This window comes from Zingiber officinale, chromosome 8A, assembly GCF_018446385.1.
Source record: "Zingiber officinale cultivar Zhangliang chromosome 8A, Zo_v1.1, whole genome shotgun sequence".
Classification (NCBI taxonomy): domain Eukaryota; kingdom Viridiplantae; phylum Streptophyta; class Magnoliopsida; order Zingiberales; family Zingiberaceae; genus Zingiber; species Zingiber officinale.
In genome coordinates this window covers 71903669-71975757 of record NC_056000.1, presented here as the reverse complement: position 1 = coordinate 71975757, position 72089 = coordinate 71903669, and positions in this window count along the sequence as shown.

The window sequence follows — 72089 nt, the reverse complement described above, 5'->3', positions numbered from 1 at the left end:
AAAGTCACCTCAGACATGACAGCTCGAGTGAACGCTGACGGATGCGCAACTACGTGGCGCTCGCCCACAGGTCGCATTCAATGAGCACCATCATGCGAGCATGGCCGCGTGCTTAGCCTTAATGGCGGTAATTTACACAGATGCCGAGGAATTTTCTAGGGATAATCAACGCGACCGCTGTCGGAGCGACGGAACAACGGCTGGCAAAGAAAACTTTCCTAATACCAACCGGTGATGTGCCGATCGGCATCACCCACGTGCGTAGCCCCCGATCGGAGAAACACTGACATCAACGGCCGAGTGGCAGACACGCCACCAAGCCAACAGTCCAGTCAGTCGGACTCGCACCTCCTTCGACTAGACTTAAAGGGAAGGCGTGTGATCCGGTGGCAAGGAGCGGGGGCCATAGAGGAAGGGGTCAATGGTACGAAAGAGTCAAAGGTTCGGCCGAGCAGGGAGGAATCCCTCGGCCGACCGGCCTGGGTAGATCCCGGACCGGCACGAAGACAGCTCGACCTCGGGTCGAGCTTCCGACGCTCACCAGCTCTTTTATAGAGGATTCCCTATGCCGAGTAGTTGGGTTGTTAGGTCGAACGACAGAACAACTAGCTGGTGCCCCCATCAGATTATATGATCGATTGGTTGGCTCACCTGGTCCGAGGCACGTGTATACCCAGGTGTCCGGGAGGCCGAGCGATCAGCCCGACCGGCTCGGTTAGAGACAAAGGGTTTAGAAGAGGACAAAAGTGGCAGCTAGTGATATCATTCTCGAGACGTCTGCCGCCGACAAGCAGCATGGTCGGCGGCCAGGCCGTATCAAGGATCGTACGGAGGAAGTTTCCGCTGCCATGACAGAGATATGTTCGGACACTTGAGGTATGGTGTCAGACATGCTTTTTTGACACAGCCATTCCAAGGTATGCTTTGAGGAGTGTGCATGCCATGGGAAGCGTGCACGCGCCTCTCCGGGGTCTTATATAAAGACCCCGGACTTCGACGGAAGTATGATTTTCTCTCCTATTCTACTATAGCCACGGTCTCTGTTCTGCTTGCGATTCTTCTCGCCGTCGTCTGACTTGAGCGTCGGAGGGTCGTCGCCGGGAACCCCTACCCGACCCGACTTGGTTGCAGGTTCATCGGAGGCTACGCCGTTGTGAAGATCACCGGGGAGCAGCAGAGAGCGCCACGTCCCCAGTCTCTATCGACTCAGTGCACGGACAGGATCAGGTATGTTGCTTGAATTAATTTATCTCAAAATATATATTTAATTGTACCAATATTCAAATTTAAAATTATATACCGAATTAATATTAGTTGACTTAACCTAAAATTTTCATATATGTAAACAATTTCATATATGCTAAAATTTTAGATATGTAAAAAATTCGATATGTACTAAAATTTTAATATATACCATAAATCCATGTGTGATAAAATTGTAATATGATCTAAAATTTTCATATAAATCAAAAATACAAATGCGCTGAAATTTTCATATATGCTAAAAATTCTATATTTGCTAAAATTTTCATATATTAGGAATTTTTGTTAAAATTTCATTTATGTAAAAAATTCCATATATGTTGAAAATTCCAAATATACTAAAAGTTCAAAATTTTCATCAAAAATTTTATATATGCTAACATTTTTATATATACAAAAAATTAATACATGTTAAAATTTTCATATAAAAAATTCATATACTAAAATTTTCACTAAAATTTTCATATATACCAAATTATCCCAAACTTAATCACATTTTTTTGCAATGTAAATTTCATATATATTAATATTTAATTTATTTTTTTTGGAAGGTAATATATATAAAGAGATGTGAAGGATTACAAAATCACCACAGCAAACTACACTAAAGAAATCTACGAGACTGGCATGCAATATCAAGTAACATTTTGAGATATTTTTTATTATTATAGAGCAATTATTTTATTTAGGATACTTATTAATTATTACAACGTTGCTATTTTATTTATTGTGACAAAAGACGAATATGCTCGTCACGTTACTATTTTATTTATGGTTGATAACGAGAAATGATTCTTCAATCAAATCTTACTAACCACCGAATGGCATAAAGCCTAATGTCTCAATAGGGATTCTCTAATCCGTAAATTACGGATCAAAGATGATCGATTGCATAAGGATCCTTGATTTAGATTGATCCGGTGATAAGGACGGGGGGGCCCTCATTGGCGGAAAGTCAATGGCACGTGGAGGTCAAAGGTCAAGAGATTCAAGCCTGAGACCGGCCGATCGGACTAAGCGGGCTGACCGATCGGGCGATGCAGGTAGGCCGGCCGTGAATCCCTGAACCAAATGAAGACAACCCGATTGGAGATCGGATTTCCGATGCTCATAGGTAAAAAGGGTTTCAAAGCCGAACGGGAGGTCCGTTCGACCGGTGCACAAGGCAACACAGGCAGGATCAGTCTCGTCTGAGCATATGACTGATGCAGAAGTGATGCTTGCCGAGCGACCGATCCGCTCGGCCCGGGAACAGACAAGGAGCGCAAGAGGACAAAGGAGACAGGGGATAACATCATCCTCGAGACGTCTGCCGCCGACGTGCAGCAGAGTTGGCGGCCAAGCCGTACACAAGATCATACGGTGGAAGCTTCCACCGTCACATCCGGGATATGCTCGGACGATTGCGGAATGGCGCCAGAGGTACTTTTCTGACACATGCTTATTAAGGTATGTTTGGGGAAGCATGTACACGTCGGGAAGCGTGCCCGTGCTTCCCCGGGTCCTATATAAGGACCCCCAGACGTCGACGAAGGTATGCGAAAAATCTCTATAGCATATCAGAAAATGAGGACCATCAGGTATTCACAAATCTTACTGAATCTTTATTTGTCTTCATAGAAGAACGAAACTGCTATATGATAGGAAAGAACAGTGGGTGGCAACCTATGGTAAGGGTCACAAGAACACAACATGATTGCAACCATGTCTGGATCATCAATGATGAAATTCCTTATCCATATGAGAGATGCTACTGTTGCAAAAGGATGACCATGCAGAAACACCGAATGCATTGTGGAACGTGTAAAATAACTTCATGCGGTATGTGTTCCAAACATTATTTTGATTTATCAATTCCTATTCAGCAAAAGGCCCCAGTTCCTTACAATCCAAGCAGCCTTGTACAAGAACAACAGATTTACATCAATTGGGCTGAAGCCGAAATGGCAAGGCTTAAGCAAGAAATTAAGGCTACTAAAGCTCTCTCAGTACTCCAAATGGAGCAACTAAGGAAAGAATTTCAAGCTGAAAAAGAGGCGCTAATAAGAGAAGCTTCTGCAGATAAACTTGAGGTAGATACAGAAAATGAAGAGCTACGCTTAAAGGTGGATCTTTTGGAGTTGGAAAACTCAGACCTCAAGAAGCAAATCCAAAAGGTACAAGAAGAGGAAGGCCAAGATATAGAAGAAGAAGCCTATATGTTCATCACAGAAGGACGGGAGAAAGAACTCACAGTTCCTGAGGTAATCTCATCTATCAGAAAAACAAATGACCTTTTTAATCTAACAGTGGAGTTAAGTATTCCAGGAGTGGAAAATTTTAAGGTTAATGCAATACTAGATACTGGAGCCACAACTTGCTGTATAGACCAAGCAGCCATACCACCAGAGGCTATAGAAGACAATACATTTGTAGTCAATTTCAGTGGCATAAATTCAAAGACCACTGCCAACAAGAAACTCAAATATGGCAATATGAAGATAGGAGAGCATACATTCAGGATACCCTATACATACGCCTTTCCTCTGACTATTGGTGGCAACATTGTGATGATAATCGGTTGCAACTTCATCAGATCTTTATACGGAGGATTTCGAATTGAAGGTGATGAGGTAACATTCTATAAAAACATCACTACAATAAAAACTCAGCAGGCAGTTGTTGCAGCATTTCCTTTGGAAGAGTTAGAGCTTGAGGAAGAAGAATATTATCAACTACAAGAACAGATTTGCACCTGGCAATCAGGTACCCACTTACAAGATTTGATTAAAGAATTAACTGACACTGGTTATATTGGTGATAACCCTACAAAGCATTGGGCGAAAAATAAGATTACTTGTAAGCTGGAAATTAAAAATCCTGATTTGATTATTGAAGATAGGCCACTAAAACATGTGACACCACAGATGCAGCAATCTTTCAGGTCTCATATTCAGGCCCTTCTGAAGTTAAAGGTAATCCAGCCCAGTACAAGCAGACACCGTACTACTGCGATCATCGTTCATTCAGGAACAACGGTCGACCCAGTATATGGACGGGAAGTAAAAGGAAAAGAAAGAATGGTCTTTAACTACAAACGACTGAATGACAACACCCATAAAGACCAGTACAGCTTGCCTGGGATCAACACCATCATCCACAAAGTAGGAAGAAGTAAAATTTACTCAAAATTTGACCTCAAGAGTGGATTCCATCAGGTATCAATGGACCCTGAATCAGTTCCATGGACTGCATTTTAGGTACCCGATGGGCTTTATGAATGGCTTGTAATGCCATTCGGATTGAAGAATGCTCCAGCAATTTTTCAACGAAAAATGGACAATTGCTTCAAAGGTACGGAAGACTTTATTGCCGTATATATTGATGATATTCTGGTATTCTCTGAAACTGAGTAGGAGCACAGAGGTCATCTAAAGGTTTTATTAGATATTTGCAAGAAAAATGGGTTGATACTAAGCCCTACAAAGATGAAGCTTGGAACCCCCACAATAGAGTTTCTTGGTGCGACTATTGGGGAATCAAAAATTAAATTGCAAACTCATATTATCACCAAGATAGCAGATTTCAAAGATCAAGACCTTCAAACAACCAAAGGACTCAGATCCTGGTTAGGACTTCTTAACTATGCAAGATCATATATACCGAATCTGGGGAAAATACTAGGACCCCTGTATTCCAAGACAAGTCCCAACGGAGAAAAGAGGATGAATACCCAAGATTGGGCCCTAATTAAGAAGGTGAAAGGTATGATCAAGAAGTTGCCTGACCTATCTATACCACCAGTCAAATGTTATGTACTGATAGAAACAGATGGTTGTATGGAAGGATGGGGAGGTGTGTGCAAATGGAAATTACAGAAACATGATTCAAAGGCAGAAGAAAGAATATGTGCATATGCTAGTGGCAAATTCTCTCCGCCCAAGGCTACAATTGACGCCGAAATTTATGCTGTGATGAATAGCTTGAATAGCTTCAAGATCTATTACTTAGATAAAGAAAAGCTATTAATCAGAACAGATTGCCAAGCCATAATCAGCTTTTTCAATAAATCAGCTCAAAATAATCCTTCGCGTGTTAGATGGATAGCCTTTACGGATTTCATAACCGGTCTTAGCATTCCAGTACAATTCCAGCACATTGAAGGTAAAGATAACATATTAGCTGATGCCTTGTCTCGATTACTCTGTGTTATCATAGGACCATGGAACCTGTCGGAGAAGGATCTTCTCATATTGGGCCAGACAGAAGAGACTTTGAAGCAACTCAGTTGCAAGCCAAGTATAGCAGCATCCCGGCACCTAGCGGGCCTTATTACCTCCTGGAGCAATACGAAGAGTTGGCCCAGTCTAGCAAAAGCAGAATCATCCACCCAGAAGAACATCAGAAGAGAGCCCATATGGAGGACATCGAATGGACAGCAGCAAGGAACGTCATCAACAGCATCCGAGAGCTTGAGCTTATCTGCCGAGTTAAAGAAAACGACTTTAAACTCAGGAGTGCACAAAAGTAGGGACTTTACTTCAAGGATGCCCTCCCAGCTGTCACCAATTCAAGAATCGAATTATTGGAGGCCTTTCTGAGGATGCAAAGCACCCTTCAACGCATTAAAGACACACCACCGTAAAAGGAAGTGAGTGGTGAGCCCCAAAATCCAAACTTACTTTATTCGCCAATGGATTGAGCCTCGGGGAGCCGTCCATTTGTCTATAAAGATAAGCATGTCTAGTAGATGCTGAGTAGATATGTCCTTTAAAGTGTGAAGCCTTTAGTAGGCTTTAGTTAAAGTGTGAAGCCTTTAGCAGGCTTTAGTTAAAGGGGATATAAAGGAGCAATCGGCTGAATGTTGATGGGGCCCAATGAGCACCCAGTTTTCCGATTAGCTCTCTATATAAACCCAGGTCATCTCAGTTGCAAGACATAAGCACATCTTGCTAGAAGTCTTACTCTGAGGCTGTTTTAATCATTTGTAAGTCTTAAATTCCTAGTCTTGTATTATGTTCTCTAGTTCTCAATACATTATCTTCGAGTTTTTGACTTATTTCTCTTCTTGAGTTTCCGCTGTTTTGGTATCAGAGCTAGTTAATGGCTAACTAAATATTGTCAAGGTATTTTAAGGGAGGGCCCCTGAGATATACGATTTCCTGAAAATTTGAGAACATTAATGGATGTCTTTCTTTAAAATTCAGGCTTAACGAATTGCAACTGTTGATCAGTTATAGTTATGTCTGAAGGCATGTCTAGCAAATTACAACTGTTGATCAGTTATAGTGAAAACATGAACTGATATGTATCCTAGTAACTAATCTTTCCTTAAAACTATTATTGTAATTTTGTTATGATAAGGCGACAAGGGAACGATGGGTGGAATGCAAAAGAATAGGTCCTAACTTGGAAAACAAAGGCTTGGGAAGCCGCTTTCATCCAAGGGCACACCTATGTGAGCATGAAAACTCCTAGAACCCCCTAAGCCGTAAGTAACAAGGTTACAAAAATTAGAAAAGATAAGAGAAGTTACAAATGTCCAGACAATGGGAAGAACAAATTCAGGAATGGTATGCAAAATCTCACACCTCTAACTTAGAATACCTTGATCTCGCAAAAACAAACAAAAAGCCAACTCAGGAAGAACTAGCTCATAACCTTTCAGTAATATACGACAGGGTCTGTTTATCCTGTAGAGTTCACTTAAGAAATTTCAAACAAATTCAGGAGGAAATAGAAGTTCTTAAGGAAGAAAATCACAGGATTATTAAAGAACTAGCGACCTTAACAACACTAGTAGTAGAGCAAAAACAACTTAAAGAGGCAGTCGTTGGTTCAATAGAACAAAATCACACTGATAAGTTAGCAGGAGAACTGACAAAGAAACTTAACAGGGTTGAAATCCTGTTAAAACGAATAGAGGCGTGGACATCTTCATGAGCTATATTAACACACAGGCTACAAACTCATACAGAGAAGCTCTCCAAGCCACTGAAAGTCTTGAAGCACCATCTTTGGGTTTTTGTAGACCATCATAACACAAAGGTGAAAATAGTAGTTCAGTTGCTACTACTAAGCAAGCAAATACCCAGATCCAACTACTGGTAACAATTCTTGAGAAAGTAGAAGCCCTAGAAGAAAGACTAAAGAAAGTTAAAAATACTCATTCAGAAGACAGGTAAAGCGCCGCCTTTACCAGATACAATTATTAACGATCTTACTGAAAAGATCAGGGCTCTCAAAATACAAGAAAAGCCGAAGGAGCAAGCAGGAAAGCTCAGGGTCTTCGCAGATCCATTTACATTGTTCAAAGAGGCAAAGGACAAAAGATAAGATGAGGTCTCAGGAACCTCCTGTCACAAGTCTTACCCAAACAACAACCGAAGGGCAAGCTCCTTTATTTGAGGATCAAATCAAAGAGTATAGCCAAGGGCAAAGGCGCAGATACAATGCTCATAGACAAATCCAGAGATTCACAAGAAATATTATTGGCCAAGGACCCTTTCATAGGTCCCTTGAGCAGCAACTTGACCCTCAGGTACAACTAAGATTGTCTATGCAGGAAAGAGCATCCATAGTACCAGCTGAGGTGCTATACCATTCAAGAAGAGATGATATTCATCATCGGGTGTACGTGCATAGATCGGAAGAAGCAATCCTAGTGACTACAAATCAGGTGGATAGATCACTACTACAGCAAGAAAGCTTTTTACAACTTCAGAGAAGTGGGATGAGATTCATCCACATGGGAGTTATCCAAGTAAGAATACAGATACTCCACAGACAAGAAGGAACACTCCTTTTAGTTATCTTCAGAGATAATAGATGGCAAGGAGATCGGGCCATCTTTGCTACTATGGAAATAGACCTCACTCAGGGAAGTCAATTAGTTTATGTAATTCCTGATACAATGCTTACTATTTCAGACTTCTATAAAAATATATAGATTTCTATTTTGGCCAGAGGCTATGAAGGTTGGCAAAATGGAGAGGCTAATATTCTAATCACCAGAGGAATGGTGGGAAGATTATCCAACACTCCCAATGTTGGATTCGCCTACGAAGTCCAAAATGTAGTAGATTATCTCACTACCCATGGAGTTAGGGCACTGCCTGGAAGGCGATATAGCACTCATGAATTACAAGGACGCAATTGGGTCATTAATCAATCAAGCATCAATATTCCCAGATTACCAACGGAGGTAAATACCCGTAATATGATAGATGGGAGGATTTCTGTACAATTTGAAAATTATCAGGCGGCGTCTACAACAAATCTACCTCATTATAATCAAAAGGATGAAGAAATCCCATCAGATGAGGACGAGATCCAGCTTCAAATCATTGCTGTGATAATAGAAGAACCTGAAGTATTGCACGTCAAAAGAATCAGAAGCACAGCTAGGCTCCCTGAAAGAAAAACGATTGGATCAACAGGCTATGACTTGGCAATTGATAGAGAACAATTTGTTCCTAAAAGGGACAGAAGCCTTCTGACAACAGGAATATGTGTTTAGATTCCTAAAGGAACATATGCTCGAATTGCTCCTCGATCAAATGCAGCGCTACGAGGACTTATAATCATGGGAGGAGTAGTGGATGCAGACTATAGAGGCGAGGTAAAAATTATTGCTTATAATATCACTAATAAGCATATTTACCTGCAGCAGCATGAATGCATAGCCCAATTGATTCTCGAAAGAATATCAAAACCTGAAGTATTGGAGGTATATTGTCTCGAACCCACCTCCAGAGGTGAGAAAGGCTTTGGGTCTACTTCACAACCAGATTACCCCTCTGAAGCCCCATTACCAAAGATATGCACACAGGAGCAAGCTCATCCCGAATGCCCAGGGTGTGAATATTGTTGTGATAGTGAAGGCTGTGCAGCACCATATGAATCCTATGTAGCACCAGCACCAGGGTATATTGATGATAGAGAATATATTGAATATACGCCTGTACAACCACCACGAAAACCAACGATTGATGAAGTTATTGAAGAATATCATCAATTTCAGCGGGAAAGCAATTGGTTATATAGGCGCACCTTGGTTCCAGAAGATGATCCCATGGAAGTAGCTATCACAGAGACACGACGAATTCTCAGAAGATCTAGGGATTACCGGCAGGAGCTACAACAACAACTGGATAATATACCCTCATCATCAACATCATCTAACCATTTTTGCATGGTAATTACTGATGAAACTGATGATGATTATATTGAATATTTGCAGTACTTAGCGTTGCAGGAAGAGCCTCGTAATAATGAAGAATTTACCAATCCTTTCGCGAAAGCGGGTGGGGAATACCCCTCATCATCAAATCAAGATCAAGATTGGGTGACAGACTACCCAATGCATATTATTGCTGCCGGAGGAGAAGAAGAAGAATGGGTCACGGAAGAGGGACAGACTACCCAATGCATGAACTTCACGGAAGATTGGGTGACAGACTACCCAATGCATGAACTTCACGTCCGGCCGGACGCTCGGCCGGTGAAGCAAAGGAAGAGGGATTTCAGCGCGGAGCAAAATGTAATAATCCGAGCGGAGGTAGAAAAGCTTCTGGAGGCCGGCCACATAAGGGAAGTACAATTCCCGAGTTGGCTTGCAAATGTGGTCCTGATTTCCAAGCCGGGCAATAAGTGGAGAGTCTGCATCGACTTCCGGGACTTGAACAAGGCATGCCCGAAGGACTTCTACCCCCTTCCCTGAATTGATCAGCTAGTGGACTCCACGGTCGGGTGCAAGCTGATATGCATGCTGGATGCATACCAAGGCTACCATCAAGTGCCGCTCGCCCGAGAGAACCAGGAGAAGGTCAGCTTCGTCACGGCGGACGACACCTACTGCTACAATGTAATGCCATTCGGATTGAAGAACGCAGGAGCCACCTACCAGCGTCTGATGAACAATGTCTTCAGGGAGCAGATCAGACGCAACTTGGAAGTGTACGTGGACAACATACTTGTCAAGTCCTTCAGGGCGGTCGATCTCTACGCGGACATGGAGGAGACCTTCCAAACATTGAGAAGATATGACGTCAAACTTAACCCTCAGAAGTGCCTATTCGGAGCAAAAGGCGGGCGCTTCTTGGGTTACATTGTAACCGAGCGGGATATAGAGGCAAACCCCAGCAAGATAAAGGCATTACAGGACATGCCGCCTCCCAGAAATCTCCGAGAGGTACAGCGTCTCACAAGTCGGATAACGGCGCTGTCAAGATTCATCTCTAAGATCGCCGACCGGAGCTTGCCCTTTTTCAAGATTCTCCGTAAAGCCACCAAGTTCCAATGGGACGAAGAATGCGATCGGGCATTCGAGGAATTGAAGACTTATCTGAATTCCCTACCCGTATTGGCAAAACCAGCCGTAGGTGAGCCGCTCCGCATTTATTTATCTTCAACTGAGCATGCTATGGGCTCAACATTAGTAAGGCTGAGCGGTGAAGAGCAGCCGGTGTACTTTTTAAGTCATATCTTAAAAGATGCTGAGTCTCGCTACACCGGTCTCGAGAAGTTGGCTTTCGCCTTGCTACTTGTCGCTCGGAGGCTGCGCCCTTACTTTTTGGCGCACACCATTATTGTGATGACGAATAGCCCGCTCCCAAGGGTACTCCTGAACCCTGAAGCATCCGGACGGCTGATCAAGTGGACAACGGAACTTAGCGAATTCGACATCCAATACCAACCCCGCTCGGCGATTAAAACACAATCCTTGGCAGATTTCATGACCGAGGTACAAAAGCCCGAGCCTGAAGCTACATGGAAAATATATGTGGACGGATCGTCCACTCGGCTCAGAAGCGGGATTGAGATCATGCTACTTTCGCCTCAGGGAGAACGGATGCATTTATCCGTCCGGCTGGACTATCGAGCAACAAATAATGAGGGAGAGTACGAAGCCCTCATAGCCAGATTGCAGGTAGTACGGTATATCGGAGCCAGTCGGGTGATGATCCACTCAAATTCCCAGCTGGTAGCTCAGCAGCTCATGAGTGCTTTTGAGATAAACAATGCAAGATTCAGATTGTACGCAGAGGCCTTCGAAAAACTCAAGACCGACTTCACCGAGGTGGTGGTCTTAAAGATACCTCGAGCGGAGAACCAGGCGGCAGATGAGTTAGCCAAACTCGCAAGCTCAATATCGTCGGTCGTCATCCAGCAACCAATTGAGCAGGTATGTTTGGCAGCGCACGTGGACTGGATGGATGGTCTCACATTCCCGAGCGATTGGAGAACAACCATCACGGAGTTTCTGCATTCGGGTGCCACGCCGTCCGATCGGGAGGAAGCCCAACTACTAAGGAGGAGAGTTGGCTGGTTCACGCTTATCGGAGATCAACTTTACAAAAAGACGTTCTCCCGACCTTTGCTGAAGTGTGTCAGTTCAGAAGATGCCGAGTACATTCTCCAGGAGGTACACCAAGGATCTTACGGAGGTCATCCGGGCGGCCGGTCTCTGGCTAGGAAGATCCTGCTGGCCGGATACTTCTGGCCAACGCTACACGAGGACGCTGCTCGAACCGTCGCGACGTGTCTTTCCTGTCAGAAGTCCCACAGTTGTTCTCATAGGCCGACGGAAGAAATGAAAGCGTCCACAGTGTCCTGCCCGTTCGACCAGTGGGGCATGGACATCGTAGGACCCTTTCCTATGGCGATCGGACAACGGAAGTTTCTACTGGTGGTCGTAGATTACTTCTCCAAGTGGGTGGAGGCTGAGCCATTGGCCAAGATAACTGTGCACATGGTCAAGAAATTCATCTGGCAAAACATCATCTGTCGGTTCGGCATTCCGCGTCGGCTCGTGTCGGACAATGGATGACAGTTCATCGGGAATCAGCTCGAGAAATGGTGCAAAGGATATGACATTGAGCAGCACTTCACGTCTGTGGAGTATCCCTAAAGCAATGGTCAAGCCGAAGTAGCCAACCGGGAGATCCTCCGAATTCTTCGGGCTCGACTCGATCACATGGGGGGAAGCTGGGTGGACGAGTTGCCAGGAGTCTTATGGGCCATCCGCATGACTCCTAAAGAGGGAACGGGAGTAACACCTTTCCACCTGGTGTATGGAGGCGAGGCGGTCGTCCCAGTCGAAGTCGCCATAGAGTCCATCCGGATCTAGAACTATGATGAGGCAAATGCCGAGCGGAGGCAGCTAGAATTGGACTTGATCGACGAGGAGCGAGCCAAAGCGTCCGTCCGGCTGATAGCCTATAGGCAGAGGATGAAGCGGAACTACAACCGCCGCGTGATTCCCCGAGCATTCCAGGTGGGCGACTTGGTCTGGAAGAAAGTGAAGCCGGTCGGGGACGTAGGCAAGATGGAGGCTCCCTGGGCGGGACCCTTCAAGGTCATCGAGAAGCTCCGATCTGGAGCCTACTACTTGGAGGATGGGGACGGACGGTGGCTAGAAAGATCATGGAACGCAAACCACCTCCAGCCCTATCGGGCCGGATGAAAGGTGCGCCAATGTAATACATTTCATGAATATTCCATTCGGATGTATCTTTTGGCTGCAGGAATGAAAGTTATAAGAACAAAACAAAGGAAGGAGCATTGTGCGTCCATCGGATAGTTGTATAAAGGCAAGGTGAAGACCCCATGCCGTTCGACCGGGCATACATTATCCGAGCCCACTGCTCGAGGGTGAAGACCCCGTGCCGTTCGGCCGGGCGTATATTATCCGAGGTATAAGATCATTATGAAGACCGTCGAGCGGCAACGTTAAACTCTAGAGTCAGACCGGCGACTATAAATCCCCCGGCTTGAAGACCGTCGAGCGGCGACGTTAAACTCTAGAGTCAGACCGGCGACTATAAACCCCCCGGCTTGAAGTCCGTCGAGCGGCGACGTTAAACTCTAGAGTCGGACCGGCGACTATAAACCCCCCGGCTTGAAGACCGTCGAGCGACGATGTTAAACTCTAGAGTCTGACCGGCGACTATAAATCCCCCGGCTTGAAGACCGTCGAGCGACGATGTTAAACTCTAGAGTCGGACCGGTGACTATAAACCCCCCGGCTTGAAGACCGTCGAGCGACGACGTTAAAATCTAGAGTCGGACCGACGACTATAAACCCCCCAGCTTGAAGACCGTCGAGCGGCGACGTTAAACTCTAGAGTCGAACCGGCGACTATAAACCCCCCGGCTTGAAGACCATCGAGCGACAACGTTAAACTCTAGAGTCGAACCGGTGACTATAAACCCCCCAGCTTGAAGACCGTCGAGCTCCGACGTTAAACCCTAGAGTCGAACCGGCGACTATAAACCCCCCGGCCGGAAGACTGTCTTGCGTAAATGCGACAAGTCATGCGGGCTTCGGCTCAGTGATAAACACTAGCAATCGACAAGCCTTGTCCATAGGGACAAGAAAATAATAACGTACTTCCGTCCGAATACATCGGTGAGAAGATACTAAAGAGGTCGGCCTGTGAGTCGAGCGGCCGAGCGGCCGAGTTACCAAAGGTACTTCGCGACCATCTAAAGAGAATTCCATTAAAAGAAGTAGGGGTGTTCAGCCGAGCAGCCTTGTTATAGAGAATACTTCGTTAAAAATTCCTTGGGGAGGTAGGACAAGACGAGAAACGGTTAACGAAAAGAAAAAGGGAGGAGACGTAGACGATAGTAGTTCGCGGTCTGATCGGAGGACACAAGTATTGACAAAGTAGGCTAATAACAAGACGAGATATCTCCATTAAAAGTCAGGACCTTAGAGCCGATCGGAAGAGTTACAACAAACACTACAAGAAAATCATAAACGCTCCTCACTCCAGGGGCTCAAAGATGGGCTCTGGAACAGCTTCCAGCAGGCCGGCCATGTCTCGAGGGGGAATAGAGGTATCCTCCGGGAGATGACCCTTGGTCTTCAGGTAAACAGTTGTCGCCCGAATGACCTCTTCGAAGGACAGAACTAACCGATCGCTGAACTTTTCACCAAATGCATCCGATCGAAGGTAGTTCTGTTTCATCACCTTGAAGCGGTCAGCCTCTCCGTCCTGGTATTCCTTTAGCGCCGCTTGGGAGGCATCAAGAGCTCCTTGTAGGTCTTTCTGATCTGCCTGTAGTTTAGCTTCAGTGGCAGAGCGGCTCTCTTTCTCAGCAGATAGCAGGTCGGTCAATTCTGTGACGCGCTGCTCCAGCGCTTGGACCTGCACCTTCATCGTGTCTAGATCAGCAATGGCCCTATTTTTTCTGTTGGTGGCCACAGTGATCTGGTGGTCATGGGACTTGACTTGGACTTCGAGTCCGGCCACCCTAGATTCCAGGCCGGAAGACTTGTGCCGCTCGGCCGCTAACAGTTTTTCTGTCTTGGCCAGCTCGGACCTAAGCGTGGCATACGAGGGTCCCTCAGCCGACGCCCCTCCAGAAATTTGGAGTTTCTTTAACTCCTCCTCCAGTGCGGCCAGACGATTGCTGATCGCAATGTTCTACACCCATTGCTGCGTTCGGAAGCGATAATATCAGGAACCTGGTGAAGTCGTCATAATAGCGTATTAAGAAACATACCCCGGTGACTTGCTGCATATAGTTGTCCGCTAACTGACCAGGAGTCATCAGGGCGACTCTAGCCCTTGCATCCTCCCACGTCTGGGCGAGCGGCCCTCGGATGGTAACTTGATGCTCGGGAACAGTGGGCTGATCCGCCGCCAAAAGGAACTCCTCGGTAGGAAGACGGAGGACGGACTTGATCACCCGACGACCGCTTGGATCGGATTGGGAAGAGACTGCTCAGCTGGACGACCCGCCGAGCGGTGCAGAAATAATGTCCGAGCGCCTAAGCCGAAGGTGAACTCGGGGCAGAGAACTAACGGGTTGCGCCCTAGTTGAAGCTGTTGGCTGGTCGAGCTGGGAGGGAGTCCGACCAGACGAGAGGGCCTCATGTGTGGCAGACGGTGGGTTGATTACCTCTAAGGGGGCGTCGACTGGCTCAACCACTGGCTCCGCAGGCGTAATGGCCGTCCGACGGCGCTTGCGTATTATCAATGGGGAATCGCCAGCCGACCGCTCCGCGTCCTCTGAAGTAGGTTGCTGACCGGCCGAAGAGATAGCATCCCCGGTCGCTCCAGTTGCAGGGATCTGAGCGGCAGACTCTCGACCTCAGTTGGAGCGCCTTCGCTATCGCCCTCATGCGAGTCGACCGGCTCGATGCCTAGATCGGCCATCTCCTTGGCTACCACCGCTTCCATTTCGGCAGCTTTCAACTTCAGCCGTTCGACAATCTTAGCGCGCCACATAATGTCAGCCACATAACAGAAAAATAAATCAGTTAGACCAAAAGGAAAAAGGACAAGGAAAGTGCTTACCCATGCTGCTCGGAAGCTTCGTTTGGATTGGGCTCAAACCGAATATATACACCACCCCCTCGTGGAGTAACTTGTTGATGTTGAACCTCTGGCCGACCAACAAATTGGCTGCATGAAGATAATCCGGCTGGCTCTTGTATCTACCAAGGTCCGGCGGGCTCGGCACAGTGGTCTGCCATTGGGTGCGAAAGGACGGCAATTCGGGGAAACGAAGGTAGAAATAACTTTCCTTCCAGTGCTTGTTCGAGGTCGGCATCTTATCGAAGAAGACGAGGCCGATCTGCGATTGGAAAAGGAAAGTACCCCACTTAGACTGTTTGGGATAGTAGAAGTAATGGAAAATTCTAGGGGATAAGGGAATGTCGTGCAGCTTGAAAAGGATTACTACGCCGCACAGCAACCTAAAGGAATTAGGGACAAGTTGGCCGAGCAGAATGCGGAAGTAATTACAAACCTCACGGATAAAGGGATGTAAAGGGAAGCACAGACCGGCCACAAATTGGTCGCGAAAAAAGCAAACGGTGCTGGTCGACGAATTGTCGGGTCAATCGAAAGAGGTGGCCAAAGCTAGTCTATGTTCGGGAGGAAGTTCAAATTCGTTAAGGAAGCGTCCCGCGTCAGTCTTGTCAAATCGGCTTACCATGGTCATGTACCATAGGCCGGGAGAGGGATCCGAAGGCTGCGAAGTGCTAGCCATCGTTGGAACAGTGCCAAGAAAGAAAGGACCGAGGAAAGAAAAAGGAAAATATATCGAACGGATGCAAAGACCACCAGAAAGAAGAAGACGGAAGAAAGCAGAGATAGGAGAGGGCTTACTGGGAGCAAAGTGCAAAGGAGAAGGCCGAGAGTTCGTCGGAGCACCAAGGCAAGAGGACGTCGGGAAGATGGTCGTGAGAGGAATCGCCAAAAATGCAAAGGCAAAAGTGATAGAAGGAGGCTCAGTGTCGGCGCTTCATAAACCCCGGACCCGGCCCACTGCAACCGTCCGATCCAGGTTATCGAAACAAGTGTTAACATCGGACTGTCAGATTTGAACCGACGCCTGTCCAATCAAAGCTGAGGCCTCGCCGTACGATGACGGCGGATTTGCCAAGTGGCGACCAGCTATTGGGCGACATTTAATAAAAGCCATTATGTGCGCGTGGGCAACTTAATGAGGATTGGCACGAATTCCGAGGGGACGTGATGACTCTGACTGCCCCCAGCACGGCAGCGCAACGAGCGGCGAATGGGATCAAAACTACAAGGCATTGCCATCAACTCGCCGATCGTCCGAACTCAACCTAGCACGACAGCTCAACGAGCAGCGAACGGTAGCGCGACGAGCCGCTCGGAAATACACTTTCAGGGGAGGTAGAGTGGATGTCGCTCGACCGAACCCATGGTCCAGTCAGTCGGGCTTAGCGCCTCCTTCGACTAGATTTGAAGGGGAGGCATATGATCCGGTGATAAGGACGGGGGACCCTCGCTGGCGGAAGGTCAATGGCACGTGGAGGTCAAAGGTCAAGAGATTCAAGCCTGAGACCGGCCGACCGGACTAAGCGGGTCGACCGACCGGGCGATGCAGGCAGGCCGACCGTGAATCCCCGAACCAAATGAAGACAACCCGGCTGGAGGTCGGGTTTCCGATGCTCATAGGTAAAAAGGGTTTCAAGGCCGAACGGGAGGTCCGTTCGGCCAGTGCACAAGGCAACACAGGCAGGAGCAGTCTCATCCGAGCATATGACCAATGCAGAAGTGATGCCTACCGAGCGGCCGATCCGCTCGGCCCGAGAATAGACAGGGAGCGCAAGAGGACAAAGGAGACAGGGGATAACATCATCCTCGAGACGTCTGCTGCCGACGTGCAGCAGAGTTGGCGGCCAAGCCGTACACAAGATCATACGGTGGAAGCTTCCACCGTCACATCTGGGATATGCTCGGACGATTGCGGAATGGCGCCAGAGGTACTTTTCCGACACAGGCTTGTTAAGGTATGTTTGGAGAAGCGTGCACACGTCGGGAAGCGTGCCCGCGCTTCCCCGAGTCCTATATAAGGACCCCCAGACGTCGACGAAGGTATGCGAAAAATCTCTACTGTAGCTACATTACGCTGCTTCTCTCGTTGCCTGACTTGAGCGTCGGAGGGCCGTCGCAGTGAAACCCCTCCCGGCTCAGCTTCTTTGTAGGTTCGCCGGAGAAGCTATGCCACCAGTCGAAGACAGCGAGCGTGCCACGTCCTCAGCATCCGTCGACTCAGCGCTCGGACATGATCAAATATCATGCATTTTCGAGAAAACAATTCATAGTTCAGCTACATTTATTAGCATTAAAAAAATTGCTTTGTGCATTGTCAACTTTTAAGATACGGCTACAAAGATGGTTAAATCTTATACAACCTCGAAGAATTAATTTTTATTGCATCAGTGAATTAGTCCAACTGTTGAGTTTGGGAAAAGAAATATTGTATTTTGAAATAATCATTAATCCTAACTCTAAAACTACTAATATGGTACCAAACATTGTACCTAATAACCTATTAACTCTAATACTCTTGATCCTCCTGGTTGAGTTAAAAGTATAAACATTATCTACATGCCAACTTGTTACACGCGGACTAGAACTAGAAAATGTAGACTACATCACGAGCCATTATAAAACAAAACATAATTATCATAACCAAAAATCTCCGTGACCTCAGATCATCATACAATCAAATCGATATAAATAGGATAAATGAAATGAATTTTTGATGAAGAGATAGCTGAGGAACAAATCTCTCAAGTATCCTTTTCCTTAAAGGAAGTTAGTTAAAGATCATGAAGCGAAGAAGGATAAAACAGCATAACTCTACTAGAACTATAAATTGAAAACAATACCTTTTCGTCTATTTAGGTCTTCACTGGAGATGGATAGTACAAATTAACTCTTTCCTAGAAGTAGCAAATAAGAACAAAATATTTTAGTTGTTTGGTCGATTGGAGACAAATAGGTGTGATAAAAGTAGAAGATAGTTAAAGCAATATCTAAAAGTGCTTGCAATAGGATATGGAAGAAAAGCAGGAGCAATGTTTTTTGTGGACTTTTAAGAGGAGGATTTGCATTTATGAATATGCAAGTTTCGATGCAGTAGCAACAAGCTTCCCCATGAGGAAATGCAAGGTCGTGTAGATGTTGCAAGTGAATGCAGTTTAGACAAACTCAAAGAATCATTCTATTGCATTTGTTATGTGATAACCATGACATCAGCACATAGAAGTAATGATAGCATTCTATATCTAAAAGTACCGGTATGGGACTAAACTCATTGTATCTAAGCAATTGACTCACCTATTATCATGCACAGATAGCGAAACATGAGGGCAGATAATTTCAATGAAAGCGATTTCTTATATTTTGTTTCATTTTAATATACTAGTTCAAAGAGGAATCCTTACTTGGATTGTCAGTGGAACCACATCAGCACTAACATCTGCCAGATTTTCAAAACAGGACTCCAATAAGAAGCAGAAATTCATAGCATCACCATGATCTTGGAACACAATGGTAGAAGAAGCACTTTCCTCACCTAATGAGGATTTCCCTCCAAAGAATGAGGGAATTGCCTCCAATCTTACTTGCATATACAAAGATAGGAAGGACTAAGGAGGAGTTGGCATGTATTGGGAGAGCCACAACACCTCATGCGTATTGGTTAAGCATTCAATTAGAATCTAAGTGAATCAAATAATTCGAAATCAAATTATTTTTAAATCAACTAAACCAATCAAAATTTATCATTAGAATCATACAAATCAAATCAATTAATTTTTGTTAATTAAATTAATCAATTTTAAAAGTATTTAAAAATTTTAATAAAAAATTATTTGGTCTAATATATAAAAATTAAAAATTTATTTATTTATTTATATTATTAATTAGTTTTTAAACTTAATTAATTTTTAAACTTTAAAATCAAATCAATTTGATCAACTACCGACCGATGTTTAAATAAACAGAAATTTGATTTTGATGAATGATAAATGGTGAAAATTAGATTTTGTGTGATCTGATACTTTTTCTGAATGCGTAGAAATTGATGGGTCTAGAGGACCTTACACCAGGTTGAAACCCAGTTAGGCTTGAGGACTTGATAACTGACATGAAGTCCAGATAGGTTAAGGTATGACCCAATATTTGACAAAAAGTCCAGCTGAGTCTGTAGGACTTGACGAAGTCCATTTGAGTCTGCTAAACCTCACAACTAGCAGAAAGACCTGGTGGGTCAAGAGACAAGTCAAGTGACTACAAATGATAAATGAAGGTAAGTCACTAGAGAAGAGTGATCCAGTGAAGACCAGTCCTAGTGGAACTATAGACGCTTATGTTAGAGTGTATACTGAAAGCCTAAGTTTTTTTATAGACATTTATTTTGAATAAAAAATCACATTTGGTCAAATTATCTACATTTGTTTGTAGTTGTTCAATTAATTTATATTGTAGATAACATAGTATGTGATGTCACATACAGAAGATAATGTTATCAGTACCTTATAAATTATAAACAGTAGCTCACGACCAAGATGGAAAGGAACAAACCATTGGAAGGTCGTAGTGTAATTAGCAATTAGTTTATCTTAACTATATAATTACACTAGCACACTTAGAGTGTATTGAGTAGGACCATTAGAGGTCGTTTCTTTTATACTGACTTTATAAAGGAACAAAGACCTCAGCTATTATGGAAGTGTGTGCTCTTAATCCTAATATAATAACAAGCACATATATTTGATATTTATTTCTTTAATTTATCAATGGGTAAGATTTAGTTCGATAAATCAATAAGCCCGATAAGTTGGGAAATGATATCACTTATAGTGTGTGTTGTTGATTATAGAAGGAAACTGTGTCCTAGTGATCTAGGTTGATAATGTCCCCAAGAGGAGCTCATAAGGATTGTCATGTTAAACCCTGCAGGTGGACTTAGTCCGACATGATGATAAGGTTGAGTGATATTACTCTTGGACTAAGATATTAATTAAATGAGTTGTCAGTAACTCACTTAATTAGTGGACATTCAACATCTTAAGCACAGGGAGACTAACACACTCATAATAAGAAGGAGCCCAAAAATATAATTTGGGATTGGTGCGGTAGTTCAATAATAGTTCTTTAGCAGAATGAATTATTATTGATAAAATTAAGTTGTGTGTTCGGGGCGAACACGGGATACTTAATTTTATCGGGAGACCAAAACCAACTCCTTCTCTCAGTCCCTATCGTAGCCTCTTAGTTATAAAGTACTATACCCAACTATACCCACCTTCATACCCATGTTGTAGGGGCCGACCAAGCTAGCTTGAGAACCAAGCTAGGGTCGGCCAAGCCTTGGTCCATGGGTGGCCGGCCCTAGCTTGAACCCAAGCTTAGGTGGCCGGCCCTATTAAAATAAAAAAGGAATTTTAATTTAAAATTTTTCTTATGTGGAAGATATAATTTAAAAGAGAGATTAAAAATTAAAATATCTCTTTTATAAATTTCTAGAAAAGATTAAGAAAAGATATTAAATCTCTTTCCTTATTTGTAGATTGAAAGGATATTTTATTTTTCTTCTTTGTAAATTATTCACATGTTGAAAAATTAAAATTATAGAAATTTCTTTTTATCAACCATGAAGGGATTTTAAAGGGAAATTTTATTTTTTAAAATTTCCGGAAACAAATAAGGAATTTTAATTAGTTGATTGAAAATTGCCTTATTTGCTCTTCCATGAGGTGACCGGCCATGACATGGGTAATTAGGAAATTTTATTTAATTTTTCTTAATTAATTCATGTCAAGGAAAGTTAAGGAAATTTTATTGTAATTAAATTTCCTTATATGTCAAAGCTAAGGATTATAAAAGAGGGGGTTTTGGGTGCCTTCTAGGTGAACAACCTCTATTATTTTTCTCCCTCTTTTCTTCCTTGGTGTGGTCGGCCTCTTCCCTTTCTCTTCTCTCCATCTTTGTGGCTGAACCTCTTCATGCTCTTGGAGTCTTAGTTGGTGGCCGGATCTTAGCTTGGAGAAGAAGGAGAGAAAGCTTGCATCCCTTAGAGCTTAGTTGGTGGAAAAAGATCTTCATCCTTTGGAAGTCTTGCTTGGCCGAAACTTGAAAGAAGAAGAAGAAGGTGTTAGGTGGTTCTCGTCTCGGAAGATCGTTGCCCACACAACGTCCGAGGTTAGAAGAGGAATACGGTAGAAGATCAAAAGGTCATTATCTACATAGAAAAGGTATGCCTAGTAATTGTTTTTCCGCATCATACTAGTTTTATTTCCTTGTAAAATACCAAATACAAGAGGCATGCGATTCTAGTATTTCGAATTAGTTTTCGATGTTGTGTTCTTTTATTTTTCTTTTCCTTGTGATTTGATTGTTCCTTTTGGTTGCCCTAGAGTTATTTAAGGAAATTAAATATTAGCTTTCCTTAAAAGACTTTATCTAGGCGGTAGTGGTTGCTCCCATATCCAAGAAGACCATGTGCCTCGCCATGCAGTCCTGGAAGCCAATTTAGGAAATTAATATTTAATGGAATTAATAACATAGGTGGATTTGGATCAAACGTGTTAAGTTCCGCAGGAGATCCAAGTCCAAACCTAAAAGAACAAGTAAGTTAAACTTAGGATCAAACGTGTTAAGTTCCGCAGGCGATCCAAGTTTAATTTAAAAGAACACATGGTAGCTAGGAAAAGGTTCAGACCTTTGTACAAAATTTTTGTACAGTGGAACCATTAGGCTTTCCGAGTAGCAACCAATAGCTTGTCCGAGAGCCATTTTGGAAGTCTAAGCTGAGACCATGATTAGATCATGATCTTGGTAAGACAGGATCTAATTAATAATCATTTTATTTTAACTGCGCTAACTTTGTTTTTCAGATTATATTTTGTTTTGTGGATTAAATTTTTTTTGCAGGATCAAAGTGCAAAAATAACCTCAAATAAACAGTGTTTAAGGCGCCTCAGAGATGCAAAGAGGCACCTCGGAGCTCGAATGAAGGTGCCCTGGATAGAGCAGAGGTGCCCTTGCGTAGAGAAACTTTGGGGATAGAATTAAGTTTGCTGCAGGAAGGCACCCTAGAGCGCATTAGAGGCGCATTGAAGAGCATTAGAGGTGCCTCAGACTGTTAGGAGGTGCCCTCATGCGGATAAAGACTGATGGCTTCGGAGATGATAGAGGAAGAGTATTTCGAGATTGAGGGGCTGCTTGTTTGGGGGGTTTGGAATGAGAATGAAACTAAACTTGTGCTTGGTTTGGGGAAATGAAGGTGGGACCCACGGATTCATTCCTCTAAATAGAGGAATGGGCCATTCCCCACTAATATGAGGGGTATGGGTATTATTCCCATTTCAATAATATTTGCAATCATTCCCATATCCTTTCCCATTCCCTTACCCGAACCAAGCACCCCCTGAATTTGAAATTAGAGGTGCCTCAGATGGGGTTGAAGGCGCCCTCAACACTCTTTAAATGCCCTGTTCGACCTGTAGCTTATACACAACTTCTACACGAACTCCAATGATTATTCTGCAACTTCGTCTTCACATTGTGTCTACAGTACTACTCTACTATGCCCAACCGTTGCCGAAAGATTGACACCAACACACGAGTGCATTCGAATCTCCTTCCTTCTTGTTGGCAACAAATTTACTATTATGTTTTTTTTTATTATACTTGCTTAAAGGAAATATAGCTTATTACACTATCCTATGATCTTCTTGTACTTGATTACTCTATCGAGAGTTTACTGGTAGAGAATTTAATGGATTGCCTATTGATATGTCCAAGGGGATTGAGTCTTGGAGTAAGAGCCACCGAAAGCTTCGAACCAAGTAATTGACCGCGTTTTGGTTTTTCTCATGTTTATTTTCTTTTATTCCGCCATACACTCACTTGTCTTAAAGGTTTAAAAAGAACAAGTTTTTTTTTAAATACGCGTAATTCAACCCTTCTCACGTGATCAACGGTCCTACAAATAGTATTAGAGCATTGTTCACTCTGAATTGATACAACTACCCATCAAGTAGGGGGTTTCTCCTATTATTTTCTTTCTTTTTCGCCTTTTTCAATTTTCAATTTTTCGATTTAGTTCAAATTAGCAACGCAATGGTAATAAAACGAGAACTCTTGTTAAATAGGTCTAGATTCCTAATTAAAATATATTAAGAAAGAGCTACTAGGATGTTTATAATTACAATGTTTCTATTTTATTTATGGCATTCATCATGAGAAATGGTTCTTCAATCAAATCTTACTAATGAGAAAGAATCTTAAAGAATATTACTAATCCTCCTAACAAAAGAAATAAAAAAACATTTAATGTTATAATATAGATATGGTCAACCCAATGGCAAAAAGTCTAATGTCTAGGCTCTAGGGACATTAAAATGATATTAAAATAGAAAATAGAAGTAAACTAAATTAAGAATGATTAATGTTAATGAGTTTATATTTGATAAGTAAACATTATTACACAAAATTAAAATAAAATAAAATTAATATCTCACGTTGGGACTTAACTGGAAAATGAAAACCACAGTGAAAAATAAACTTCCAATAATTTTACTATTACACGAATATAAATAAATTTCATCAAACTGAATACTAAGCTTTTTCACCAACTAATGCAATCATTAGAGAGTTTAAAAGGCATATCATACATTTTGGGATAACAAATCCAGCAGCCCCTTAATGTCCATGTAATATGCAGCCTGAATACATCAGAACATGCTATCAATACAAAATAAATCTTTAAAAATCATAAGAAACAAAATTACAATAAGAGCGTTGGATGAACTAATAATAAAAAACATTTCATGCATCTGTTGATAACAACTTTCACGCTCTTAAAAAAACACCAATAATTATTTTTTAAATTAATGAGCCTTCAATGGCCCCCTGTTTTCTTCTATCACCCCCTTTCTTAAACCGTCGTACATAATGTCACAATAATCCAAAAATTCTACTACTTCCAACACTAAATTGAACAACCTTAACCTTTAAGGACAATAAACCAACTCCAAAGAGTTAAATTGTTTTCTAGAATTCTCAAACAAAAACAATGAGAAAAAAAATTAGCCAATAACAAAATTCTTAACCGAACAAAAAGATAATTAGGGAACGAATAAATTTGAAGGGGGAAAAGGATAAGAAAAATATCAAATCTCACCAACATAAGTTCGAATAGGGTGGCCTCACTGGCGGAGCTAGGAATGATAGCCTGCCTGGGCTAAAAAAATTCTCCGAATGACCCCTGGGCTAAAAGCCCTTTTTTTCCCATTGAAAATCCAAAAGGCAAGATGTGAACAAGTAAAAGTAATCAAATTTTTAGCTGGGCCCCCGGGCTGTAGCCCGGGTAATCCAATGCTTGGCTCCGCCCTTGGGTGGCCTGGTCGACTTTAACGAATTTGTCATCCCAAGACTTGAGTTCTTCCTTGTCGGCGGAAAATTTGGCAGGATCATCGAGAACATGCTTCTAGCAGTACTCAATGACCTTGACAAGGATCCTGGAGGTGACGCTGGGGAGAGGGATCGCGTCATCTGCACATTTGAACTCGACCATGTGCTCGATGGTCGTGGACACCATGGCCACCGCAGCGTCCACCTCAAACGTCTCACCATCGGAGCTCAACAGGGTGATCTTCTTCTTGTCCATGGCAATTGGCGAAAGGAGGAAGTGATCGTTCGAGGAGATGCTGCAAGCTGCAAAAAGGTGGAACCGCCACCCTAGCGGCCCCCTGGGCCTGGCCCCCCAGGATTCCAGAGGGAGTAAATCACGGTTAATGCTGGGCAAGAGAGGTGACTGGGGGTCGCAGGAATTTTTGGCACAGCAGATCAGGATTTTAACCCGTGTGCAACTTGCGACCTTTGACCCCAGAACCTTAGCTGCAAGAATCAGGCACCTCTCCAGCTGATCCAGCCCGTGGGGGCGATCGTTCGAGGAGATGGAAACCCTAGACGAGGGAGAGAGAGGATTCGAACCAACCGATGAAGAAGATTAAAGAGTCGATTGAACCACAATGGCAAGCCGGGCAGCGCATTACATAGTGATCGAGGGGAGCCTTTATTGCCGTGATAAAGTCTCTGGCAATTGAATTCATATTTTGAATTAGTAAAACTTTATTATTATAATAATTCATAAATTTAGAAGAAGAAAAAATATATTTTTTAAAATACGGACGATGATATAAACACCATATAAACTTAAAATTTACTTTAATCATACAAATTTTCTTAACAAATCATTTACAATTTTTTACTTAAATTTGTAATTTATTAAAATCTTGTAATTAAAGAACGTAACAATCAATTGTAATCGATCAAATAAATCAATATTAATGTTTTTTAAAAAAACATCTTTTAATTTTAGTATCTTATTCCTTATATTAAAAAAATATTAAAACAACGTCTCAACTTAATTTTTCATCTCAAAAATATTTTTCATTATATTATAATATATTATCATAGTCAAAATTGTTCTAACAAATAAAATTACTATGACATTAGTTAAAATTAGTCAGATGTTAATCAATTTTGTTAAAATTATTTAGTCAATGAGGATATATCAAATTTAGTAAAAGAATTGATCTATATATACGAATTAAACCATCGCTAAGAAATACTTAACGAGAGAATGAAAAGATTCACTTTGCGTATGAAAAAAAATATATATAATTTACTAACAATAACCTTAAACATACCTAAAAAAAATCATGGAGGCTGCCTTCAACTGTGAGATCTGCCATTATTTCTTCATGCGTAGGTAATGCGACCACAAGAAAGGACTTTCACATTACTTGATATATTAGTGTGATGGAAAAGTCGACCCTATATGTACATATATTATCCCAATATGACACAAGTTGGATGACCCCATTGACTCTCGAATGGGCCCCGCTAACCCCCTTGAATAATGTTGGTATCTATTTACTCTTGGTCATGCTACATTTGCTAATGGGCTCTTGTTCAAGAAGTTTTATCTCAAGTGAAATTTAGAGTATTTAAATAAATAAATAGGAGATCCAATTACAAGATACTCTGGTATTTTTTAACTTTTTTTTAATTGACATAGATTAAAATAATTAAAAAATCTTGACATAGGATTAAAGTAATTGACATAGGATTAATTGACATTGGAAGTTCGAACTCGATATATTCATTATGAGTTTTTAGTAATGTCATTTAGGTTTACCAGTGCTCCAGTGGTTTTCATGGATTTGATGAATAGGATATTCCTCGAGTTCCTGGATCAGTTTGTCATTGTATTCATCGATGATATTTTGATATATTCTCGATCCGAAGAGGAACATGGACAACATCTTCGTATAATTTTGAGACGCTTCGACGAGAACACCTCTATGCGAAATTCAGCAAATGTGCATTTTGGTTATCTTCTGTGGGTTTTCTAGGACACATTATTTCTAGCAATGACATATCTGTGGACCCACAAAAGATAGAGGTGATTACTAACCGGGAGCAGCCAAAGTCTGTACAAGAGATTCGTACCTTCCTCGGTCTAGCTGGTTATTATCGGAGGTTCGTTGAGGGTTTCTCTAGCATAGCTCTGCCTTTGACTCGGCTGACCAGAAAAGGAGTGTAGTTTTCTTTGACAGAGTATTGCGAGACGAGTTTTCAAGAACTCAAGCGAAGACTCATTACTGCACCTATATTAGTACTTCCTTTTGGAGATGATGACTTCGTACTTTTCACAGATGCATCATTACAGGGGTTGGGCTCAGTACTCATGCAGCATGGACGAGTCATTTCATATGCCTCTCGTCAGTTGAAGGAGCATTGGAAGAATTATCCAGTGCATGATTTGAAATTAGCAGCTATTATATTTGCACTAAAAATCTAGAGACATCATTTATACGGGATCTCCTTCGAGATATTCACAGATTATAAGAGACTTAAGTATTTATCTACTTAGAAAGAATTGAACTTAAGACAAAAGAGATGGATAGAATTCTTGAAGGACTATGATTGTACAATCAACTACCACCCAGGGAAAACCAATGTGGTAGCTGATGCTTTAAGTAGAGAATCTCGAGGAGTTCTTGCTTGTCACCGTGTGATGATTAAAGAACTGGTATAGACATTTTTTGAGTTGGGATTAGTAGAGTAGGGTCAGACTGAGTGGGGTATTCTGGTAACTATGGTTGCCCAGTCACCCATTGTCGAGCGGATTAAAGAAGCTTAGGATACTGATCAACATCTGTAGTTTTTGTGTAGCAAAATTATCCCAGAATAGTAGACAGGGTTTTCTTGCGATGGAAATGGAATTCTATATTTCTAGGGAAGATTGTGTGTTCCTGAATCACCTTCCGTGAAGGAAGATCTACTTCAGGAGGCACACCGGTCTAGATTTGCGATTCATCTTGGTGGTACTCGCATGTATAGGGATCTGAGATGTTCATATTGGTGGACTGGCATGAAGAAAGACATTGCGGATTTCGTTGCACGATGTCTTGTATGTCAGCAAGTGAAGGCTGAACATCAGAGGCCAGCCAGATTACTCTAGAAGATACAGATACCGGAATAGAAATGGGAGCATATCACGATGGATTTTGTTATGGGACTACCCAGGACACGGAGAGCTCATGATACGATTTGGGTAATTGTTGATCGATTAACCAAATCTGCTCATTTCTTATCGATACATAAGACGGAGTCATTAGATAGATAGCAGAGTTGTATTGTAGAGAAATCATCAAACTCCACGATATACCCCATATATTATTTCTGATAGGGATCTGCGGTTTACTTCACGTTTCTGGCAGAGTTTACAGTAGGCTATGGGTACAGAGTTACGATTCAGTACCGCTTTCCACCCCCAGACAGATGGTCAGTCAGAGCATACCATACAGACGTTGGAGGACCTACCGAGATCATGTGTCATAGACTTCAGAGGTAGTTGGGAGGATCATTTACACCTAGTAGAGTTCGCCTACAATAACAGTTATCATTCAGAGATACAGATGGCACCTTACGAGGCGTTGTATGATAGAGCATGTAGATCTCCCACCTTATGGCAAGAAGTTGGGGAATCATAGATTTTGGTACCACAGAGCATTCAGCGTGATGCAGAGTTGATTCACACTATCAGGCGTGATTGTTAGAAGCTCAGAATCGTCAGAAGAGTTATGCAGATCGGAGACAAAGACCTTTAGAGTTTTCTGTTGGTGATAATGTATCTTGTGGGTGTCCCCTACAAAAAGAGTTAAAAGGTTTGGGTTGAAGGGTAAATTAGCACCTCACTATATTAGACCTTTCAGATTCTCGAGAGGATAGGTGAGGTAGCGTATCGATTGGCGCTACCACCATCACTCACCGAGGTGCATCATGTGTTCCATGTATCTATGTTGAGGAGGTACGTACCGCACTCTTCACATATTCTATCAGATATATCAGTTGCACTTCAGCCAGATGTATCCTATGAGGAGATTCTTGTATGGATTTTGGATCGCAAAGAGCGCCAGTTGCGGAACAAGAAAATTCGACTGGTCAAGGTCGGATGGAAACACCACTTGGATGAGGAAGCCACTTGGGAATTGGAAGAAAAGATCCGAGCCAATTACCCTCATATGTTTTCTGAAAGTGAGTAAAGTTCATTTCAGTAACTAGAATTAGTTTATGTACTACTCCTTGCTTTTAGTGGATAAATTTGGGGATCAAATTTTTATTAGTGGGGGAGAATATAAGATATGTGAATTTGTTTATAAGGGTTATCAAGAAATAACCTTACGAAATTTTTAAGAATTTTTAGAATTTTTTTGAGATTTAAACGGAGTCCATATGACTCATTTTGTGAGGATAGGAGTGGAGACCTGTTTGGAATACGCGAATTTAAGTGGGGGTTAATTAAGAGTGGACTTAAGCTTTAGTTAAGTTTAACTTAAGTTTGGGATTAATTTCACTGTTCCTAGATTTATAAATGCCGAAAACTCCTCCTCTTTCCTCGATTCTTCTTCCCCGTTCATTTCATCCCAAGCCTCACTGGTGACCGGCGATCTTTCTCTTCCCCTCTCGGCGTCGCCGGCGCAGAGCACACTGGAGCTTCGAGGAGGAAAGCTACTGATTCTTCTCCTCTCTCCTTCTCTCTTGATTTCTCTCTCGTGGACGGTCACGCACCCGACGCCGATGTAGGGTGACTTCTTTTCGACGATCTCATTCTCTCCACGTCGCTTGAGGACTGTTGCTAGATTCTTGAAGGTACTGTCGTTGTTCAAACCTTTTCCAGTGGGGTGATCGCCTTCTCTATCGGTTCTTGTGTGCGTCCGAGGAGATCCGATCTAGGGCTCAACGAGGGGCCTTGATCTACACTGTCTCCAGTCGATTGGCCTTCTCATTCATCCTCTTCAATCTGTTGCTGGAGAGTGATCGGTTGCTCCACATCGGCTGGACTAGATCAAGTGACGCCACCTGGAAGCGAACGATCTAGGAAGGCATCAGATCAAGTTATTGGTGGATTTTCCCTGTTGCCGATCACTACTACTCCTTTTCTTGAAGCTGTGGAGGTCTCAGAGTAGACGTGAGGGTCTGTTGAGGTAAGTTTGTACTATTGGTTAGGGTTTTAGCAATTCTTTTGTTGTATAATTAGTTTTCTGGATTGATTATTGGAAGGTTGTGGTATAGTTGTTCTTTGTAGCTTCCAAACAATTGGTGTAGGGTTGTTGGTTACTGGATTAGTTGCCCTATCTCAAGGTGAGTGTATTCCAGTGACGTACTTCTGATTTTTTTCATTAGTATGTTACTAAATTAGGTTTTCTAATGGGATATTTAGGGTTGCATTGTTCTAGGTAACCATGGTTAGCTATTACCTTAGAGTAGTTATTTATTTGTGGGTGATTCATCTATATATATATATATATATATATTGATCCTGTCCGAGTACTGAGTCGATGGATACTGGAGATGTGGCGCTCTTACTGACTGGTCGAAGACTCCGAAGACGTGGATCCTCTGCTGCCGAGAACCTGCAAACACAGCGCTGAACCGGCAAGGGGTTCCCCGGCGATGACCCTCCGACGCTCAAGTCAAATCTCCGGCGGAAAGAAGTAGACAAAGAAGAAACGAGAACTATAACTATAGTATAATAGTGAGCCTACCTCCATCGAAGCCTGGGGGTCCTTATATAGGGCTCCCTAAAGGTGCGTGCACGCTCCTCGAGGTGTGCACACACATCAAAGCATACTTGGAATGGATGTGTCAAGAAAGTGCGTCTGTTGTCATACCTTAACAGCACGAACATATCTCAGACGCGATAGTAGAAGCTTCCACCGTACGTTTCTCTGTTTGATCATGCTGCTAACCTGCCTCCTGTCGACAACACTAGTTCCTAGGAGGATATCGCCACCTGCCCCCCTGTCCTCTACCGGGTCGAGCGGAGGAACTGCCCGGCTAGCGCCTTTCCCGGGCCAAGCAGAGGCCACGTTAGCTAACGCCTTCCAAGCGGGTGCCCGCTCGGCCAGTGATTTGGTGTCCGCACCCATCATATCAAGCGAGTGAGCCTTAGCGGCAGGGTTGATGTCGTGTCTACTGTTAGCCGAGCAGGATGGCCGCTCGGCCTTTGTCTCTTCCCGACTTGCTTTATGAGCATCGGAAACTCGGCGTCAGGCCGAGCTATCGAGATGCCGGGTGTTGACCACGTTGACCTCCTGCCGGGCGGGCCCCCTCCCTTTACCACCGGATCACATGCCTTCACTTCAAGTCTAATCAAAGGAGGTTGAAAGTCCGACTGACTAGACAAGTAGCCTGATGAGAAGTTACCCGGTCGGCTAGCAGGTGAGCTGGATCTCGCCGGTTTCCGTAGGACTGACCTTTTTCTCCCGGTCGGTGCTTCGTGTCTTTGTACTTGGTCGTTTTGGATACTTTTTCCTACTGTTGCCGAGGGGGCGCGGGCCGGTCAGCTACTGCTGACACCGTCCGAATCTCCTCGTGATGCATGCAGATCGCTTCCATTAAGGTCGAGCACGTGCCCATTAAATGCTGCCCCGTGGGGGGACGCCACGTGTCGTTAGCGCAGTCACCGCACATCCAAGGTGACAGCTACTGATGTGACGTTTGACAGTTCGAATTCAACAGTCGGATGTGTGCTCCGATTCCTAAGACCTAGATCGAACGGCCCCGATCGGCCAAGCCCGTCTTTATAAAGCCCAGCGTCACCACATCTACTCTCTGACCATTTGCTCCGGCGACGTTGCTTGCTTCTAATGCTCCGGTGACTTCCGGCTTCCTCCTTCAGCGGCTCCCCCTTTTGTAAGCCTCTCGACTTCTTCTAACCTCTGTTCGTGCTAATTTTCATAGCTTCCCTGTTTCCCGTGTTCTCTGGATTTTCCTCAATCGTCTTCTTCGTTAAACCCTCTGCCTCTCCATTCTCAGTAATGGTGAGCTCCTCGTAGCCGTCCGACCCCGCTCCCGGTCCCTGGTATACTGCCATGGAGACTCGGTTCGACGCGGGTGATGTTGGGAGTCTCATAAATACCTACGATGTCCCATCTGACCATGAAATTATCTTGACCGGCTCGTTTAACCGACCACACAACCCGTCGACCGACACTATTTGTCTTTTCCGAGACCAATTCGTGGTCGGCCTCCGGTTTCCCATTCATCCGTTCATAACCGAAGTTTGTAATTTCTTTCGCATCCCGCTCGCCCAGCTCGTCCCCAATTCCTTCTGCTTGTTATGTGGTGTAGTCGTGCTATTTAAAGTGCACAACATCTTGCTGACCCCTCGAGTCTTCCACTATTTCTACTACCCCAAACAGTCCAAGCTGGGCACCTTCCTATTCTAATCTCACATAGGCCTAGTCTTCTTCGACCGGATGCCCTCCTCCAACAAACACTGGAAGGAGTACTTCTTTTATTTGAGACTCCCCGAGCGGCCTCATTTTCGCACTCGATGGCAGACTGCCCTGCCATCTCCGTCCGAGCTGAAGAGGTATAAGACTCAGCCAGAATACCTTCACGCCGCAAACATGTTGGCCAGGGTGAAGTTCGACATTCACCGGTCGCTTCCAGAGGGCGTAATGTACATCTTCGGGCTGAGCCTGAGCCGAGTGAAACTCCCGAGCAGTCTAGGTATAAAATTTCTCAAACCTTTTTCCTTTGAGGCTAACTGATTATGTCCCTCTTTTGCAGTTGACATCATGATGCGTGCCCGAGATGCCAGTATAATGAAGGCCAAGCAGGTCGAAATCAAGGCAGCTACTGCCAAAGAGACGGAGCGGCTCGGCTTGACCCCGGTCGGCTTGCAAGAGGGCGCGGTTGGGGAAACTGCAACTGTGGGCGATGGGACCGCCGAACGGACGCCCAGCGCGGGAGGGGCCACCGACCCAAGAGTGGTCCAAGAGGTGCCCCCGTTATCCCTGCGGAGGGATCAGGGTTCTCGGGCGACGACGTGCCGCTCACCCATAAGAGGCGTCGAGCAGACGCGCCTTCTCGGTCCGCCACGTCGGCTGTGCAAGCTTCTGCGGGGGGAGGTGTCCCACCTACAACCCCCACAACAGTGGAGGCTACCTCTTCCGATCGGACCCCGTTCGTGGCCGAGCTGCAGGAGCCACTCCCCATTCAGCCGATTGCCTCCCTGCCGCTAGCTAGATGCAAGGTGACGCGGTCCGCCATCCTGCCGGTACCTTCCGCTCAAACTTCCGGCCCCTCTGCTTCTGCTCAGTCGGCGTCGGCCGGGCGACGATCCGTTATTGCCACACTCGGACTTCCAACGGAGGATCTTCTGGCGCCGAGTGACCAACCCAGCTCTCCTCAGCACCATGTCTACATTAGAGGTCGGTTCGCCCGTATCTGGGAAGAGGCGAGTGCATGAGCGGCCATGAAACCTCCGGGCGTGATGGCCGACAGCCATCTGGAGATGTCTACCGGGGTTAATACTTCTAGTTAATCCCTTCATAAATTATTTCCAATCGGCACTAATATTTGTTTGCAATACTGGGTGGAGAACATCGCTATGTGCTAGCGGCTGGCGCAGGTGGAGGACGAGCTGAAGAGGCTCAAAATCTCCGGGGAGGCCTCTTCAATTCTTCTCAAGGACCGTCGGTCGGCCATCTGAAGGCCGAGCTGGAAAGGGCTCAACAACTGCTTGCCGAGGAGCAGTAGAAGTCGGCCGAGCAGGCTAGAAGAATGAGCCAGATCGAGGCTCAATTGAAGACTAATTACGACTGGAAACTCGATCTGGCTTCTACAAGGAAATGACGCACCATTGCCGACCTGGAAGAGAAGAACAAAGAAACCCAACAATTGGCCGAAGATCTGAAGCAAGCCAAGGAATCCTTATCTGCCGAGCGGGAGAGTCGCTCGGAAAAGGAGGCTAAACTCCAAGGCCAAGTGAAGTGCCTTGAAAAGGAATTGGGGGCTTCGCGCGCTGCTCTGAAGACATACCAGGAAGCCGAGCCAGTTCGCTTTGCCGCCATGAAACATCAATACCTCCGCTCGGAGCCATTTTTGGAGAAGGCGACCAACCGTATCGTCCATTCATTCGAGCTGGCCATTGACGCCATGCTCGCCCAACTGAAGGTGAATGGCCACCTCTCCGAAGCTTTTTCCGACCAGAATGTCGATCGAGTCCAGCTCCTGGAGGGTATTCCTGATGAGGCCTTTGACTACATCGAGTGAGCGAGGAGCTGATAGTTTTTTGTAAGCCTTGTTTTTTGTGAGCCTTAACAGCATTCCTGCCGCTTGGCAGTGTCTGTTAATGAAATCCCTTTGTGTCTTTTTCATATGTTGTCTGTTTGCTGTGTATTTGGTCGCGTAGTCCCGATTGGCAGTGGCACCCATGCTATTATTGAAATATTCTCTTAGAATTATACCTCTAAGGTTTATAGTCGTCGCTCGACTTTAGCTTTAGTGTCTATGTTAGATGATTTTTAAAGGCTGGGGTTTAATGTCGCCGCTTGACGGTCTTCGAAACGGATGTTTATAGTTGCCGTTCGACTCTAGGATTTAACGTTGCCGCTCGACGGTCTTCCGAGCGGAGTTTTATAGTTGCCGCGTCGACTCTAAGGTTTAACGTCGCCGCTCAACGGTCTTCCGAGCGGGGTTTTTATAATCGCTGCGTCAACTCTAGGGTTTAACGTCACCGCTCGACGGTCTTCAGAGCGGGGTTTTTATAGTCGCCGCGTCGACTCTAGGGTTTAACGTCGCCGCTCGACGGTCTTCCGAGCGAGGTTTTTATAGTCACCACGTCGACTCTAGGGTTTAACGTTGTCACTCGACGGTCTTCTAAGTGGGGTTTTTATAATCCCTGTGTCGACTCTAGGGTTTAACGTCGCCGCTCGACGGTCTTCAACGTGATCTAGCCGCTCGGCAATAGCTTCATGAATCCTTGGTTTTGATTTAATCCTGCAGCCGAAGGATGCACAAAAAATGAGGATTACATGGTAGTTACATCAGCGCGCCTTTCATCCAGCTCGATACAACTGGAGGTTGTTTGCACTCCATGGTCGCTCTAACCTCCGCCCTTCCTCATCCTCTAGGTAATAAGCGTCCGACCGGAGCTTTTCCACGACCTTGAAGGGTCCTACCCAAGGAGCCTCCAGCTTGGTGACATCTCCGACCGGCTTCACCTTCTTCCACACGAAGTCGTCGACCTGAAAAGATTTAGGTATTACCCGCCTGTTGTAGTTTTAGCGCATTCTCTGTCGGTAGGCTGTCAGCCGAACGACTGCTTTGGCGCGTGCCTCGTCCACCAAATCCAGCTCCAGAAGTCTTCGCTCGGCGTTGCCCTCGTTATACTGCTGCACTCGGTTGGACTCGACTCCAACCTCGACAGGGACAACTGCTTCACCTCCATAGACCAAGTGGAACGGTGTCACTCCCGTCCCTTCCTTTGGAGTCGTGCGGATTGCCCATAACATGCTCGGCAACTCGTCTGCCCAGCTGCCTCCGACATGGTCAAGCTGAGCTTGAAGAATTCATAGAATTTCCTGATTGACGACTTCATCTTGTCCATTACTTTGGGGATACACTACGAAAGTGAAGGCCTGCTGAATCCCATAGCCCTCACACCATTCCCTGAGTCGTTGTTCGGCGAACTGTCTTCCATTGCCGGAGACGAGCTGATGCGAAACTCCGAACCGACATATGATGTGTTGCCAGATAAACTTTTGAACCATTTGCTCGGTTATTCGGGCGAGCGGTTCGGCCTCGACCCATTTGGAGAAGTAATCTACTGCGACGAGCAGGAACCTTCGCTGGCCGATCGCCATGGGGAAGGGCCCCACTATATCCATGCCCCACTGATCGAACGAGCAGGATACTGTGGATGCTGTCATCTCTTCTATGGGTCAGTGCGAGAGATTGTGGTACTTCTGACAGGATAGGCAAGTGGATACTGTCCAAGCCGCGTCTGCTTGGAGGGTCGGCCAAAAATATTCGGCCAACAGTATTTTTTTGGCCAATGATCGACCGCCTGGGTGTCCTCCGCAAGTTTCTTGATGTACTTCCTGTAGAATGTAATCGATGTCTTCCGGCTCGATGCACTTGAGCAGGGGCCGGGAGAAAGTTTGTGTGTACAGTTGATCCCCAATCAGTGTGAATCTTCCTGCTCTCCTTCTCAACAGGTGGGCTTCCTCCCGATCGACCGGCGTAATTCCCGCTCGCAGGAACTCTATCAGCGCTCCAATCATTCGAGAAGGTGAGTCCTTCCATCCAATCAATGTGTGCCACCAGAGATACCTGCTCGATCGGCTGCGATATCACAATAGGTGATATGGAGCTAGCTAGCTTAGCCAGCTCATCTACCACTTGGTTTTTCGTTTGGGGTATCTTCTGAATAGTCACCTCCCGGAAGTTGGCTTTCAGCTTTTCAAAGGCCTCAGCGTAGAGCTTGAGTCGAGTGTTGTTTATCTCGAATGTCCCAGTGAGCTGTTGAACGGCCAACTGAGAATCCGAGTGAATCAAAATCTTGATTGATCCAACATGTCGAGCGGTCTGCAGGCCGACAATGAGTGCTTCGTATCCAGCTTCGTTGTTGGTTGCCCGATATTCCAACTGAACGGATAAATGCATCCGTTCTTCCTGAGGGGAGATCAGCAGCACTCCGACTCCGCTTCCTTGTCGAGTGGACAATCCGTCCACATATATCCTCCAAGTGCCTTCTGGCTCAGGATTTTGTACTTCAGTGACAAAGTCTGCCAAAGATTGCGCCTTGATGGCCGTTCGGGGCTGATATTGTATGTCAAACTCGCTAAGCTCTGTTGTCCATTTGATTAGCCACTCGGATGCTTCTGGATTGAGGGGACTCGACCCAGAGGGTTGTTTGTCATTACGACGATTGTATGCGCGAGCAAGTATGGTCAGAGCCTCCGAGCGGTGAGCACCAGCGCAAAAGCAAGTTTCTCGAGACCAGTGTAGCGGGACTCGGCATCTTTTAAGATATGACTCAGGAAGTACACTGGTTGTTCCTCGCCGTTCGGCTGTATCAGCGTCGAGCCAACAGCATGCTTGGTCGAGGATAAGTAAATGCGAAGCGGCTCGCAGACAGCTGGCTTAGCCAATACAGGCAGAGAATTCAGATATGCTTTTAGCTCTCCAAATGCCTTGTCGCATTCTTCGTCCCATTGGAACTTGGTAGCTCGACGCAATATCTTGAAGAAAGGGAGACTCCGGTCGACGGGCGTGGAGATGAATCGAGATAAGGCAGTTATCCGACCGGTGAGGCGCTGGACTTCCTTCAAATTTCTTGGTGGCAGCATATCTTGCAGTGCCTTTACCTTACTAGGGTTCGCCTCGATGCCCCGTTCGGTGACGATGTAGCCGAGGAATTTTCCACTCTTCGTGCCGAACAGACATTTGCTCGGGTTCAGCTTAATTCCATATATGCAGAGTGTCTGGCAAGTTTCTTCTATATCTGCACAAAGGTCGGTAGCTCGAAGGGACTTGATGAGTATATTGTCGACATAAACTTCCATGTTCCATCTGATCTGCTGCTGGAACACCTTATTCATGAGCCTTTAGTAAGTAGCCCCGACATTCTTTAGTCCGAATGACATCACATTGTAGCAGTAGGTGCCATCCACCGTTATAAAACTGACCTTCTCTTGATCCTCCCGGGCGAGCAGCACTTGATGATATCCCTGATACGGATCTAGCATGCATATCAGCTCGCACCCGGCTGTGGAATCCACCATCTGGTCGATCCTCGGCAGTGGGTAGAAGTCTTTTGGGCAGGCATTGTTGAGATCTCGAAAGTCGATGCAGACCCTCCACTTGTTGCCAGGTTTGGAGACCAGCACTACATTTGCGAGCCAGCTCGGGACCTCTCTGATGTGATCGGCCTCCAGCAGCTTCTCTACTTCAGCTCGGATGATCTAATTCTATTCCGAACTGAAGTCCCTTTTCCTTTGCTTTACTGGCGTAGCATCCGACCGAACGTGAAGCTCATGCTGCGCTATGCTCGGGGATACGCCGGGTAGTTAATGGGTGGACCAGGCCAAGACATCATGATTTTGTCGAAGACATCTGATCAGTTCATCCTTCTGCTCAGCTTGCAGGTTGGCTGCTATGAAAGTCGTTGCCTCCGACCGGTTGGGGTGTATCTGTACCTTCTCCTTTTCTTTATAAATTAAAGTAGAAGGTTTTTCGATTATGGCGTTTACCTTGAGTTGGGGGACTTTTCGAGCGGACTTAGCCTCTACCTTCACCATCTCGACGTAGCAGTGCCGAGTAGCCAACCGATCTCCTTTGACCTCTCCGACCCGATCCTCCATGGGGAATTTGATTTTCTGACAGTAAGTTGAGACTATCGCTTGGAACCCGTTGAGGGTCGGTCGACCTAGGATGACGTTATAAGCCGAAGAAGCGTCCACGACGATGAAGGTGGTAGTCTTGGTCCTTCGGAGCGGCTCCTCTCCGAGTGATATGGCTAACATTGTCTGACCGATCGGCTGGACCTCGTTGCCAGTGAACCCATATAAAGGGGTCGTCATTGGCAGCAGCTCGGCTCGGTCGATCTGGAGCTGGTCGAAGGCCTTCTTGAAGATGATGTTGACTGAGCTCCCTGTGTCAATAAAGACACGATGAATAGTATAGTTGGCAATTACCGCACGGATGATGAGGGCGTTGTCGTGCGGTACTTCAATCCCCTCAAGATCCTTGGGGCCAAAGCTGATTTCAGACCCGCTCGCGCTCTCCTGACTACATCCTACAACATGGATCTCCAGCCGTCTCGCAGACGACTTTCGGGCTCGGTTGGAGTCTCCACTGGTTGGTCCACCAACTATGATGTTGATTTCGCCCCGAGCGGCGTTACTTCGATTTTCCTCCTCCCGAGCGGAGTGCCTGGCTTGCTCGCGTGAGGCTTGGGCGCGCTCGTCACTCCTTGCTTGATGATTATGCCGGCGATCGGGTGACCGTCTGATTTCCTCTCGACGTCCAGTGCCAGGCTGCCTATATCGTAGCTCGGGCGAAGGTGACCGGCGGTGATAACTCCTGGGAGTCGGCTGAGCGACTGTCGGGACTCCACGACAGTCGCGGGTGTTGAGGGTTGCAGATTGATGGAAGGAACAGAACATATGAGTCCATACCTTACCCTTGGGCCTTGGCCGCTCGGCTGTCACGTGTTGGATGACGTGTGGTCTTACTTCCTGATATGATCATGCCACATCGGCTCGGGGCCCTCTCAGAGGCTAGTGGCTGGTCGGTGGCCTCCGTTCGGTGTGCCCCGTCGGCTTCGATGGCACTTCTTTCCTTCGGGCCGCCTGAGCTTCTTCTACGTTGATGTACTCGCTGGCCTTCTTTAGCATATGGTCATAATCACTGGGTGGTTTCCTGATGAGCGAGCGGAAGAAGTTGTTGGAACACCAAGGTTGTTTTGGTGTGATCAACAAGTTAAGTTAGGTCCTGTTTGTTTCTAACCTTGTGTCTAAGTATGCAGGAGCTTAGGAACACAGGTAGTCGAGCGGAAGACGCAGCTAGCGAGAAGGACGGCAGTCCGAGGGACGAGGTGCTGTGGAAGAGTACCCCGGTGGACGAGAAGGAAGCGTGCGGTGGTTCCGAGGGACGAAAGCCGGAGCGGAAGATTGTTCGGGGAGCAAGAGACGCAGCTAGCGAGAAGGTCGGCACGTGGTGCGACCGAGGGACGAAGACTGCGGATGAGTACGCTGGTGGACGAGAAGGAAACACGCAACGATTCCGAGGGACGAGAAGCCGGAGCGGAAGGCTGCTCGAGAAGACCGGAAGTTGGGTTCGGGTGAGCCCTTTTCCAGATGGCAGAGATCACCCAAGTGAGCGGATCCGGAGGAGAAGAACCGGACCGAGGCGAGACTGAACCATAGAAGAGGTCCCGGACGAAAAAGTCAACGCATGTTGACTTTGGGCTCCGGGGCGCCCGGAACCCTTCCGGGCGCCCGGACCAGTAAAGTTGACCAGAACGCGTCTTTCGCATTCTGGACGTTGGGGGATAAAGTTTTATCCCCCCCAGGACGCCTGGAACCCTTCCAGGCACCCCGACCAAGGCTATAAATATAGCCTTGGTCCAGAAGCTTTTCAATCAACTCAGTAATTAGCATTCCAAACACTTGTGCGCTCACTGTTCTAGTTTAGCTTCTGTTTTTGTGCTTTCACCGATGTAAGAGGCTTCTCCGCCTGAAGGAGTTTTTAATGAGATCACTTTCCTTGGATTAACAACCTCCCCGGTTGTAACCAAGTCAAACACGGTGCCTCGTTTCTTTCTTGTATTTCTGCTTAGCTAATTTTATACAAGTGTTAGTTTAAGAGTTCGAGAAGGGTTGCTTTTGTTTTTTTTTACAGGGATATTCAACCCCCCCTTCTAGCCGGTCCAACGGTCCTACAAGTGGTATCAGAGCCAAGGCGCTTCAGGAGGACTAACCGCCGAACGAAGCAACGAGATGGCCGGACCAAGCATTCACCCGCCGAAATTCGAAGGGAATTTTGCCACTTGGAAAAAACATATGCAGGTATTTCTTACAACAGATAATGAATTATTTTTAACAATGAAACTTGGCTTTCAAGCTACAGAGGACAAGGAAATAGATAAATGGACAAAAAAGGAGCAGGCCGACTTCGTGGCGAACGACAAAGCAGAGTACCATCTGTTAAGCGTTCTTCTGCCTCAAGAAGTCAACAGGATCGGTAAATACAACTCTGCAAAGGAACTTTGGGAGAAGTTCCTCGAGCTGCACGAAGGAACATCCGAAGCCAAGCTCGCTAGAAGAGATCTACTTCGCAATCATCTCACCAGCCTGCAACTTGGGGAAGACGAGTCAGTCGCGCATCTGCACTCGAGAATAAAAGAAATTATCATCAGACTTTCGAATCTTGGAGAAAAGGTAAGTAACCGAGATTCACTTAGGTACGCTTTAAATTCCTTTCCTAGAAATACCAAATGGGCATCATTAGTAGATGCATTTTACATTTCTAAAGATTTAGAAAAGATTTCATTAGAAGAATTCTTTTCAACATTTGAAGTGCATGAGTCAAGATGTGCAGGAATGAAGGAGCCTAAAAACAACGTCGCCCTCAAAGCCTCGAGAGACGAACCAGAATCAGAATCCTCTCTTGACGACGAGGAAATGGTAATGATGGTAAGAAGATTCAAGAAACTTTGTAAATCCAGATCTACTAACCATCCGCAGGGAAAGAGGAAAAGAACGATCCACTGCGACGAAGAAGGGCACGTCAAGGACAACTGCCCCAAGCTGAAGAACAAGGACAAGGAGAAGGGTAAGAAGCCTATCCAAAAGCGAAAGGCCCTAAAGGCGACGTGGGACGATACATCGTCCGAATCGGAAGTCTAAGCTTTCTCCGGACTCGCACTGATGGCGAGTCATCAAGACGACGACTGCGATTCAAACTCTTCCGAAATGAGCATCGAGAGCATCGATGAAGGGGGAGACACGTCGGAAGAAAGCAGCAGCTCAGGGGGAGAAACGGATAACGAGATCGACAAGGTAAGTCAGGTACGATCTCTTCCTCCCGATAAAATGTTTAAGTTCGTTAAACTTTTAACAAAAGATTGCTGCAAATTAGAAAGTGAAAATAAAATTTTAAAAGTAATTCTAGCTAAGTCTTGTCCCATAGAAGAATTAGATAAATTAAAACTAGCAAATGAAAAATTGAAACTTGAAAACAATGATTTGAAAATTCAAGTAGATAACTTGAGAAACCATGCATGTTCATCTAAAACCAATGTTAGAAGATTTAATAATTTAAATTGGCACTTTAAATATCACCCTGGACAAATTAAGGACATTTCAAGAAAATATGTTCCTAAAAACTTTTTAGTTAATCCAGTAGGTTGGAACCTATATTGGGTTCCTAAATCATGCTTAAACTAAATCTTAAAATTAAAATTAGTGCTTTAAGTGAGAAAATTAAACAAAGAATTTCTTTATGAGGCTTTGTCAAGGAAGTGGTTGTTGCTCCAATAACCAAGAAGGCCTAGTGCCTCGCCACGACCTGGAAGCCAAAATATTGAAATAAATGTTTAATTAACATACTAATGAAGCATTAATACAAGAATTAATTAGTGCTTTAAAAAGGGTTATTCAAAATATTTTATTTCAATTTAGAAATTTACTTACTTAGAAATTTTTAATTGACTTAGTCATTTATTTTTTGTAAAAAAAAATGTGCTTAAAAATTCTCAAAAATCATTCTTTCTTAAGTTAAAAGATTTTCTGAAATTAGAAATTTATGCTCAAATTACTTAGAAATTTTTTTTCCTAAGTCAGATTTTTTTAAAAACTTAGAATTTTTTTTAAGTTAGAAATATTTCTAAAAATAATTCTTGCAAAAACTTAAAATTATTTTTTTTTCAAATTTACTAAATCTTTAACCCTTAGATTGTTTTTCTTGGAACCCCATTTTTTTGTGATCAAAGGGGGAGAAGGGAAAGTATAAGTCTAGGTGGAGGTAGATAGATTTAATTTTTTCTATCTTTTTGTACTTAAATAGCAAATTAAGTTAATTTACTTAATTTTATTTAATGTCTATTTTAACCCTACCTTAACTTGGGTTGATCACACCAAAAAGGGGGAGATTGTTGGAACCCCAAGGTTGTTTTGGTGTGATCAACAAGTTAAGTTAGGTCCTGTTTGTTTCTAACCTTGTGTCTAAGTGTGCAGGAGCTTAGGAACATAGGTAGTCGAGCGGAAGACGCAGCTAGCGAGAATGACGGCAGTCCGAGGGACGAGGTGCTGTGGAAGAGTACCCCGGTGGACGAGAAGGAAGTGTGCGGTGGTTCCGAGGGACGAAAGCCGGAGCGGAAGATTGCTCGGGGAGCAAGAGACGCAGCTAGCGAGAAGGTCGGCACGCGGTGCGACCGAGGGACGAAGACTGCGGATGAGTACGCTGGTGGACGAGAAGGAAACACGCAACGATTCCGAGGGACGAGAAGCCGGAGCGGAAGGCTGCTCGAGAAGACCGGAAGTTGGGTTCGGGTGAGCCCTTTTCCGGATGGCAGAGATCACCCAAGTGAGCGGATCCGGAGGAGAAGAACCGGACCGAGGCGGGACTGAACCAGAGAAGAGGTCCCAGACGAAAAAGTCAATGCATGTTGACTTTGGGCTCCGGGGCGCCCGGAGCCCTCCGGGCGCCCGGACCAGTAAAGTTGACCAGAACGCGTCTTTCGCATTCTGAACATTGGGGGATAAAGTTTTATCCCCCCCAGGGCGTCCGGAACCCTTCCAGGTGCCCCGACCAAGGCTATAAATATAGCCTTGGTCTAGAAGCTTTTCAGTCAACTCAGTAATTAGCATTCCAAACACTTGTGCGCTCACTATTCTAGTTTAGCTTCTGTTTTTGTGCTTTCACTGGTGTAAGAGGCTTCTCCGCCCGAAGGAGTTTTTAGTGCGATCACTTTCCTTGGATTAACAACCTCCCCGATTGTAACCAAGTCAAACACGGTGCCTCGTTTCTTTCTTGTATTTCTGCTTAGCTAATTTTATACAAGTGTTAGTTTAAGAGTTCGAGAATGGTTGCTTTTGTTTTTTTTACAGGGCTATTCAACCCCCCCCTTCTAGCCGGCCCAACGGTCCTACAGAAGTCTCCGTCGCTGAGCCCTTGAGTGAAGGCATGCATCATTGCCTCGGACGAGACCATGGGGATGCCCATAGCTGCCTGATTAAAGAGTTGAATGTAGGCCTGAAGGGTCTCTCTCGGCCCTTGCTTCATAGAGAGCAGACTGACGCTGATCTTCTGATAGCGCCTACTGCTTGTGAAGTGGTGGAGGAAGGCCGTCCTGAAATCCTTGAAGCTCTTGATCGACCCGTCCGATAACGTTCAAAACCAATGTTGTGCTAAGCCGGACAACGTAGTAAGGAAGACTCGACACTTCCTTAGCCTGAAATCCTTGTGAAGTGGTGTATTGATGAAGGGTTGTTGTGTTGTCGAACTTGCCGAGGTGGTCATCCGGATCAGTCGATCCATTATACTCGCCGATCGCCATGGGCGCATAGTGCCTTGGCAGAGGGTCTTGCAGAATCACCTCGGAGAATTGGCGATTGATCTGCTCGGGGGATGAGTCAGCTTGGGGTGCTTTACCCTTTCTTGTGTCCCAAGCGGGGGCTTCGTTCGATGAAGACCGGTCCCAATTTACTTACGCAATCTCGGAGGGCGTCTGGAACAAGGCTCGATTGAATGGGATCAGGGCAGGCGGCGCCTCTTCTTGTGTACCGGTCAGACCTTTGTTTTGACCCTATATGGAAAGTTGTTCTGGCCAGTCCTCGTGCGCTGCTCGGCCTCCAGATGTTGAAGTTGCTTGTTGCACCATCCGCTCGGCTAGCGCCTTCTGTTGCTGCTCTATTATCTTAGCCGCTCGCACCTATACGAGTACGTCAAGCTCCTCTTGGGAGAGCATCACAGTGTGTTGACGTCCAACTTCTTCCATCTCCTTGACTCAGATTCAGGTGTGTTCCCACAAACGGCGCCAATTTGATCCTGTCCGAGTGCTGAGTCGATGGATGCTGGGGATGTGGCGCTCTTACTGACTGGTCGAAGACTCCGAAGACGTGGATCCTCTGCTGCCGAGAACATGCAAACTGTTAGAGTGTATACTGAAAGTCTAAGCTTTTGTAAACATTTATTTTGAATAAAGAATCACATTTGGTCAAATCATCTACATTTATTGTAGTTGTTCAATTAATTTATATTGTAGATAACATAGTATGTGGTGTCACATACAGAAGATGATGTTATCAGTACCTTATAAATTATAAACAGTAGCCCACGACCAAAATGGAAAGGAACAAACCATTGGAAGGTCGTAGTGTAATTAGGAATTAGTTTATCTTAACTATATAATTACACTATTACACTTAGAGTGTATTAAGTAGGACCATTTGAGGTTGTTTCTTTTATACTGACTTTATAAAGGAACAAATACCTCAGTTATTATGGAAGTGTGTGCTCTTAATCCTAATATAATAACTGTTAGGACCTTCGGATGCGGCTAGAGAGGGGGGGGGGTGAATAGCCGACCCCAAATTCACGTTTCTTCCTACAATTTTAGTTAGCGCAGCGGAAATAAAAGATAGAAACGAAACAGGAGAATATCAAACCTCAAACGCGACAATATAACGAGGTTCGGAGATGATACTCCTACTCCTCGGTGTGTCCGTAAGATGGACGAATCCTATCAATCCGTCGGTGGATGAGACCCCGGAAAACCGACTAATAAAAACTCCTTCTGGGTGGAGAAATCTCGCCACAATTTCTCTTACAACAGCAAGATCAGAGTACAAGAAATACAGCAAGAAGCCAAGAACAATACGAATGTAAAAACACTAGTTTGCTTGCCTTCTCGTCGACTGTTGATGAAGCAGTAACTTCACGGATGCCAACCACAGCAGCAACTGATCAGTTTGAGACCCAGCCGAGGGAAGCTCACTCGAAGCTTCGGTAATGGAGAGCTCAGCAAAGCTCAGATCGCAGGAGAAAGAAGAAGTCTACACCTCTGCCTTCAACCTCGATTTATAACCTGAACCTGCGAAGAAGACAAAGAAGACACAGAAATCTAGCCGTTGTGACTCAACGGCTATGCCTGGACCGATCAGACTATGGCCTGATCAGTCTAGGAAATCCCTGATCGGTCTGTGGACCGATCAGGCCCTAGGCTGATCGGTCCCCAGACCGATCCCAACTCTCACAGAGAGTTGGTTGCAGAGCCCTGATCGGTCTGTGGACCGATCAGGCCATAGGTGGATCGGTCCACAGACCGATCTCTCCTATTCCTTCTCCCAATCTGTTTGGTTACCGATCGGTCACGAGACCGATCAGATGATCCACAGTGAGAATCAGTGTATCACTGGATCGGTCAGCAGACCGATCCAGATACCCATAGTATCACTGGATCGGTCAGCAGACCGATCCAATTTCCCAGCCTTAAACCCTAAAGCCTTCCTGATCTAGAGAATGAGCTACCGAGCCCTCTCTGACCTAGTCCGGAGAACGAGCTACCGAGCCCTCTCCGACTTCCACGTCCAGTCCAGAGAACGAGCTACCGAGCCCTCTCTGACCTAGTCCAGAGAACGAGCTACTGAGCCCTCTCCGACATCCACGTCCGGTCCAGAGAACGAGCTACCGAGCCCTCTCTGACCTAGTATGCCAAACTTCCATACTTGGACTTTTCCCCGTGCCCAGCTCCCTGCTTGGACTTTTCCGTGCCAAGTCTCCATACTTGGACTTTTCCCGTGCCAAGCTCCCTGCTTGGACTTTTCCGTGCCAAGTCTTCATACTTGGACTTTTCCCGTGCCAAGCTCCCTGCTTGGACTTTTCCCGTGCCAAGTATCCATACTTTGACTTTTCCCGAATCAGGTCAACTCAAGTCGGGTCAACCAGGTCAACCTTGACCAAAGGTTGCACCCACAATCCCCCAAGTTCCTATTCTTGTCAAACATCAAAATATAACTTCTCCATTCTTGTCAAACATCAAAATATACCTCGAGTCAGGTCAACTCGAGTCGGGTCACCCAGGTCAACCTTGACCTAAGGTTGCACCAACAATCTCTCCCTTTTTGATGTTTGACAAAAACCATAATCAAGTTAGGTTAACCTGATAACCTAACTTAGGTTTTCCAATAGTTCTCCAATGTTCTTTCTTGAACATTCTCTGAACATTCTCCCCAAACTCTAATGTTCTTCCTTGAACATTCTCTGGACATTCTCCCCCTTTTTGACACACATCAAAAGGAGTGAATCAAGGTCAAGAGTTTCTTCCTAATGAAAGTCTCATACCTTTCATTGAAACCCTTAATTTCCCCCCTTAATACTAAAATCAACAATCAACTTAGTGATAATCACTTATTAAAAAAAACTTGACGAGAAAAAATTCCCCCTAAAAGTCAACTCCCCCTTGACCATTAGGTAAAACTCCCCCTAAAGGTCAACTCCTCCTTGACCATCGCACCAACAATGTCTTGGAGAGTTTCAACCCTTTAGAAATCTAAAACACCAACTTCCATAGCTGAAATTTCAGACAACAGTCGAAAATCAGTATTTTGGCACGCTCTGACCGGTCACCAGACCGATCAGGACTCCACTGGATCGGTCACCAGACCGATCCACACTTCCCTGGACCGATCAGAATCTTCTCTGATCGGTCCACAATTCTCTGATAAGAATTTCTGATTTTTCTCCCGAAATTCAGAAACCCCTAAAAAATTACAGAAAATTCCAAAAATTGTAAAATTTTGAGGATACATTCCTCATAACATAAATTATCATGGAAAAATAGTTTTCTATGAAAACAACTCCCATTTTTTAATCTTGATACAAAGTTTGAAATACTTTGAAATAGCTCAAGGTTAATCCATCTTTGTATCAACTTGCTCAATGATGAATGCTATCACTAGAAAAGCTTCATCAAGGTTTTTCAAATCAATTTTGAAATGATCTTAAACCATTCAATTTAGGACCACAATCTTAGGGCTAAATGTACATGACTTGTACACAAGTTTTCCCTATGATCCTCAAATTCGAATTAGGCTCATCTAGGTACAAGAACTATGCACCTTGATCCTAACTCATAATCCTAATATCTCACACACATCTATGGTGTATCAAACACATCCAAGTCAATTTTGATGTGAGATATAGGTTTAGGTCATCTTAAGCTAAGTTCTCATGTATTTTCTAAACAACAATTTGATCTCCATATCAAATTGTGTTTCTATCCTTAAATCACATTAATTGATCATAAATGCAAGAGATGATGACATGGCATAAAATAATATCATAAGTGGAAACATGTGCCAATGTCATGATGTCATGTCATCAAGTATGAAACTTAAATAAGGCATGACATATACCTAACCTAAGCATTATCATGACATTTCAAATGATAATAAAATAAATATGATGTCATGACATGGCATATGACAAACAATGTATAGCAAATAACATATAAAGGTATAGAAAATACCTAATTCTAGCCTTAGTTGCCATTTTTGATAATTTTGATCATTTTACCATAAATTCTATATTCCTAAGTGTAATAGACCTAAAATCATAAAGATTTTTAGATCACTATGTGCCAATTAGATTGATCCTAGAAAACTCCTCAAATGTGGTTGGCACATCCTAATCACCTTAGGAATAATTTTTAATTTTATTTTCAAGGCTTGATTACACCTTAAAAATTCCTAAAATGCCACCTTTTGCCATGAGTAGGTTAACTACCTATCCAATTAAGGTTGGCACACCCTAAACCATCTAGCGTGAAGGGGTCACGCTCCTAGGAACCCAATACCTATTTGAGCTCATTGGGTTCACTAAATATTCACTAGGGATGACTTCCCTAGCAACCCTCCTAATGACCCTCCTATGCTTTAAGTCCTTGGTCATTTGGGACTCATCAAGATCAACTCTAGGGGTGACTCCCCTTGTGACCTTGGTGATGGTCTTCTTAGCCCTAGGTCTTGTTCCATAATCGAATGGAACATTATGATAAGCGGGCTTGACCACTTGAGACTTAGGTTTGTGACCCAAACCTCTCATGTCCTTGGGCTTTGATTTTTGACCCTTAGACCCTAGAGTTGACTTCTCCAAATTCTTAAGAGCCTTTTCTAAAGTGTCAAGTCTTGACCTCAAGACTTGATTTTCCTTCTTTAATACCTCAAGCTTTAATTTTTCATTTTTCTTTGAGGTATTCCTAGGCATATGTCTAGTTGTTTTGGGATTCCTATCTAGGTTTTCCTTAACCTTAGATGAGTTAACTCTAGGGTTGACATTTCTAGCATTGTCCTTATCTAAGCTAACATGTTTGGCACCAAAGCACATGTATCGGTTTCTATGGTTATCATGCTTATCACTATTGACAATTGCAATAAAACTACTAGCATGTGTCTTATTAGAATTGCAAGAATGTGCCTTAAAGGATACCTTAGGGTTTGCCTTAGCTCCCCCTATAGATGTGCTTGGTCTCTTGTCCTTGTGAGGTTGCCTCCCCCTTGGACATTGACTCCTATAATGTCCCCTTTGCTTGCATTAGAAGCACACCACGTGCTCCTTGCCCTTGCGTATCGGGACTCCGGCTTCCTTGACTTTTGGTGCCGGTGGAGTCTTCCTAATCCTCTTTGGACATTTACTTTTGTAATGCCCATATTCCCTACACTCAAAGCACATTATATGTAATTTACTTGAAATTAAGTTGCTTGAGTTACCTAGAGTTGAGAATGGATATAAGCTCTCTCCTTCATCCCTTCCGGAGGTAGAGGCTTCTTCTTCTTGCTCCAGTCTTGAAGAAGAACTCTCCTCCTCTTCTTCCTTAGATGTTGAGTAGCCCTCAACTTCTAATTCCATACCTCCATGATGTGAGCTACTTGGCTCACTTGACTCCTCTTCATGACTTGAATTGGAGCTCTCTTCATGGAACTTAGCCAAGTTGTACCACAATTCCTTGGCATTATTGTATCCACCTATCTTACACAAGATATCATTAGGTAATGAAAATTCAAAGATTTTTGTTACCTCGTCGTTGATTATGGATTGGTGGATTTGTTCCTTCGTCCACTTCTTCTTATCGAGAGGTTCTCCTTCTTTATCCACCGGAGGAATAAAACCTACTTGTACACAATTCCAATTTACTAGGTTAGTCATAAGAAAATACTTCATTCTTACCTTCCAATACGCGAAGTCGTCGCGATCGTTGAAGGGTGGAATCGTGATGTCTTCTCCAAGTCGATCCATTCTCTAGCTCGTGCTCCCCCGGGTGTCAATCCGACGAAGAGCGACCTCGCTCTGATACCACTTGTTAGGACCTTCGGATGCGGCTAGAGAGGGGGGGTGTGAATAGTCGACCCCAAATTCACGTTTCTTCCTACAATTTTAGTTAGCGCAGCGGAAATAAAAGATAGAAACGAAACAGGAGAATATCAAACCTCAAACGCGACAATATAACGAGGTTCGGAGATGATACTCCTACTCCTCGGCGTGTCCGTAAGGTGGACGAATCCTATCAATCTATCGGTGGATGAGACCCCGGAAAACCGGCTAATAAAAACTCCTTCTGGGTGGAGAAACCTTGCCACAATTTCTCTTGCAACAGCAAGATCAGAGTACAAGAAATATAGCAAGAAGCCAAGAACAATACGAATGTAAAAACACTAGTTTGCTTGCCTTCTCGTCGACTGTTGATGAAGCAGCAACTTCACGGATGCCAACCACAGCAGCAACTGATCAATTGGAGACCCAGCTGAGGGAAGCTCACTCGAAGCTTCAGTAATGGAGAGCTCAGCAAAGCTCAGATCGCAGGAGAAAGAAGAAGTCTACACCTCTGCCTTCAACCTCGATTTATAACCTGAACCTGCGAAGAAGACAAAGAAGACACAGAAATCTAGCCGTTATGACTCAACGGCTATGCTTGGACCGATCAGGCTATGGCCTGATCGGTCCAGGAAATCCCTGATCGGTCTGTGGACCGATCAGGCCCTAAGCTGATCGATCCCCAGACCGATCCCAACTCTCACAGAGAGTTGGTTACAGAGCCCTGATATTCCTCATATTCCTTCTCCCAATCTGTTTGGTTACTGATCGGTCACGAGACCGATCAGATGATCCACAGTGAGAATCAGTGTATCACTGGATCGGTCAGCAGACCGATCCAGATACCCATAGTATCACTGGATCGGTCAGCAGACCGATCCAATTTCCTAGCCTTAAACCCTAAAGCCTTCCTGATCTAGAGAACGAGCTACCGAGCCCTCTCTGACCTAGTCCGGAGAACGAGCTACCGAGCCCTCTCTGACCTAGTCCGGAGAACGAGCTACCGAGCCCTCTCCGACTTCCACCTCCGGTCCAGAGAACGAGCTACCAAGCCCTCTCTGACCTAGTATGCCAAGCTTCCATACTTGGACTTTTCCCCGTGCCCAGCTCCCTGCTTGGAGTTTTCCGTGTCAAGTCTCCATACTTGGACTTTTCCCGTGCCAAGCTCCCTGCTTGGATTTTTCCGTGCCAAGTCTCCATACTTGGACTTTTCCCGTGCCAAGCTCCCTGCTTGGACTTTTCCCGTGCCAAGCTCCCTGCTTGGACTTTTCCGTGCCAAGTTTCCATACTTGGACTTTTCCCGTGCCAAGCTCCCTGCTTGGACTTTTCCGTGCCAAGTCTCCATACTTGGACTTTTCTGGAATCAGGTCAACTCAAGTCGAGTCAACCAGGTCAACCTTGACCAAAGGTTGCACTCATAATCCCCCAAGTTCCTATTCTTGTCAAACATCAAAATATAACTTCTCCATTCTTGTCAAACATCAAAATATACCTCGAGTCAGGTCAACTCGAGTCGGGTCACCCAGGTCAACCTTGACCTAAGGTTGCACCAACAATAACAAGCACATATATTTGATATTTATTTCTTTAATGTATCAATGGGTGAGATTTAGTTCAATGAATCAATAAGCCCGATAAGTTGGGAAATGATATCACTTATAGTGTGTGTTGTTGATTATAGAAGGAAACTGTGTCCTAGTAATCTAGGTTGATAATGTCCCCAAGATGAGCTCATAAATATTGTCATGTTAAACCCTGCAGGTGGACTTAGTCCGACATGACGATAAGGTTGAGTGGTACTATTCTTGGATTAAGATATTAATTAAATGAGTTGTCAGTAACTCACTTAATTAGTGGACATTCGACATCTTAAACACAGGGAGACTAACACACTCATAATAAGAAGGAGCCCAAAAATATAATTTGGGATTGGTGCGGTAGTTCAATGATAGTTCTCTAGTGGAATGAATTATTATTGATAAAATTAAGTTGTGTGTTCGGGACGAACACGGGATGCTTAATTTTATCGGGTGACCAAAACCAATTCCTCCTCTCGGTGCCTATTGTAGCCTCTAAATTATAGAGTACTATACCCACCTATACCCACCTTCGTACCCATGATGTAGGGGCCGACCAAGCTAGCTTGTGGTTCAAGCTAGGGTCGGCCAAGCCTTGATTCATGGGTGGCCGGCCCTAGCTTGAACCCAAGCTTAGGTGGCCGACCCCCATTAAATTTAAAAGAATTTTAATTTTGAAATTTTCTTATGTGGAAGATATAATTTATTGGAGAGAATTAAAATTAAAATATCTCTTCTACAAAAGATTAAGAAAAGAGATTAGATCTCTTTCCTTATTTGTAGATAGGAAAGATATTTTATTTTTTCTCTTTGTAAATTATTCACATGTTGAAAAATTAAAATTATAGAAATTTCTTTTTATCAACCATGAAGGGATTTTAAAGGGAAATTTTATTTTTTAAAATTTCTGAAGACAAATAAGGAATTTTAATTGTTGATTGAAATTGCTTTGTTTGCCTTTGCTTATGTGGCCGGCCAAGACATGGAGTTTTAAGAAATTTTGTTTAATTTTTCTTAATTAATTCATGTCAAAGAAAGTTAAGGAAATTTTATTGCAATTAAATTTCCTTATTTACCAAAGCTAAGGAATATAAAAGAGGGGGTTGGGGTGCCTTCATGAGACACAACCTCTATTATTCTTCTCCCTCTTTTCTTCCTTGGCGTGGCCGGCCATCCTCTCTCCCTGTCTTCCTCTTTGTGGTGGTCGAAACCTTATTTTGCTTGGAGCTCTTGTGGTGGCCGGATACTACTTGGAGAAGAAGAAGAAGAAGGAGAGAAAGCTTGCATCCCTTGGAGCTTAGTTGGTGGAAAAAGTTCTTTATCCTTGGATTTTGGTGCTTGGCTGAAACTAGAAGGAAGAAGAAGAAAGTGCTAGGTGGTCCTCATCTTGGAAGATCGTTGCCCACACAATGTCCGAGGTTAGAAGAGGAATACGGTAGAAGATCAAGAGGTCTTTCTAAAAGGTATAACTAGTATTTTTCCTTTCCGCATCATACTAATTATTTTTGGAAATAATACCAAATACAAGAGGCATACGATTTTAGTATTTCGAATTTATTTTCGATGTTGTGTTCTTTGTTTTTCTTTTCCTTGTGATTTGATTGTTCTTTTCGGTTGACCTAAAGTTATTTAAGGAAATTAAATATTAACTTTCCTTAAAAGGCTTTGTCTAGTCGGTGGTGGTTACTCCCATATCCAAGAAGGTCATGTGCCTCGCCACGTCAGAACTGGAAGCCAATTTTGGAAATTAATATTTAATAGAATTAATAACCTAGGTGATTTGGATCGAAAGTGTTAAGTTCCGCAGGAGATCCAAGTCTAAACCTAAAAGAACAAATAGATTAAACTTTGGATCAAACGTGTTAAGTTCCGCAGGCGATCCAAGTTTAATTTAAAAGAACACATGGTAGCTAGGAAAAGGTTCAGACCTTTGTACAAAATTTTTTGTACAGTGGAACCATTAGGTTTTCCGAGTAGCAACCAACACAAACACAGTGCTGAACCGGGGAGGGGTTCCCCAGCGATGGCCCTCCGACGCTCAAGTCAAATCTCCGGCGAAAAGAAGTAGACAAAGAAGAAACGAGAACTGTAGCTACAGTATAATAGTGAGCCTACCTCCGTCGAAGCCTGGGGGTCCTTATATAGGGCTCCCCAAAGGCGTGTGCACGCTCTCTGAGGAATGTACACTCATCAAAGCATACCTAGAATGGATGTGTCAGGAAAGTGCGTCTGTCGTCATACCTTAACAGCACGAGTATATCTCTGATGCGACAGTAGAAGCTTCCACTATACGATTCTATATCTGAACATGCTGCTGGCCCTGCTGCTGACCATGCCTCCTGTCGGCAACACTAGTTCCTAGGAGGATATCGCCACCTGCCCCCCCTGTCCTCTACCGGGCCGAGCGGAGGAACTGCCTGGCTAGCGCCTTTCCCGGGCCGAGCAGAGGCCACGTTGGCTAACGCCTTCCAGGCGGGTGCCCGCTCGGCCGGTGATTTGGTGTCCACACCCACCATGTCGAGCGAGTGAGCCTTAGCGGCAGGGTTGACGCTGTGTCTACTGTTAGCTGAGCGGGATGGTCGCTCGGCCTTCGTCTCTTCCCGCCTTGCTTTATGAGCGTCGGAAACTTGGCGTCAGGCCGAGCTATCGAGATGCCGGGTGTTGACCACATTGACCTCCTGCCGGGCAGGCCCCCCTCCATTTACCACTGGATCATATATAGATATATAAATTGTATATATAACACAGGACCTTAATCGGAGACGAGCCACGTGACGTGGGTGGTTATGTTGATACGAGATATATCGAGGCGGGTATTTCTTTCTTGCTTCATATTTAGTTCTTTGAACTTAAAGCATGGCTATATATATTTGGATATTTAGATTGCTTTACATTAAATCTGTAAGCTTGCTATTTTTCTTGCTTGTTACTACTGCTTGAACTTTGATATATCTAGTTTAATTCGACACAATCTCTATTTTTTTTATCTGAACTCTATGACATATACATGTTGAGTTTGTATCATAGGGATGTTGTTGGTTGCTACTCGGAAAACCTAGAGGTTCCACTGTACAAAAATTTTGTACAAAGGTCTGAACCTTTTCCTAGCTACCATGTGTTCTTTTAAATTAAATTTTGGATCGCCTGCGGAACTTAACACGTTTGATCCAAAACTTAATCTATTCGTTCTTTTAGGTTTTGACTTGGGTCTCCTGCGGAACTTAACACGTTCGACCCAAATCACCTTAAGTTATTAATTCCATTAAATATTAATTTCCATAATTGGTTCCCAGTACTGACGTGGTGAGGCACATGACCTTCTTGGATATGGGAGCAACCACCACCGACTAGACAAAACCTTTTATGGAAAGCTAATATTTAATTTCCTAAAATAACTTTAGGTTAACCGAAAAGAACAATCAAATCACAAGGAAAAAAAACAAAAGAACACTATATCGAAAACAAATTCGAAACTCTAGAATCGTATGCCTCTTGTATTTAGTATTATTTCCAAAAATAACTAGTATGATGCGGAAACAAAAATTACTAGTTATACCTTTTAGAAAGACCTCTTGATCTTCTACCGTATTCCTCTTCTAATCTCGGACGTTGTGTGGGCAACGATCTTCCGAGATGAGAACCACCAAGCACCTTCTTCTTCCTTACAAGTTTCGGCCATCAAAACTTCTCCTAGGATGAAGAGGTTCGGCCACCACCACCATGCTCCAAGGGATGCTAGAAAAGAGGCTTCTCCTTCTTCTCCTTCTTAGATCCGGCCACCAAAGCTATCTCCACCATGAGAAGGTTTCGGCCACACAAAGGAGAGGAGAGGAAAGAAAGGGCCGGCCACACCCAAGGAGAAAAGAGAGGAAAAATAGAATAGAGTCGTTAGCATTGAAGCCTCCTCTACCCCCTCTTTTATAATCCTTGATCTTGGCAAATAAGGAAAATTTAATAAAAACTTCCTTAATTCTTTTTCCATTGAAAAGGAAAATTTATTTAATTAAAATAATTTTCTCTTTTCAAATTATAATGGCCGGCCACTCTTCTCCCCAAAACAAGGAGAGTTTTAATTAAAACAAAAATTAAAACTTCCTAATTTGTTTCTAGAAATTTATAAAAATTTCTCCAATAATTTTAATCCCTTCATGATTGGTTAATAAAAAGAAATTTTATAAATTAAAATCTTTCTTTTAAACATGTGGATAATTTCCAAAAAGGAAAGTTATCTCTAAAAATTAAAATCTCCTTTCAATCTACAAATAAGGAAAGATATTAAATCTTTTCTTAATCTTTTGTAGAAACTAATAAAAGAGAATTTTTAATTTTTAAACTTTCTTTTAAATCATGAATATAATTAAAAGGAAAGTTTTTACCAAAATTAAAATCAACCTTTTAATCTACAAATAAGGAAAGAGATTTTAACTCTTCTCTTAATCTTTTGTAGAATCTTATAAAAGGAAGGATTTAAATTTTTAAACTCTCTTTTAAATTATATTATCCACATAAGAAAAATTTTAAAATTAAAATTCTTTTTTATTTTAATAGGGTCGGCCACATGAATTCACCCATGAACATACCCATGGTCGGCCCTAGCTTAGTCTCCAAGCTAGCTTGGCCGGCCCCTATAGGATGGGTAAGAAGGTGGGTATAGGTGGGTATAGTACTCTATAATTTAGAGGCTACGATAGGGACCGAGAGGAGGAATTGGTTTTGGTCTCCCGATGAATTTAAGCATCCCGTGTTCGCCCCGAACACACAACTTAATTTCATCAATAATAATTCATTCCACTAAAGAACTATTATTGAACTACCGCACCAATCCCAAATTACATTTTGGGCTCCTTCTTATTATGAGTGTGTTAGTCTCCCTGTGTTTAAGATAACAAATGTCCACTAATTAAGTAAGTTACTGACAACTCAATTAATATCTAGCTCCAAGAATAGTACCACTCAACTTCATCGTCATGTCGGACTAAGTCCACCTGCAGGGTTTAACATGACAATCCTTATGAGCTCCTCTTGGGGACATTCTCAACCTAGATCATTAGGACACAGTTTCCTTCTATAATCAACAACACACACTATAAGTGATATCATTTCCCAACTTATCGGGCTTATTGATTCATCGAACTAAATCTCACCCATTGATAAATTAAAGAAATAAATATCAAATATATATGCTTGTTATTATATTAGGATTAAGAGCACACACTTCCATAATAACTGAGGTATTTGTTCCTTCATAAAGTCAGTATAAAAGGAACGACCTCAAATGGTCCTACTCAATACACTCTAAGTGTACTAGTGTAATTATATAGTTAAGATAAACTAATACCTAATTACACTACGACCTTCCAATGGTTTGTTCCTTTCCATCTTGGTTGTGAACTACTGTTTATAATTTATAAGGAACCGATAACATGATCTTCTGTGTGTGACACCACACACCATGTTATCTACAATATAAATTAATTGAACAACTACATTTATCATAAATGTAGACATTTGACCAATGTGATTCTTATTTCTAGATAAATGTTTATATCAAAAGCTAGGCTTTTAGTATACATCCTAACAGATGTTTGGTTTATTAGATTAGCATGTTGATTATGCGTATTTATGATGAGTATACACATGTTTGATATGTGTTGTTATACCTCTAGTGTGGTATTGGAGGTGTTTTGGTTGTTACATGATTGATGATATAGTCTGTATTATGATTATTTACATCATGTACATCATTCATTGCATGTTGATGACCATTGTCTCCCTTGTGGTATGAGAGAGTCATCAGTCATTTCATAGCTGGCCATTCGGTCACTGTTGGAGAGTGGTAGCTGGAGTGGAGCTAGTCCTGTCGCACTCACTCGACTGCTCAGTGTTTATACCCTGTCAGTCTTGACCACTATAGAGTAGTGGGTTTTGAGAGTATAGTAGTTAGAGGGCTAGAGTTGTGAGTGGTCAGGGACCCTTAGCAATGTAGTTAGATAACTACTTAGCGAACCGTTCATCTCGGCCGCTCTATAGCGGTGCATGTACTGGAGGCTAGTACGGTTTGTCACGGACCCAAGCCTCTCGGCCATACAGGGGTAGTGGTGTCTGGAGAGGTGACGGGGTGACCATATGACATGCATGCGCATTTGCCTATGATGCGCGGTGCATCTGTGGAGATATATTTATATACATGCCTAGTAGATATTAGTTACAAGTGATTGTGAAATGTTGCACTTGTTTGAGTTATGAATGCTGCATTTGGTTGTCATACTTCATACATGTCATGTATTTTACATGTATATGCAGTCGTATATATATTGCACAGGTGTCACGAGTAGATTTGTTGCTGACTTGGTGAGTTTACTGATCATGGTATCATGGTATTGATTCTGGTCGAGTATGTGCATTTATTATGTCAGGTATGATATCAGATATGGTTAGGTGTGCTATATTTTGACAGCATGATCTTATTCTTTATTTCCCTATGAAGATTGTATACCTTGATTCTTATATCATTATATAAACCATGCTTTAATCTGTCAATTACCCACTGAGTTACCTATACTCACTACCATGTTTATACCTTTATTTCAGATAGCAGATAGGTGATATGAAGTTGCTTGGAGTATGTTGCTCTGCCGGTTCCACATCATATTTGAGGATTTTATCGATTTTATTTCCGCTCTACTTGTGTTTTTGGGTTCAGTGGCTTTAGCATTATATGATGTCCCTCTTCATTTTTCCGCTGTGTTTTTGATATAGACGTGTGGGTTGAATATTAACTGCGTGGTTGTTTTAATTTTTGTCCAATCGGGTAGGCTGAGTATATTAACTGCGTGGTTGTTTTCATTTTTGTTCCAGTCGTGTAGGATGATGATTGTATGGATGTATTATGTACTTCATATTGTCATAGTTACAGGGGAGATGATGTCTGTTTACCGGGCAGGGACTCCTCTGGAGTGTGACATGGAGCTTCAAAACTCCCCCATTAGAGCAAACATTTGTTCTATCTCTATCATAAAAATTTTTCTGATCCTTGATTTACAAAGATCGAAGCTTCCCAATCCGAATGGTGGAGGTGCTCGGATATCATATCTGAATTCATATTGGTACTCCATTTTTAAAATTGAGCTCCTTGAATGATAATCTCTTAACTTGCTGAAATTAGGGCTTTAAGCTTCAACTTCTTCTTCTTCCTCTAGCTCTTTGATCTTTCGGTGATTAGTCCAAAAAGAACAATCTCACTCTGATACCACTTGATAGAATACTTTGGAAGCTAGAGGGGGTGATTATCTCCAATTGCTTTGTTAATGATGATTTACAGCGGAAACTTGAAGAAATGCTAACTGTTGGTTGATATTCGGAATACTGTACCGGTTCCCCTGTACAAAAATTTTGTACAAGTCCTAAACCATTCCTAACAACCTATTGTGTTCTTTAGAAATTAAATTAGGAATCGCAAACGGAACTTAACATTATTGATTCCAAATTTAACTTATCTGTTCTTAGAGGTTTAGACTTGGATCGCAAACGATACTTAACATTATTGATCCAATTCCACCCATGTTACACATTCAATTAAATATTAATTTCAGAGATTGGCTTCCAGGTTAAACATGGTGAGGCACTAGGTCTTCTTGGGTATGGAAGCATCCACCACTTCCTAGACAAAGCCTTTTAACGAAATTTAATATTTAGTTTCGTTATAGTAACCCTAGGTTTAACCAAAAAGAACAATCGAATCACAAGATCGAAAAAAACAAAAGAACACAAACTCGAATCACAAATTCGAAACCTAGAATCATATGCCTGTTGTGTTTGGTATTTCAAAATCTATACAAAGCAAACTAGTATGATGCGGAATAGAATTACTAGTTATACCTTCCTTTGTAAGCAACAACCTCTTGATCTTCTATCGTATTCCTCTTCTTATCTCGGATGTTGTGTGGGCGACGATCTACCAAGACGAGAACCACCCAAGCTTCCTTCTTCTCCAAGCAAGTTTCGGCCACCACAAGAACTCTTAGAGAAGATGAGGTTCGACCACCACCACCAAGCTCCAAGGGATGCTAGAAACAAAGGCTCCTTTCTCTACTTCTTCTCCAAGAAAAATCCGGCCACCAACAAGATCCTTGAGGGTTGATGTCGCCGACCACCAATGAAGAAGAAAAGGAGGAGAGGAAGAAGATGAGGACCGGCCACACCAAGGAAGAAAAGAGAGAGGAATAGAAGATAGATTGTTGTAAGGTGAGGCACCTCTACCATCTTTTTTATATTCCTTGGTTTTGGCAAATAAGGAAAATTTAAATAAAACCTTCCTTATCCTCTTTGCCAATGAAAGAAAATTTTAATTAAAATTTCCTTTCTTGTTTCTATTTGGCCGGCCACCTCATCATCCTCCATACAAGGAAAGTTTTAAACAAAAATTAGAACTTCCTAATTTATTTCCGAAAAATTTTAAAATAAAAATTTCTCTTTAAAAAATTTCCTTCATGGTTGGTCATAAAAGGAAACTTTTATAAATTAAAATCTCTCTATTAAAACATGTGGATGATTTACAAAAAGGAAAATTTTCTCTAAAATTAAAATCTTTCTTTCAATCTACAAATAAGGAACGATATCAAATCTTTTCTTAATCTTTTGTAGAAACTATAAAAGGAAGGATTTAATTTTAAAACTCTCTTTTAAAATCATAAGGATGGTTTCATAAAAGGAATGTTTTATCAAAAATTAAAATCTTCCTTTTAACTACAAATAAGGAAAGATATCAAACCTTTCACTTAATCTTTTGTAGAAAGTTATAAAAGGAAAGATTTAAATTTTAAACTCTCTTTTAAAATCATGGCTTCCACATAAGAAAAATTTTAAAAAATAAAATTCTTTTTAATTTACTGTGGCCGGCCACACTAAGCTTGGGTTCAAGTTAGGGCCGACCACCTATTTAAACCATCTCACCTTGGTTTGGTCGGCCCTAGCTTGGGCTCTAAGCTAGGCTTGGCCGGCCACCTTAAGGTGGGTATGGGTGGGTATAATACTTTATAAATAAGAAGCTACAATAAGGACCGAGAGGAGGAATTGGTTTTGGTCTCCCGATGAAATTAAGCTTCTCGTGTTCGCCTCGAACACCCAACTTAATTTCATCAATAATAATTCATACCACTAAAGAATTATTATTGAACTACTGCACCAATCCTAAATTGGGTTCCTTCTTATCATGAGTGTGTTAGTCTCCTTGTGTTTAAGATATAGAATGTCCACTAATTAAATGAGTTACTGACAACTCACTTAATTAATATCTAGCTCCAAGAGTAGTACCACTCAACATTATCATCATGTCGGACTAAGTCCACCTACAGGGTTTACATGACAATCCTTATGAGCTCCTCTTGGGGACATTATCAAGATAGATTACTAGGACACAATTTTATTCTATAATCAACAACACACCATATAAATAATACAATTTCCCAACTTATCGGACCTATTGATTTATCGAACTAAGTCGCACCCTTTGATAAATCAAAGAAATGAATATTAAGTATATGTGCTTGTTATTATATCATGATTAAGAGCACACACTTCCATAATAATAAAGGTCTTGTTCTTTTATATAGTCAGTATAAAAAGAAACTACCTTAAATGGTCCAGCTCAATACACTAAGAGTGTACTAGTGTAATTTTATAGTCAAGATAAACTAATACCAAATTACGCTACGACTATTCCAATAGTTTGTTTCTATCCATCTTAGTCATGAGCTACTATTTATAATTTATAAGGAACTGATAACATCATCTTCTGTGTGTGATAACACACACCATGCTATCTACAATATAAATTAATTGAACAACTACACTTAACATAAATGTAGACATTTGACCAATGTGATTCTTTATTTGAAAATAAATGTTTACAAAAATATAGACTTTTAGTATACACTCTAACACTAACACCCTTAATTTTACTTGGTATCCATCTCCTTAAGGTAACTAATCCAAGAGTCCACTCTCTTCGCTCATAGATGCACTCTGAAAACCTCCTTCCAAGAGGCGAAGAAGCCTCGTACAATCTCAACACAAGAGGTACAATGAGAGATACAACAAGAACATAGAAAGTAAATACAACAATGAGGAACCTTGCTCCTAATCTCTTATTGCTCTGGATTGCCTCTTATTGACTCAGAAATGCAGCATTAGTTCACCATGATGTTGGTGCAATTGTCCCTAGGTCAAAGTTGATCAGTTTGGCTCAAGCATGAGTTTTGATGTTTGACAATATATAGAAATTGCAAGTACAATTGTTCATTATGAAGAATGTTGGTGCAAGTCTCCTCTGATCAAATGTTGATCAATTTTAAAGTGAGAGAGTAGTCAAGTAAGTCAAAGTTGACCAGATACTTGATTGGATAGAAAAAGACCAATGGGATGGTTGGTAGAAAAAAATTAAGTGGGTCAATGTTGATTGGATATTTCGTGTAGAAAGTCCTGGCGAGTGCAGTCAGGTAGTGGAGAAGTCCTAGCGAGCAAAGTCAAGCAGTTAAAAGTCATGATGAGTGAAGTCAAGTAGTGTATGTTGGTCCCTTTGGAGGCCGACAAGAGGGAAGGGGTGAATTGTCCTACAAAAAATAAACCACAAACCTTTTTTTGGATATTCAACTAATTTAAAAGAACTTGTAATAAAAAAAGGAGACTAATTAAAGAAATTAGACACAAGAGATTTACTTGGTTTGCAATCAGAAGATTGCTAATCCAAGACGAATACGGTGCACTATCTGACGATCTCCTTCGGGCGGAGTAGCCTCTTTACAACGTTGAGAGCACAGATAGAAAAGTAAAGCACTAAGAAACTGATTACAAGTTGATTGATTAATCTGTGCTAATCAGTGCTATATTTATAGCACTGGTCGGGGCGCCCCGAAGGGTTCCGAGCGCCCTGGGGGGATAAAACTTTATCCCCTAACGTTTAGATCGAGTTTGACTCGATCTGGTCGAATTCTTTGGTCTGGGCGCCCGGAAGGGTTCCGGGCGCCCCGGGCTGCTCCGGGTGCCCGGAATGGTTCTGGGCGTCCCGGAGCCTAAAGTCAACAGAAGTTGACTTTTTCCGCCGGTGACCTCTGGTCCGGTTCAGCTCGTCTCGGTCCAAGTCTTCTGCTCCGGTTTCGCTAGCTTGGGTGATCTCGGCCATCCGAAATAGGGCTCACCCGAACCCAAGTTCCGGTCTTCTCCTCGAGCAGCCTTCCTCCCCGGTTTCTCGTCCCTCGAAAGCCACGTACGTTCTTCTCATCCACCGATGTACTCTTCTGTGGCACCTCGTCCCTCGGACGCACCGAACCCGTCGGCTCTCTCCCGTGCCGTCCTTCTCGCTAGCCGCGTCTTCCGCTCGACTTCCTGTGTTTCTAAGCTCCTACACACTTAGACACAAGGGTTAGACAAAATAGGACCTAACTTAACTTGTTTGATCACATCAAAACACCTTGGGGTTCCAACAGTGTAAAGTCCCGACGAGTGAAGTCGGATAGTGAAAAATCCTCGTGAGTGAAGTCAGACAGATGGAAAGTTCCGATGAGTGAAGTAGTTGGAAAGTATTAGTGAGTGTAGCCAGGCAGATGGAAAGTCCTAGTGAGTGAAATTAGGTGATGAAAAATCCTGGTGAATAAAGTCAGACATTGGAAAATTCAGGTGGGTCAAAGGTTGACCGAACACTTGGTATTTGTTTGGACCTTGACGTCCGCTAGCGGGGGTGAATAGTGTCTCACTCAAAACGTCACTTCCTACAATGGTTAGTATGCATAGCGGAATACAAAAACAAATACTAACAATAGAAAGCAAACCTAACACGTTGATTTAACGTGGTTCGGAGATAAAGCTCCTACTCCACGGCTGTTCGTAAGGTGGACGATCCCGATCCGTCGGTGGATGATTCCCCGGAGAACTTCCGGCTAGCTCGCGTAACACTACAGTACTGCTACAGTAACGTTATTGTGCTACTACAGTAGCGCTACAATAAAGCCCTAATCTTAGGATTTAACCCCCGAGTACATTCACTCAGCACTCGTCCTCGCCCGACCAACCTAGACCTTGCCTTCTAGCCTCCTCTATCAGTCTTGCGTCCCTCGGATGCCTCCCCATCCTTCACGTCTTGTCTTCTGGAGCTTCCATCGACCTTGTCATTGTTGTCGGGTCTTCATTTGCCAAGAGGTTGTGTCTCTGGGACTTCATCCATTGCCAAGTCACACTTGGACTTACATTGCCAAGACTACATGCTTTGACTTACATCGCCAAGACTCATCCTTGGACTTTCCTCCTTTGCCAAGATCACACTTGAACTTTTCTTGTTGTACCTATATCCTGCACACTCACAATGCATATCAAATACAACAATAAACCTAACTTAAATATTTTCCCAAACATCAAAACCTAGGGTACCCAAATTTCTCCAACAATCTCTCCCTTTTTGATGTTTGACAATCCGTTTAAGTTAGGGAAACAATATAGCAATAATAATGCAAATAAACATGCAAGCTACACATGCATAAATCATGGAACTTAATCCTAAGCTCCCCCTTCACCTAAGCTCCCCCTTGAGTTAGGATTTCTTGCAAAGGTATATAGGTTTCCCACTTAAACCTAAACTTCTCCTCCTTTGTCATACATCAAAAAGAGCTCCAACAATATCTCTATTATTAAACTCTTTGACCTCTAATGACCATAAACATCATGTATTAATCCCCTATAAGATTACATACATGTTCACCACTTTTTTTGTCATTTTCTAATGCTGAAAAATATTTTCAGACCGTATCAATCGACTGCTATAAGTCTCAGTCGACTGTCATTGTCAAAATGAGTTTACAGAGATATTTTGTACTCAAAAATACTGTTATCAGTCGACTGGTAATTGTACCAATCAACTGGTACTATATTTTTACATAAATCAACCTTTCTGACCCAACTTCAGAAATGCACCAGAAATTCCACAGACCTAAAAAAATCTTAAATTTTGTGGAGAGGTCTATTTTATCCATGTCTACATCAAAAAAAATATATAAAAATATATTTATCATAGATCCCAAGATTGACATAAAATTCAAAATTAGTTAAATGATTCAATTCAACCTTAACCTAAAGTCTTAGTTTTGGCTTCCTATTGATGTATTTGTCCATACTAAATCACAATGCATCCCTAACATTGGTTTATATGACATATATACATCCAAAACTAATTTTCATGTAATATGAAACCTTTTTCATATTTTCATGCATGATACTAAACCCAATTGTGTTAATTTTTTTGGATTTGAGACTCAAGTCTGTCTCTAAACCACTTTGACACATTTGATGACCCATTTAGAGTCCCAAGCATGGTCTGCTTGAGATTCATTTACCATATATCCCAAAAATTCTTTGAGCTCCCCCTAGAGATCTTAGTCTTAGCCACCACTCTAGATGACTCATCCACTATGGATAGGCCACTTCGGTGCACCTCGGGTGATACTTGACATACAAAACTCACCTTCTTAACTTTAGACACCTTGTCTTTGGTTAATTTCTTCTTGTCCTTAACCTTGGACACCTCATCCTTGACATAATTATATGCCACCCTAGCATATTCTGTCTTATTTGTTAGGATCCTTCGTACGGAGGCTAGAGAGGGGGGTGTGAATAGCCGACCCCAAATCGTCGTTTCTTTCTACAAAACGTGTTAGCACAGCGGAAAATACAAAGAAAAGAAAGAGAAGAAAACCAAACCTTAACACAAGGATGTAACGAGGTTCGGAGATTAGGGCTCCTACTCCTCGGCGTGTCCGTAAGGTGGACGAGTCCAGTCAATCCGTCGGTGGATGAGCCCCCGGAGAACCGGCTAATACAATATACTTCTTGTGGGTGGAGAAACCTCGCCACAAACGTTTGCAACAGCAAACAAAGAGTACAAGAACAGTAAGAAAAGCAATACAATATGAATACAATAGCACTCTACCAATTGCTTGCTTTCTTGTCGACTGGAGGTGAAGCAGCAACTTCACAACCCAAACGCAGCAGCTGGTCGACGACTGGAAGCTCACGCGAAGCTTCGGAGGCGAGCTCAATCAAAGCTCAGTTGAAGCAGAAGCTTCAGCAGCAGAAGAGAAGAAGAAGAAGTGAAAATGCAGCAGCGACCCCTTTATACCTGCGAAGAAGACAGCGAAGAAACTAGTTGTTGCTACGCAACGGCTAGGACGTGGACCGATCAGGCTGAAGCCTGATCGGTCTGGGCCTTGCCTGATCGGTCGTGGGGACCGATCAGAAGGCTTCACAGAGAGTTGCCCAACTCTCTGTGTGGAATCTGATCGGTCCCCGGACCGATCCCACCTGTCCCTGATCGGTCCCGGGGACCGATCAGGCTCCATGCTGATCGGTCCCCAGACCGATCAGTAAGCCCACAGCCTTCTGTTTGGTCACCAGACCGATCAGATACACAAACGTATCGCTGGATCGGTCTGCAGACCGATCCAGAGCTTGGTTTTTGCCCAAACCAAGTCCCAAGTCTCCCAAACCAACATCCGGTCAACCTTGACCTGTTGGTACATCATGCTTAGCATCCGGTCACTCCCTTGACCTGCTAAGACTCCTCACCAAGTGTCCGGTCAATCCCTTTGACCCACTTGGACTTTTCTCTTCGTGTCAAGTATCCGGTCACTCCCTTGACCTACTTGACCTTCTCAACACCAGATGTCCGATCATCCTTGATCCATCTGGATTTTCCCTTGCCCGGCTTCACTCACCAGGACTTTCACCTAGCTTCACTCACTAGGGTTTTCACACTGCCTAACATCCCAGTTAGGACTTTCTCACTGCCTGGCTTCACTCACCAGGACTTTCCAACTGCCTAACATCCCAGTTAGGACTTTCCCACTGCCTGGCTTCACTCACCAGGACTTTCCACACTGCCTAACATCCCAGTTAGGACTTTCTCCCTGCCTGGCTTCACTCACCAGGACTTTCCAACTGCCTAACATCCCAGTTAGGACTTTCCCACTGCCTGGCTTCACTCACCAGGACTTTCCACACTGCCTAACATCCCAGTTAGGACTTTCCCCGTGCCAAGTCTCCATACTTGGACTTTCCGCGTGCCAAGCTACCTGCTTGGACTTTTCCCCGTGCCAAGTCTCCGTACTTGGACTTTTCCAGTGCCAAGTCTCCATACTTGGACTTTTCGCGAATCAGGTCAACCAGGTCAACCTTGACCTAAGGTTGCACCTACAATCTCCCAAACACCTATTCTTGTCAAACATCAAGAATACAACTCTCTTCTCGTCAAACATCGACATGCAACTCAACTAGGTCAACCTTGACCTAAGGTTGCACCGACAATCTTCCCAAGTCAAACATCAAAATACAACTCGAGTCAAGTCACCTCGAGTCGGGTCAACCAGGTCAACCTTGACCTAAGGTTGCACCAACAATCTCCCCCTTTTTGATGTTTGACAAAACCCATAATCAAGTTAGGTTAACCCGATAACCTAACTTAGGTTTTCCAACCATCTTCCAATGCCCAATGTTCTTTCCTTGAACATTCTATGGACATTCTCCCCTTAGGTTAACCCGATAACCTAACTTGGGTTCTCCAATAATTCTCCCCCTTTTTGACACATATCAAAAAGAATTCCAATGTTCTTCCTCGAACATTCCTTGACATTCTTCCCCTAGCTTAGGTTAACCCGATAACCTAACTTGGGTTCTCCAATAATTCTCCAATGAACACTCTCCCCTTTTTGACACACATCAAAAAGAAAAAGGAGAGTATCAAGGTCAAGAGTTTCTTCCTAATGAAAGTCCCATACCTTTTATTGAAACTCTTAATTTCCCCCTTGATACTAAACTCAACAATCAACTTAGTGATAATCTCATATCACTAATCCTCAAAAGTCTTAAGGAGTAAAAACTCCCCCTAAAAGTCAACTCCCCCTTGACAATTAGGTAAAACTCCCCCTAAAGGTCAACTCCCCCTTGACCATTGCACCAACAATGTCTTTGTGAGTTCCAAACCTTTAGAAATCCACAGAACCCAACTTCTAGCTGAACTTTCAGACAACAGACTGAAATCAGGCAAGTTGGCACGCCCTGATCGGTCCCCAGACCGATCAGAGTCCATCTAGACCGGTCCAGTGACCGATCCACACCTCACTGATCGCACTGGATCTCACTGGATCGGTCTGCAGACCGATCCATGCTTCCCTGGATCGGTCCGCAGATCGATCAAGGCTCTAAACACAGATTTCTGATTTTCCTCTTCCGAAATTCAGAAACTCTTTAAAAATTTCAGAAAATTTCAAAACTTATAAAATTTTGAGGATACATTCCTCATAACATATACTATCATGGAAAAATAATTTTCTATGAAAATAACTTCTATTTTTCAATCTTGATACAAAGTTCAAAAACTTTGAAATAGTTCAAGTTTAACTCAACTTTGTATCGCAATGTTCAATGATGAATGCAATCACTAAGATGGCTTCATCAAGGTTTTCCAAATCAATTTCAAAATGATTTTAATCCTTTTAATTTAGGACCATAATCTTAGGGCTAAATGTACATGACTTGTACACAAGCTTTCCCTATGATCCTCCATTTCTTGAATTAGGCTCATCTAGGTACAAGAACTATGCACCTTGATCCTAATTCATGATCCTAATATCTCACACACATCTAAAGTGTATCAAACACATCCATGGCAATTTTGATGTGAGATATGGGTTTAGGTATCTTAGACTAAGGTCTCATGCATTTTCAAAACACAAATTTGATCTCAATATCAAGATGTGTTTTTCATCCTTAAATCAATTCAATTGATTTTTAATGCAAGAGATGATGACATGGCATAAAATGGCATCATAAATGAAAACATGTGCCAATGTCATGATGTCATGGCATAAAGTTTGAAACTTAAATAAACATGACATAAAAACTAGCCTAAGCATTATCATGACATTTCAAATGATAATGAAACTAAACATGATGTCATGACATGTGGGGGCAAACAATCATGGCAAGATTTAGCATAAATAAATATACCTAGATTACCTATCTAAGTATCCTTAACCACTTGGCTAACTTCAAATTTAATCCTAGATTGCCCCAAAATGCCAAAATCCTAATTTTGACACTTCTTGAACTCTAGATTAATTCATGCCACTTAAAGATCAAATTTATCCTCAAAACTTGGCATGTTTCATTTTTCCTCGAGAGTTCTCTAGATTTTCCCAAATTGTGCCAATTGATATTAAAAATGAAATTTCCAATCTTTAGGCACATTTAACTCTTCAAAGGAGTAAATGATAATTCCATTTCATTTTCAAAAGTTCTCAAAACCTTGAAAATGCTCCTTGAGTGTCAATTTCCTCAAAGTTGGGTTAACTACCCTTCTAATCGGAGTTGACACTCTCTAACCCATCTATGGGGTAGACAAGATGCTCCTAGGTACCCAATACCTATTTGAGCTCATTGGGTTCACTAAATATTCACTAGGGATAACTTCCCTAGCAACCCTCCTAATGACCCTCTTAGGCTTTAAAGCCTTGGTCATTTGGGACTCATCAAGATCAACTCTAGGGTGACTCCCTTGTGACCTTGGTGATGGTCTTCCTAGCCCTAGATTTTGTTCCACAATCGAATGGAACATTATGATAAGTGGGCTTGACCACTTGGGACTTAGGTTTGTGACCCAAACCTTTCTTGTCCTTGGACATTGGTTTTTGACCCTTAAACCCTAGAGATGACTTCTCCAAGTTCTTAAGAGCCTTTTCCAAAGTATCAAGTCTTGACCTCAAGACTTGATTCTCCTTCTCTAATACCTCAAGTTTTAATTTGTCATTGTTCTTTGAGGCATTCCTAGGCATGTGTCTAGTTGATTTGGGGTTTCTACCTAGGTTTTCCTTAACCTTAGAAGTGTTAATCCTAGGGTTAGCATTCCTAGTAGTATCCCTATCTAGGTTGACATGTTTAGCACCTAAGCACATGTATTGATTTCTAGTGTTAACATGCTTATCATTATTGACTAATGCAATAAAATTACTAGCATGTATCCTACTAGAATTGCACGAATGAGCCTTAAAAGATACCTTAGGGTTTGCCTTAGCTCCCCCTATCGATGTGCATCCCTTGTCCTTGTGAGGTTTCCTCCCCTTCGGACATTGGCTCCTATAGTGTCCCCGTTGCTTGCATTGAAAGCACACCACGTGCTTCTTGCCTTTGCGTGTTGGGACTCCGGCTTCCTTGACCTTTGGTGCCGGTGGAGTCTTCCTAACCTTCTTTGGACATTTGCTCTTGTAATGTCCATGTTTCCTACACTCAAAACACATTATGTGTAATTTGCTTGAAATCACAGTGTTTGAGTTACCTAGGGTTGTGGATGGAGATGAGCTTTCTTCTTCAACCCTTCCGGAGGTGGGAACTTCTTCTTCTTGCTCCGAACTTGAACAAGAGGAACTCTCCTCCTCTTCTTCCTTGGATGTTGAGTAGCCCTCAACTCCCAATTCGCTCCCTCCATGATGTGAGCTACTTGGCTCACTAGGCTCCTCTTCATGGCTTGAACTGGAGCTCTCCTCATGGTACTTGGCCAAGTTATCCCACAACTCCTTGGCATTGTTGTATTTACCTATCTTACACAAAACATTAGTAGGTAATGAAAATTCAATTGTTTTACTTACCTCATTGTTGATTGTGGATTGGTGGACTTGTTCCTTCATCCACTTGTTCTTCTCTAGAGGCTCTCCTTCTTTATCCATTGGAGGAGTAAACCCTTCTTGTACACAAAACCAGTTCCACATATTAGTCCTAAGAAAATACATCATCCTTACCTTCCAATATGCGAAGTTGTCGTTGTAGAAGGGTGGAATGGTGATGTCTTCTCCGAATTGATCCATCTCTAGCATGTGCTCCCACGGGTGTGAATCCGTCGAAGAGCAACCTGGCTCTGATAACACTTGTTAGGATCCTTCGTACGGAGGCTAGAGAGGGGGGTGTGAATAGCCGACCCCAAATCGTCGTTTCTTTCTACAAAACGTGTTAGCGCAGCGGAAAATACAAAGAAACGAAAGAGAAGAAAACCAAACCTTAACACAAGGATGTAACGAGGTTCGGAGATTAGGGCTCCTACTCCTCGGCGTGCCCGTAAGGTGGACGAGTCCAGTCAATCCGTCGGTGGATGAGCCCCCGGAGAACCGGCTAATACAATATACTCCTTGTGGGTGGAGAAACCTCGCCACAAACGTTTGCAACAGCAAACAAAGAGTACAAGAACAGTAAGAAAAGCAATACAATATGAATACAATAGCACTCTACCAATTGCTTGCTTTCTTGTCGACTGGAGGTGAAGCAGCAACTTCACAACCCAAACGCAGCAGCTGGTCGACGACTGGAAGCTCACGGGAAGCTTCGGAGGCGAGCTCAATCAAAGCTCAGTTGAAGCGTAAGCTGGAGCAGAAGAAAAGTTCTAGAAGAAAAGAAGAAGTAATGATGCAGCCTCGACCCCTTTATACTGCAAGAAGACGAAGAAACTAGCAGTAGCAGCGGCTAGACGTGGACCGATCAGTGGCCCGATCGGTTCAGTTTGCCTGCCGATCGGTCGTGGGGACCGATCAGGCCGATCGGTCCCTGCACCGATCAGGCTTACTGAGAGTTGCCCAACTCTGTGTGGAATCTGATCGGTCCCCGACCGATCCACGCTCCCTGATCGGTCCCGGGACCGATCAGTCTATGCCGATCGGTCCCGCACCGATCAAGAAGCCCACATTTTGTTATCCGATTGGTCACCGCACCGATCGATACACAAATCGGATCGGTCGCAGATCGATCCGAGCTTGGTTTTGCCCAAACCAAGTCCCAAGTCTCCCAAACCAACATCCGTCAACCTTGACTGTTGGTACATCATGCTTAGCATCCGGTCACTCCCTTGACCTGCTAAGACTCCTCACCAAGTGTCCGGTCAATCCCTTTGACCCACTTGGACTTTTCTCTTCGTGTCAAGTATCCGGTCACTCCCTTAACCTACTTGACCTTCTCAACACCAGATGTCTGATCATCCTTGATCCATCTGGATTTCCCCTTGCCCGGCTTCACTCACCAGGACTTTCACCTAGCTTCACTCACTAGGGTTTTCACACTGCCTAACATCCCAGTTAGGACTTTCTCACTGCCTGGCTTCACTCACCAGGACTTTCCAACTGCCTAACATCCCAGTTAGGACTTTCCCACTGCCTGGCTTCACTCACCAGGACTTTCCACACTGCCTAACATCCCAGTTAGGACTTTCTCACTGCCTGGCTTCACTCACCAGGACTTTCCAACTGCCTAACATCTCAGTTAGGACTTTCCCACTGCCTGGCTTCACTCACCAGGACTTTCCACACTGCCTAACATCCCAGTTAGGACTTCCCCCGTGCCAAGTCTCCATACTTGGACTTTCCGCGTGCCAAGCTATCTACTTGGACTTTTCCCCGTGCCAAGTCTCCGTACTTGGACTTTTCCAGTGCCAAGTCTCCATACTTGGACTTTTCGCGAATCAGGTCAACCAGGTCAACCTTGACCTAATGTTGCACCTACAATCTCTCAAACACCTATTCTTGTCAAACATCAAGAATACAACTCTCTTCTCGTCAAACATCGACATGCAACTCAACTAGGTCAACCTTGACCTAAGGTTGCACCGACAATCTTCCCAAGTCAAACATCAAAATACAACTCGAGTCAAGTCACCTCG